General features: G+C 38.9%; 1 protein-coding gene across 1 annotated transcript; it reads right to left on the bottom strand.

The window, feature by feature from the left end:
* Nucleotides 1–5,155: 5,155 nt before the first annotated feature.
* On the bottom strand, nucleotides 5,156–37,969 carry PAFAH1B1 (platelet activating factor acetylhydrolase 1b regulatory subunit 1; the record flags this gene model as incomplete). The annotated part of the gene is made up of 10 exons (XM_084237524.1): nucleotides 5,156–5,229; nucleotides 6,124–6,280; nucleotides 8,134–8,235; nucleotides 9,658–9,886; nucleotides 15,791–15,893; nucleotides 17,249–17,417; nucleotides 24,375–24,581; nucleotides 25,523–25,597; nucleotides 26,156–26,240; nucleotides 37,938–37,969. 10 exons carry the CDS (start codon nucleotides 37,967–37,969, stop codon nucleotides 5,156–5,158), a joined length of 1,233 nt encoding a protein of 410 aa, XP_084093650.1.
* Between the last annotated feature and the right edge of the window lie 14,288 nt (nucleotides 37,970–52,257).

Genomic DNA, 52,257 nt, shown 5'->3' with positions numbered 1-52,257 from the left:
AAAATAAATATGTTGAAAAAAGGCATCTTTGCACCTAATAAGCAGTGATATATTAGCTGTTTTTGCTCCCTCCACATTTGTGTGTGTGTGAGAAGAACCTGGGGTACAGGCCAGAGGTGGGGGTGGTGAGAGGGTTCACCAGAGACAGTGAGCAGAACAGGCGGATCTACTGAAATACACTGTTCACCTTAAGACCAGGTGGGAATAACCATGCATAATGCTGATTTAAAAAAAAAAAAAAATTCATGGTAAAGAGAGGGTGAAAAAGATCCAAATTCAAACGCCAGCTGTGGGGCCCAGGGCACAGTGACTTTTGTCCGTATTTGAGTAGCTGAATCATTTCAGATTAGTTCTCAAACTTCAGAGCCTTGCATCAGAATCACCTGGCTGTTTTAAAACAGATTTGCCGAGTCTCACCTTGTTCCAGTGGGCCTGAGCGCAAGTACTGCTAACACGTTCCCAGGTGATGCTGATGGCTCAGAGAACTACATACCTAGAGGAGCCTAGGGTCAGCTCAATCAGGTGTCACATAGCTGCCACACTTGGGCTGCAGTACTGTTCCTTCTCTTTTCCTACCCCTCATCTTACATGTTACAGACACAATCATGAACCTTCCATGTGCATGTACACAGGTGACAGCTAATTGCACTTCAAGATAGTGATACAAACATGAGATCTCTCTCTCTCTGGAAAGTCTCTTGGCCAAGCTCCCATATAGGGGAAAAGTTACTCCCAACAAGACAGAACAATTGGGCTGTACGAAAAGAACCGCCATATCATCTGTGCACTTTATACATGGAAAAGGCTGAGACTTCACAGGTGTCCTAAGCATACTAGGGACAGTAGCTGAGCAGTCTGGTGATGAAAGGCAGGACAGAGCCACATTTATAAAACACATAAAAATGCTGGAGTTTCTGGGGCAAGGATGAAAACTTTTGGTATATTTCAACCCAAATTTGAAATAATCACCTAAGACCACTAGGTAGAAAGAGACATTAACAGAATCAGGCAGCCCTGATGACAAGTCTAGACTTTGTTAAGGGGACTATAAATCTCAGTTGTACAATCACTGTCAATAGGTTTGCTGGAGGGGAAAGGGGAGCCTTAAAATCCCCTATAGGCCACTCCTAGCTCCTTCCAATAGGGGAAGAAAGCAGGCAACACAGATAAGTCTTCCATCAAGGTCCTGCTATCAATTTGCATCTTACTCTTCCTGTGACAGGTAGGGCTGGACAGTCCTACTTTCAATTAGGATTCAGACTTTAAATCTGTGCACAAGGAGACCGCCCCCCCAAAAAAGAAAAATCACATCTAGTTTTATAGGCATTTAATAGTTTACCAATTGGTACAATAAGATTTTTTAATATGCAGAAAACATGAATAAATTTTGTTTTACACAGTCTGAGAGCAACAAATCTTACTGTAAAACACAAGAGCAATATTATATACATTCCTTTACTGATTTTTTAAAACTGTCAATATCTTCAGTTAACTCTTACAATCTGGGGAACTGTTTTCTCCAATCACTACCTCTGCAACGTTCATATGAAATCAACGCTTGCCTTCACGTCAGTGTCAGCATCAACTTCTAACTCGAAGATTTTTGTGTATATTTCTATCTTCTGAGTGAGCTCTAGGGATGCCTGAAGGATAGGCAGGACAAGAAAGCAGCTACTTACATGATATAGTGGAAAGATAAAAAGGCCAATTTAGTCCAGTTGACTTGCAAATCCAGCTTGCCCTCCCCCCACCCTACTGAAGAAAAAAAAAACTTTTCACCAATTTTGTACATTTCGCTTCTCTACCAAGAGATTCTTCTTTGCATCATCTAGATTAACACATTGGACTTATATACAGCTGGACAGAAAGAGTAACCATTTTAAGTGCCTTTCCCTTCAACAATTTCAACTTCAGTTGCTTAAGGATTATCAAGCCACCACTGTCAACAAAATATCCTCTACCTTTAAATAGTTTTTCTTTAAAGTCATTTAAGAGACTTTTAAAGAAAAACTATTACTATTCATTGCGTGATATTACCTGGAAGTTCACATAGAAACAGAAAGAGGCAAACAGGAGAGCAGGGCACTGACAATAAGGAGACTGGGCTTGGTGATCTAAAGCCAAAGCTTCCAAAGACTACAGTGAGCGCTTCATAGCCCGGACAACTTGCTAACACTAGTGATTTTTAGGGCAGTGCTCTGGGCACACGATTGGTCACACCACACACAGACAAAAAAAAGGACGGTCTTAAGTCTCCTAAAGTGCAAGATGCCATGTGAAAAAGCAACTATTCTCCAAGTGATGTCTAAACCAGTTTCCATGGCTTGCACTTTCAAGAGTGCAGCTAGGACTTCTTGGGCACATTATTATATATAAGATGGCACTGGAATGTCTGTTTCACACACACACAAAGTCAATAATCATCTGAGGATGCAATTCTACCAGCTTTTTATTTCTTAAATAAGTGGCCAATTAAGAAAGTGACAAAGCAGCAGTGAACCTCTAAACCAATTAATAAATTCCTCTACTTACAATCCAAACCAGTAACCTCATCATTGTACTTATCCCAGGCAAGGCACAGGGTCAGACAGCAGACAGAGAAAACGAGGAAACAGGAAGAAAGGGCATCAATAGGGCAGTGTCAAACAACAGTGCAGGAAATCTCTGCAAATCTGATTCCCGATTGTGGATGGATCACTCTTGCCCACCCCCTTTCGTTATTCAAACAGGGCTCGTTACATGTGGATCCAGTTGCGGACCATCCCTGAGATTCAATATTCGCTGCTTCTCAAATGGAGGATATCTGGTAACTCAACTAAGCAGCAGGCTGTGGCAATCTCCCAAGTAAGGAAAACTTTGTTTACAGAGTAATAGTTTCTCCTCCTTTGTCAACGAAAGTCACTGTATGCTGCAGGGGAAAAACCCGGTGGACAGCAGCTTTGTTTCCTCCTAAATCGGTACCATTTTTTTTCCTTTATTGTTCATTATCTATGAGTGATTTCTAGATGTTGTGGCTTACCCTTAATTCGTGTTGCTACATGCTAAAAAATGAATTAAAATACATTTATACATGTACAAACAAATGTTAAGATGCACCATTTCTATGTATTTATATTTCTTAAAATAGGACAGGAAATAGCAGCAAACAAGAACAAAGATATTTTCCATAGCTTTTGTAGAAAAATCCAGTCAGAACAGTTAAAGGGAAACAAAAAAGACTTCTCAATGTGAGCAGGGTTGTGAGGCAATATTGTCCTGAAAGTTATTCTACTGTATTTAAGGAATTCTACCAGCTTTTTATTTCTTAAATTGTAATTTTTGTCCTCAAAAAATAGCCATCAGTTCTCAAAAACACTTTTCCTTCCGGAGAGGTCTCTCAGGAATTATTAAAAAAAAACAAAAAAAAAACAAGCAAACAAAAAAGACACAAGCTAGACATAAAGCTGCTTCTAGTAACTATATGGCCTAGTCTCTCTGTGTGTATCTACAGGACATTAACTCTAACCCTTTGTCTTTTTCAGGAACCAAATGTCCATTAAGTACTAAAAGGGACATTTGGAATATCACATGTTACACAGATGAATAAAATGCAATTATTTTGTTAAACTGTTATTTCATTGTTCTGTTAACTTTTCAAATGACCCTCTTAAAAAACAAAACAAAACTATTGGTTAGCTAAGCAATAGAATTATTAATAATCTGCAATGGAATATTGTTTCCAAAGTCACAGACTACAAAATTCTCATAAACCTACTTGTAGTAACTTTGGATCACAATATACAATATATCAGGGATGTGTAAAATGCTAAACAGCCAAATTGCGGGGGTGGGGATCATAATGGAAGTGATTTTCCTTTAGGTGGGAACAATTTCCAAAGAGTCAGACCTAGTTTTCAGAAGCGTTAGGATAAAAAAGGGTTTTTTTTAAAGCATGTAATTCCATAGCAAGATCTAGCAAGTTTTAGCACTTCTTCAAAAACCCAGGACCCAAGAACATGGAGGTTGTATGTGTGTGATAAACATATACAGACTTATCCACTTATAGATAGGCCCATATACTTAAAAACATTTACATATAAACAAAAAAAATGAAAACACAGTATATTTTTACACACGCTCCATTAAACCCTGTTTTTAACTTGTAAGTTAAATACAGTTCAAATCGGTATCAGATCATGTGGAAAAACAACTGCTGTATTTCTCCCACTCCCTTAAATGGGTAGACATAACCTTTTCAATATTTCTGTCATTATGTAACGCACATTGCACATCCCTAAAAAAAACATCAAAAACAAATAGTGATTTGTACCATGACACACTCGAATGGAAGATTAAATTCTACTGGGAAGTCACATCACTAAACAGTCTAATATATGGAGAATACACCTAGAAGTGTGTCTAGTTGGAAAGAAGCTTAGAGTATTACAGTGTTTTTAAACCTGTTTACAAAGCATTAAGAACCAAATGAAACAAATGATTTGCTATTAACTGCTGAGATTTTTCTTGAGATTTACAGTCATTTGCATACATAAATATACCACTAGCCTTTGCTTGATAGGCTGCCAAAACAAATGTATCCTATTGATTTGGCAAATGTGTCATGACAAAAATTCCAACGTGTAATCCCCATTAATTACATAGATGGTTCAGAAAATTTTGAATTGTAGCCTTATTATCTAACATCCTTAAAGATTTATTAAGCACACTTAAGTGATGTTACATAGATACACATTTCAGAAAAAGCCCTAATAACCACCACTTTCCCCCAAATGAGGCCATCAAGTCAGGCACCAACAGATAGCAGAAAGAAAAACAGGAGTTAATAATTCAACATAAAATGACACTGTCAACTATTCAGTTTAGTGCCCTAATTCAATTTATTTATCTTCTGCCTTCTTAGGCCTGGTGTGACCAATGCCAGCCCAGGTTTGGAAACCCTATGGTACTTCTAGACAACGTATGTAAATTTACAGTATACAATTTGGATTCACCATGCATGAATACTTTGTGTGTAACATTTAATAAGCTCAATCTACATCCAGAATAATTTACATGAAAGGACAATATTTATTTAAACGGAGCTCAATGGGGTAACCATGGTATCATCAGAGTGCATCCAGAGGAAAAAAGGGAGGAGGGGCCAAATGAGACTCAATCAACGGCACTCCCACACCTTTACTGTTTGATCTACACTGCCAGTAACCACATATGGGGCCGTCTTATGGAAATCTGGAAAAAAAAAAACAAACAAAAAAGGCTTATTTTAATGTCAAACTGGGCCAAATACAATTTTTAATAAGCCGCAAAATAAGCCAGGTCAAGTACCAGGAATACCCATTTTTTTTCTACGCACACCCACATATCCAGCTCTAGAAGGTATCACACTTACCAACTGGGTTAGAGAGCCTAAAATTTAATTATTAAACCCTATATTAACACCTTAATAAAAACCCTGCCCCCACAACCCCTCTAAATCAACTGGGGTTGAACAAACACTCAAACTTAGAATAACAAGGAGAGCCTCAAAGTATTACTAAACACCTGCTATGTTTTAGGCTTCGTACTAGTGCTTTATATTCACGTTTAATCCTTGTAACAATTCTGTGAGATAGTTATTAGCCTTATTCTTCATCATTCAAACCATCATACCCCAATGATATGTATTTTACTGTATACAACTATTTTACAGACTCAGGTCCAGTGACACAGAGGATGTTTATTAAAATTAAATACAATTCTCTGAGTTCCCAGGACATGATAGTAATACCTGTCAAAGGAATAAAGCTCAGTAAGATTTCCTCTGAGAAACGTACAAACTAGTCAAGGAGAAAAATTACCCATCAGAATGATCACTAAGTATCCTTTTCATAATGCTTGTTTCCAAAATCAAAGTTGTTCAACAGAGATTTTAATTTTTTTATTATAAGGCTGATGATGGAGAGTGTCAAGGAGAATTTAAAAAAATGGTAACAATCCATAAAGTTTTTTAACCTGTTTTCTTCATTCTGTCCTAAACGCTAATGGTTGTTTCTTACCTGGAAAAGTCCATGTGATTACTTAAAATTTTGTTATGTCTAGTACTCCAAAATCTAATTGCTTAGAAATCTCATAACTCATACATACCCAAGGAGGTAACAAAGTGTTCATGCGCATTGAGGGTCTTCATGCATCGCTTATTCTTGTAATCCCATACACGTAGGGTCTTGTCATCAGCACAACTCAAAATAAACTTCCCCCCAGAATGGAACAGAACTCCACGTACCCAGTTATCATGACCCACCTGAAAACAAAAAAGTTTATTACTTAGTAAAGGAAAAAAATAATTTAAATATAGCAGTTGTGAAAATAGTAAATCATTACTCAAAGCACAGTGAAACTGCATGCATCAAAACATCAACAGCAGAGCCAAAAAAGAAAACTGGAAGTTAACAATATATAACCAGTAAATTCAATTCGTGAAACTTGACTGGCTCCTGCATAGATGTTATTTTATTCTTTTTTTTTTTTTTTTTGCATAGAAGAACTGGGGTGTAGGCCAGAGGTGCAGGGGGTGAGATGATTCACCAGAAACAGAGTGGGGAGCAGAACAGGTGAATTTACTGAAATACACTGCTAAGGGGTGCATTGGGCGAGACAGGAGAGGACCGCTGTGCCATATGTGGGTTAGCTCCCTGGCCGGGGATCAAACACGGGCTGCAGAGGTGATAGCGCTGAGACTTAATCCCCAGGCCACAAGGAAGGCCCCTATAATTTATCTTTTCTAACAGCAATATACAGAAGTATATCTGAACTCAGCTCAGAATACCACTAAAGAAATTTAATTTCTATTAATTCTCAGTGATACTACCACATGTATCTATCACAACCTACAAAGAAGGTATGGTTAGCACCTAAAGAATCTCTAAAACATGAATATCAAACTATAAAAAAATGCTAGTGGACTTATGTGCATAGTTCCCCCTGGAACTCCTATAGGCAAACAAGGAAGTACATAACCCTGTTAGGTCACTTATTTACCTACTTTACCACTTAATACCTACTGAAATCTAGGTATTCCTAATATCAAACAAGGATTTCCAAGTCAAAAAACTAGCCCATTAATTTCAGAAAGGTGAAACAAACCAAATAAACAGAACCATGTAAATAAATAGGCAACAAATAGTTAGGAAAATTCATAGTAAAGTCAAATATAACAGAAAAAGAGCTTCAAAAATACTTAATAGGTCCCTAGGAGTGGAATTGCTGGGTCATATGGCAGCTCCATTTTTAGTAGACTGAGGAACCTCCAGACAGCTTTCCATAGTGGTTGGGCCAGATTGCACTCCCACCAGCAATGTAGGAGAGTTCCTTTTTCACCACATCCTCGCCAACATTTGTTGTTGCTGGTTTTTTTGATATGTGCCATTCTTAATGGTATAAGGTGGTATCTCATGGTGGTTTTGATCTGCATTTCCCTGATTATAAGGGATGCAACATGGATGGAGCTAGAAGGAATTATGCTCAGTGAAGTAAGTCAGAAGGAAAAAGAAAAATATCGGATAGTTTCACTTATAGGAGGAATACAGGGGAACCAAGTAAGACATCAGGAGAAAAAAATATCAACAATACAAAACAAAAACAATTATAAACCAGAGACATCCTGCAGGGGAGGAGGAGGAGGAAGTGGGATCAGAGGGAGGGAGGTAGGAGCACAGGGGACTGTGGTGATGGTGCATGGGTATATTAGTGAAGGAAATTCTATAGGGACTATACCTGAGGGTGGAGGGGGAAAGTAAACATTGTTTAAAAATGAACAATGATGTAAAAAATATATAAATAAAATATATATAATAAAAACTTAGTAGGAATGACATTGTTTTAAAGATAGAGTCAGTTAGGATCCTCCTCCTAGCACTACCAAGTGTCACATACCTGGATTTATAGATCCTTCATATACCATGACATTCTAAAGGAATTCTCTCTATAACAATGGAGTTACATAAATTTAAGAAAAAAGGATCTTTATTAAAAAGTTATTTAAAAACCTGGAATAATTCAGATTTATTTAATAAGATATCATTTACAAGGCATCTAACCCAAAAACATTTAAATACAATAAAGATGCAAAAAAACAGTGGGGCCGTGTAAACTTACAAGAGTCATAAGGCACATGCCAGTACTGACATCCCACATCTTAATAGTCTTGTCTCTGGATCCAGACAGTAAGAATGGCCCAGGCTTGCCACTTTTTTTAGTCTGTAGAAAACATAAAAATTAAGTTCCCATGTAAGAAGTTAAGTAAGAACTTTAGAGATGACTTCTATCTAGCAAACATCCATTTCCAATTCTGAAATATGCAGTTTTCTGGATATAATAATTGTATATATTTAAGGTACACAACTTGATGTTTTAAAATACATACATTGTAAAATTATCACCAAAATCAAGCTAATTAATATATCCACCAACTTACGTAACTACTACACCATGACTCCCCTGCCTTTGATGGTGAGAACATTCACACTCTACCCTCTCAGCACATTTCAGATATACAATGAATACAGTACTATAAACTATAGCCACCACACTGGGATATTAGATCTTCAGGACATATTAATTTCGTTTTACTCTACTGAAATACACAAGTCTTTGACAGCCTAGACTATACAGAAAGGACCCAAAATAATATAAAAATTAAAAATCTCCACTTATATTAAAGATTCAGTTTCTACAATAACAACAGATGATATATTTACTGCTCAAGACCTGTAATCAAGGATTTCAACACTACTGAATTCAGTCTATATATGAAGTTCAGCTAGAATTAAATGTATGACATATGTTAAGTAACCACCAGCAGAGGGCAGTAAAAAAGAATTTGAAAATGCAACCAGCAGACCAAAATATTAGGTTGTCAGAAGTCATATTTTTTCTGTTTTCAAGCAAAAACACGTTATGACTTTTCCAATAACCCATTATAAACTATAATGGAAAATTCATTTAGAGAGAAAATGGGGGATATTTTTCTCCATTGGTAAGTTAAAAAAGAAATCTACGATTTTGAATGTCTATTAAAAAAGTGTGGCTGATTTTGGATCATCATCTCATTCCCATAAACTATAATCCATGTTTTCTAAAAGTTATTAATCATAAAGAATGAAATCACAAAGAGGACAAATTAAGAATCATTAAAAAATATAATAAAACTCCATACTCAGCTAATGCTTCTACTGATGAAGATCAGAGGTCTTCAAATGAAATGTTCTTCATTTAAAATAAATACTGAACTGTGTATCACCATAAATTTATAAACAAAAGAATTATTTTCACTAAAGGCTATTCTTTTGAAATACAGCTTTAAACCTCTCCCATAAATTTTATTTTGCATTAGCATACTCCTATAAACATGGCATTTTGATAAACTTAAGTGACTATTTTTACTATTCAGGAGAACCCCCACCCCACCAAGGGTCAGCTGACAGCAATAATTACCACTGGTTAAGAAATACAAATGCATCTGTCAAATGAAAAGAATAAAGGGTTTCAAGATTCAGAATGGTAGGGCACAGATTTTTTTTAATGCATTTAATGGCCTAAAATTGAGAATCAGTAAAGTTATATTTAAGGTTCTGATATACCAGCAAGAAAACATGAAGTGCCATGTAAATCACAGAGTACCTCAGATCCTGTTGCTTCAGAGATGGAAGAGTATGAGCTTTCTGGAGCCCAGGAAATGCATTCTACAACATGCTCATGTTCTCGAAGCTCAGCCTTGCATTCCTTTGTTGCTACAACCCATACACGCACAGTCTGGTCATTGGAACAGCTGGCTATCAGAGTGCCATCCTGATTTGGCCGCACCATGCGTACCCATTCTCTGTGTCCTGTAAATGTCTTCACACAGTAGCTGTTAAAATAAGTAACAAATAAGTAATAAATTACACTGTAAGTGGTGGTCATTGGGACACTTCCCAGAAGTGATAAACAACTAGCTATGCACTGGAATGAAGAGAATGGCACAAAGTTAGAGAAATCATATGCAAGTCAACAGAGTAAATATGCACTCCTGGTTAATAAGTGATGAGGACAGGCTGGAAATAAAATAAGTTGATGAGAACATCATTAAGAAGCTAACCAAATCAACAAAATCTAGAATATAAAATACAGAGAGAAATAAATCTTTCAAAACTAAGCACACACAATATATACCTCTAGCAATGGTGGGGAAAAGGCATGCTCTACTAATCTGGGTAAAACCAGTAGGTTAGGTTTTATTATAACAATCATCTGTAACTGGAAGCACAACCAAATTAAGCCTAACAGAGGCATACCTGCACATGTTATTTACATTTTATTTCAACCCACAGAGAGATCACCTAAAAGAAGACCACAGAAAAAATAAGCTCTCAAAAAAATGGCTCTCAAGGAGATAGTTTCTTTGGTAACTTGTTTTATTTCTAGGGGATATTTAGGGGTCAAAATTTAGTTTTAAAGGATATAATACAACTGTCACAATGACCATACTAGGTTACAGCAAAAATTACTGGAACATTCAGAATACAAATTGTCTTTTTGCTTATTATCTCTTTAGCTAACACTTCATTTTTTTAATAGCTAAGGGGAATGGGTATAGAAAGTGAGATTGAGGGCCTCCCCGGTGGCGCAGCGGTTGAGCGCTGGGTTACGAAGCTGCCCGTGGCCTCTGCGGCGCCGGTTCGATCCCCGGCTGCTCCCCGGCCACCTGAGGAGGGTCCCACATGGCGCGCAGACCTCTCCTGCCGCCCGCTGCTCCCCTCAGCAGTGTACTTCGGTCCTTCTGCCTGCTCTGCTCCCCGCTCTGGCTCTGGTGAATTCTTTCACCCTCCCGCGCTTCTGACTGTACCCAGTGCATGTGTAAACAGAACAAACAAACAAAAACAAATAAATAAAGAAATAAACATGCCTTTATAAAAGAAAAAGAAAAAGAAAGTGAGATTGAGGCAAAAGAGGGGATATGAAGGATAAGAATGACATGGCAACTAACACAAGATACAAAAACCATGGAAGAACTAATTCATTAAAAGTAGAACCAACAAGAGTAGGAAGGGATACCGTAACACAACTAAACACAGTTTAGGGCCTCCCTGGTGGTGCAAGAGTTAAGACCCAACCTATGAATCTATCTGCAGCCACTGCAGCATGAGTTCAATCTCCAAACAGGGAGCTACACACATGGCACAGCAGACCTCTCCTGACTTGCCCGCTGCTCCCCTCAGCAGTGTATTTCAGTCAATCTGTCTGTTCTGTCTGGTGAATCCTCTCATACCTCTGGCCTGTACCCTAGTTATTGTATGCATAAATAAATAAATCTTTAAACACAGTTTAGTGCAGGGGAAGAAAAACTAGAACCACCTGCCTCTACTTTTTTTTTTTTGCATACCAGAACTGGGGTATAGACCAGAGGTGCTGGGGGTGAAAGGACTGACCAGATACAGAGTAGGGAGCAGAACAGATGATCTACTGAAATACACTGCTAAGGGGAGCAGGGGACAAGCCAGGAGCGGTCTGCTGCACCATATGTAGGATAGCTACTTGGCCAGGGATCAAAAAATAGCTTGGCTGGTGATTGACAGTACCATAGAGGTGATAGCACTGAGACAACTCCTAAGCCACCAGGGAAACCCTATAGCCACCTGTTTTTTAAATAAAGTTTTAATGCAAGACAATCATGTCTATTCATTTACCTATTGTACATGTCTGGTTTGCTTCGACAGCTGATTTGACAGTTTTAATAGGACTCAGATAACGCACAAAGCCAAAAATATGTACTATCTGACTCTTGAGAGCAAGTTCACCAACACTTGCCTGAGAACAGCACTTTATTTTAGTACAGAATAGTAATGTTCCTTTATAGTAAACATAAGTTCAACAAGAAATGCTAAACCCTATTCATTATGTTTTAAAACAGCAGAAAAGGGGCCTCCCTGGTGGTGGAAGGGGTTAAGTCTCAGCACTATCAAGCTATCGGCAGCCAGTGAAACATGAGTTCAATCCCCAGTCAGGCAGCTAACCCACATGGCACAACAGACCTATGGTCTCACCTACTGCTCCCATAGCAGTGTATCTCAGTCAATCTGCCTGCTCTGCTTTGCTCCCCACTCTGTCTCTGGTAAATCCTCTCACCCCCTGCACCTCTAGCCTATACCCCAGCTCTTGTATGCAAAATAAGTAAAATTAATCTTTAAAAAATAAATAAATAAAATAACAGAAAAATGCAGTCAGGCCGGAGATAAGAGCCAGATACCCCAACATGGCCCGGGTCCTGGGCAGGGGGCCCCAGCACACTTCCACTTGGTGTAAGCTGCAGGTGGGGGTGGGGGCAGGGGAGCCCTGTGTCACCTGGATTTTCGGGTCTCAGGGTCTTGGGATGGGGGTATTCGCCCCTGCCTCCATGTGGGCCAGGGAAAAATTTTTTTAAACATATATAATAAAATAAAATAGCAGAGAAGTATGCACCATTTTCTAAGGAGCCTGACATGAAGAATAGTTTAGAAATAAAGTTTGATATTCAAGCATGATACTACTGGGTAACACTGATAAATACTGCACAAATTCATTCATAATTTTCCTCAATATGCTTACTGTTACAGGTACCAGAAACCATAGGAAATCAGACTAGGAAAGCAGGGTAGAGATTTACAAGTCTAAAATTTAGCATATATCACTCTTCCGATTATAGAAATTATACATGCTCAACACAGGAAATCTTAAAAGGAGGCAGAAAGAACAATGCCCATTCTCACAAACTACAACTGCTAATAATTCTGTCTTCTTCTTCTTCTTCTTCTTATTATTATTATTATTATTATTATTAAGTTTTTTAAAGAAGATTAAAATCACACTGCAAAGAAAATTTTGTATTCTAACTTTTGGTGTTAATATTATGTTTTTCTAGATTCCTTAAAAATATCTGTATATATTTTTAAGTAACTGAATAAGGATTTACCATATTTTATTTAACCATCCACTAATTTGAACACAAGTTTATCTCTACTTTAATAAACATACTATTGTGCCAAAAATATTAGTGAATCCTTCTACATTTCAATTTTGTTAGCCAAGATACCTTAAATAATTTAAAAACTTCTTCAGAAAACCTGTGCTCTTTTAATAACTCTCTAAAGAACCTAAGGAAGTGCTTAGGTCACTCAAAATATTCTTACCAAAATGACAATTTTGGCTATTTTACAGGCCTATACCAATAATTGGTAAGAAAAACTATATGCATTTCTAAATCCTGAAAGCTATTAACTTTTTGACCACTATGCATTATCAACCTTTAAAATTAGTGCATTCATTATAAATTATTTTATAAATCAGTAAGCAATAATGTTATATATCAACCAGAGAATATCTCCCATATAAAGTCAACATTCAATAGTATTTTGCTTCTGGCCTCCCCGGTCGCACAGCAGGTTGAGTGCAGCTCTTTGAAGCTGTCCGCAGCCTCTGCAGTGCGGGTTCAATTCGCAGCCTGCCAGGGAGATTCCCACATGGCACGGTAGAACTCTTCTGCCTTGCCCGCTGCTCCCCTCAGCAGTGTTCTCGATCTGTCTGCCTGTTTTGCTCTCCGCTCTGTCTCTGGTGAATTCTCTCACCCTCCCACGCCTCTGGCCTGTATCCCAGTTCTTGTATGAATAAATCTTTCAAAAAATAATATTTTGCTTCTAATAAGTTTTATGTAGGTGGTCAGAAAAATCACCAAGTACAATGTCAGTTATAAGTACTGTTTCATAACCAAAGCAATTTTATATCTGAAAATTATTAAGAGTCTAAAAACTATTTCCTTAATTTGGAGATATCAAGAATAAATATTTTTGTAAATATATCTGTTTACAATGCCTTTTTTTTTTTTTTTTTTTTTTTTTTGCATAGAACTGGTGTATAGACCAGAGTTGCAAGGGTGAGAGGATTCACCAAAATGGGGGCAGAGCAGGCAGATTTACTGAAATATACTGCTAAGGGGAGTAGTGGGTGAGATGTGTGTGTTAGTTCCCTGGCTGGGGGTTGAACTCAGGCCCTCATGGTGATAGCACTGAGACTTAACCCCCAGGCCACCAGGAAGGTCCCTACAAAATTTTCTTTTCTTTTTTTTTTTTCAAAAAGATTTATTTATTTATTTATTTATTCAAGCACTAGGTACAGCCAGAAGCGCGGAAGGGTGAGAGAATTCACCAGAGCTAGAGCGGGGAGCAGAGTAGGCAGAAGGATGGAAGTACACTGCTAAGGGGAGCAGGGGGCGGCAGGAGAGGTCTGCGCTCCATGTGGGACCCTCCTCCGGTGGCCAGGTAGCAGCCAGGGATCGAACCAGTGCCGCAGAGGCTGCGGGCAGCTTCGCAACCCAGCGCTCAACCGCTGCGCCACTGGGGAGGCCCCCTACAAAATTTTCTTAAGCATTCCTCTTATTAGCAAATGACTTAAGGTAAAAAGGCACAGACAAGGCAACTCCTTGGTTTATACAGGATTTAAAGATTGAACTCCTTAAGGAATGCAAATCCTATAATTAGACTTTCAACTTCTGCACCTTTATCATTTTTCTTCATCTCAATTACCACAAGGAAGAAGTAGTGCAGCTTTATACCAATTACAAATAAATTTTTAAAATTCAAAGAAATCTTTAAGTATCTACAACAAATTTCTCTTCAAGATGACACTGATCCTTTTCAGATTAAACTAAAGGCTCTCCTCCACCCCCAGCTATTTTCCCCTACACAATGGTTCACAAAATGGTTAAATTCTATTTGGTAGTTATTTCCTGAATTAGATGATTTTAAGGTAGACATACTTTCTTCTTCTTCTTCTTTTTTTTTTTTTTTTTTGTGGGACCCTCGCTGGCGGCCAGGGAACGAACGGGCACTGCAGAGGCTGCAGGCAGCCTCACAGCCCAGCACTCAACCGCTGCACCACCAGTGGAGGCCCTTCACTTATTTTCTTTTTTAAGGTTTTATTTATTTTGGTGTAGAAAAACTGGGGTGTAGGCCAGAGGTTGGGAGGGGGTGAGAGGATTCATCAGAAACAGAATGGGGAGCAGAGCAGGCAAATATACTGAAATATACTGCTAAGGGGAACAGCAGGTGAGACAGGAGAAGTCTGCTGCACCATGTGGGTTAGCTCCCTGGCAGGGGATAAATCAGGCTTTAGCAGTGATAGCACTCAGACTTAACCCCTAGGCCACCAGGGCAGCGTGGCATACTTCTTTGTACAATAACATCTAGAAAACAAGTCAAACTCAAGGGGACTAAATTTACCATCTAACTGGTGCTTTTATTTAAACTTCATTTAAATAAAAATTAGTTACAGTTTGTTATAGATCATATATAGTTATATCAATAGCTGAAGAGATGCATATGGTTAGTACAAACATTAGGCAGAAAAAAAAATGTTAAAATGTATGCTATGACTTGCCATTAAAGCAAAATTAAAACTCACTGGTAATTGCAACCTGGAAAAACAATTTTAACATAAAGGAAATCACACACAAAAAAGGATTCATTGAGAACCGCCCTCCCCCCCCCCCACAAAAATATACTTTCAATCTTGATTTTAGCTGTTTAGTTCACTGTTATAAATCCATTATGGGATACACTAACAGCATGTATCAACTATTTCAAAAGGTTCTACCTTTCCATTCCAAAATACATCATCTGTATCTGCCAAATACTGTCTCAATTTTATCAGTACATTACATAAACCTAATTCATTGTTTGCTGAAATGTGTAACTATTTCATCTTACTTTGAAATAGCTGACACTTTTAAACAAAACCCACTTACCCAGTTTGCACTTCCCACATTTTGATAGTTTTATCCCTTGAGGCAGACACTATATGATCTCCATTGGGCATGATGGCTACTGAAGAAACGTTGTGATCATGGCCTGAAACATAAAACATATGAATATATTTAAGTGATATTCTACCAAGAGCAATAAAGCCCCAATTTAACATGAAATTTCATTAGGGCATTTCAAATATCACAACTTTAAAGGTACTGGACTTAATATAAATTTGGTAATAACTTGAATCTATACAAGAAGGAATTATAACTTAATAAAATTTATGATTACACTGCAACCTGCACAACTGTTTGAGAAATCACAAGATATCAGTATCATCAGTATTTTAGTAGATTATTAACATGCTGAATGTTTATATGTGAACAATAGAAAGATACTATGTTCCCAGAGTCTAAGATATAAGATATACAAAGATAAATATACATTATCCACATTCCTAATTAGTTATCCTTTGTGGGAAAAGTCATGGAGGGTCCTCATAAATTTCCTATCATTTCAAAGAATATATGATTATTGAAAAGAACTCTTAAGTAGAGCAACAAGATATAGAGTACTTAAAGAAACATACTGTTTTATAAAAAGATTCAATAGAATTCTAGTTGGTAAGCTTTCCAAATGGATTTAATTTGGGAGGAAAAACACACCCTTCAAATTATACCCTCTATATAATCACATAGCTTACTCATATACTAACATTACAAGATAATCTATTTTAAAAGTATGTGTTGCTTATATGAAATCCAAACACTCAAATTTCATCATGCTTAAAGAAACAATAAACATCCTTATTTAGTGAGTCTTTCTATGAGCCAGGTACTAAACCAATGTGACTTAAGTATATGATCTCATTTTATCCTCACAACAATCCATATAACTTAGTAATGTATTACCTCTACCTTGGAGATGAAAGTTTAAAATTTCCTAATACCATAAGTAAATAAGTAGGAATCTGAACCCATTCCAAAGCCCATGTTCTTCCCATAAAGCTAGACTGCCTCAGAGAACAGTCTCTGTGATAAGACCCAGGAAAGCAATGTAACAACCAGACGACAATATATATGAAACATTTAAAAGTGAGCAAGGGAATGTAGTGGGTTCCAGTTTTTACTACATCTATTCTCTCTGGACTTCACTGTACTAATGGAGAAAAAATTTAAATCTACTAACTTCATTTTCTCAAAGGTACAAATATCTTAGCAGTTTTTCTTAGCCCAAAATAATTGTAAAAATAAACTTGTTAAAAGATACTTAAAACCTCTCAACAGAAACAACTCTCAACTGCTGTGGCTTACCCATGAACTACTATTATGCATCATATTCTATTTCACCAACATAGACACTAGGGAACCTGTTACTACTAAAAAACAATACTCTTTCCTTCTCTGGAATATCACGTTAGAAATCAGTATCAGAATACTATTATTTTCTATCCTTACCATGCATGGTTCTGATGCATTCAAAGCCCTGAAAATCCCATAGTTTAATGGTCATATCTGCAGAACAGGAAGCCAGAAGCTTGCCACTATGATCAAATGAAATATCCTGTACAGAGTCTGTGTGCCCCTTAAGAGTTCGTTCAAAATCTCCAGTCTCATAATCCCACACCTGTCAAGTGAAAAAAAAAAATTGATTAACATAAACCCATTACTCTTTCTTGATTTACATATGTAACTCAGCAGGCCAGTATGGCACCTTACTAATTAATTGAGCAAATGACAAAAGGTAAATAAATGTCTTAGAAATAGCATATCCTCAAGTATAAATTGATCTTTACAGAGAAAATTGGTGTTGCAATTACAGAGAAAATTGGTGTTGTAGTAGACCTCTACTACCCTATTTACGATAAACATCTACTATATACCTATTTATGCCAGTGACTAAGTATATAAAGCTACAAGAAAGGCAAAAGACATATAAATAAATTTAAGCGTGAAAAAAAAGTCTCAGGGTGCTATGACAGGCATTTTAAAATGTAGACTCTAAGACAAATGGTGAGGAGTATTCAATTCTACAAGACAAGCAGGATTTAGAAATTTAAGAAACCAAGGAAAAATTTTATGAATAGCAAGACTGCAAAAGCATAAATCATTCTAACACAAAAACATGAAGTCATAATCACATTTTGAAGATAAATTTCCTAGGACAACAAAATAACAAGCCATCAAGAATAAGTATTAATGCTAATCTGAAAATCATGTTCTAAAATCAAACAACTGATTTTATTCTTTCCATAAGTTCAAAGTTTTCTGCGGTAGGATATATATGAACCAATAAAGAAACTAGAGAATGCATCGTGAAAACTATGTAAACAGCCACATTTGGGTAATGGTTAAGTAGATATAACATCTACAACCTTAAAAAATGTGTTTATGGCACATAATAATGTAAAAAAAGAACACAAAGTTCACACATATGTGATCACAACTACATAAAAAACTCATCTAAGGAAAGTATCTTTCATAAACAATGTTTTACAGAAAACTTTATTTCTTTTCCTAATATAAACAGATTTTACTCGAACATTAAAATATTCAAGTTTTTTTTTTTTTTAAAGATTTATTTATTTATTTTATACAAGCACTGGGTACAGTCAGAAGCGCGGGAGGGTGAGAGAATTCACCAGAGCCAAAGCAGGGAACAGAACAGGCAGACTGACGAAATACACTGCTGAGGGGAGCAGCAGGCGGCAGGAGAGGTCTGCGCACCATTTGGGACACTCGCTGGTGGTCGGGGATTGAACCAGCGCTGCAGAAGCTGTGGACAGCTTCGCAGCCCAGCACTCAACCGCTGCACCCCGGTGAGGCCCAATGTTCAAGTTTTACATGGAAGTGATTACTCAGTTTAATTTTGTGTACATTTTGTTAAGATTGATCCTTAAGGGGGCCACCCTGGTGGTGCAAGGGATTAAGACACAGCATTATGAAGCTATCCGCAGCCACTGCAGCACAAGTTCAATCCCCACCCAGGAAGGTGACCCACATGGTGTAGTGGACCTCTCCTGACTCATCCACTGCTCCCCTCATCAGTGTATTTCAGTCTATCTGCCTGCTCTGTTCCCACCTCTGTTTCTGGTTAATCCTCTCACCCCCCCCCCACACCTCTGGCCTGCACCCCAGTTCTTGTATGTATAAATAAATCTTTAAAAAAAATTGGGGGCCTCCCTGGTGGCACACGGGGTTAAGCATCTCACTATGAAGCAATCTGCAGCCTCTGCAGCACGAGTTCCATCCCCGGCCGTCCAGGGAGCAACCCACATGGCGAAGCAGACCTCTCCTGACTGGCCCTCTGCTCCCCTCAGCAGTGTACTTCGGTCAATATGCCTGTCTGTTCCCGGGTCTTTCTCTGGTGAATCCTCTCACCCCCCTGCATCTATGGCCTGCACCCCAGCTCTTCTATGCATAAATAAATATTTAAAACAAAAAAATTGATCCTTAAGTATTTTGGTTTTTTTTAATGCTACTATGTCAGTAGCATTTTTAAATTTCAATTTTCAGTTATTCATAGAAATATTAGTGTATAGAAATACAATTACTCTTTGTATATTAACCTTACATAAACGTGATTCTGTTAAATTCATGGTTTTTTTTTAAAATATTAAAAGAAATAAAAGATTTATCTATTTATACAAGAACTGGGGTAACAGGTCAGAGGCACAGGAGGGTGACAGAATTCAGAGACAGAGTGGGGAGCAGAACAGGCAGATGGACTGAAGACACTGCTGAGGGGAGCAGGGGGCGAGGCAGGAGAGGTCTGCCTTGCCATGTGGCTATCTCCCTAGCCGGTCGGAAATCAAACACGCTGCAGAGGTTGTGGACAGCTTCACAGCATGGCGCTCAACCTGCTGTGCCACCAGGGAGGCCCCACATTGACTGATTTTTCAAAAGTGGATCTAATCCTGCATTCTGGGGTATGGGGTATACCCAATTTCATTATGAAGTATTAATTATCCTTTTTAAAAATTGCTGAGTTCAATTTGCTTATAACTTGCTACAGTTTGAATCTATGTTGTATTGTATCTAGTATTGTATCAGTCTGTAGTTTTACTGTAATACCTTTATATCATTTTGGTACTTAAATGTTTTATTTTGACAGGAAAAGTTCAGGTGAATATTCTACAAACTGAAAATAAGCATTGGTATTTAACGTCTATATTATTATAAACATAACAAATGCTCACAATGAAAAATCCATAATCTACTGATACAAAGACAATCAAAAATATTTGTAATCTACCAATGGTATCGCTTTTCCACCTTTCTATGTTCTTCAAGTGTCACCCACCATGTATATTCATTATCCTATTTCCATGCCATTAAAACCTTAGCATTCTTTTAAAAGGCATTAATTTCCATTGCTAGGAGGAAAATTTTCTAAATTTTTTATTATATAAAACACTATAAAAATCTGAGTATTAAAAATATCCTAGTTTTGCAATACTTAGGTCATAATGATGGTGAAAAGGGTTTGGTCAAAAGCATAAACTTCTGAGTCCTTCATATGTTTGGCTAAATAATTCTCCCATAAGACTGTTTCAAATATATTAAGGATGCCTGCTTCATCAAATTCCTTCACTACTGGGAATTCCTTTTTAAAAAGTGAAATATCGGGCCTCCCCAGTGGTGCAATGGTTGAGCGCAGAGCTGCGAAGCTGCCTGCAGCCTGTGCAGCGCCTGTTCGATCCCCAGCCGCCAGCGAGGGACCCATATGCACACAGACCTCTCCTGCTGCGCCTGCTGCTCCCCTCAGCAGTGTACTCCCTCACTCTCCCTGTTCTGCTCTCCACTCTGGCTCTGGTGAATTCTCTCACCCTCCCGCACTTCTGACTGTACCCAGTGCTTGTATAAATAAATAAATCTTTTTTTTTAAAGTTTTATTTTAAAAAAATAAAATAAAAAGTGAAATATCTTAGCAAATTTAATATTGTAATTTTAGTTTGCATTTCTATTATTAGCAGCAAGGTCAAAACTTTTATTGGAGTTGGTTAGCCATTTTTTTCTTCTCTAAATTGACTGTTCATGTCCTACAGTTCCCTTTGTGTATTGAGATATTACTGTTTTCGACATTTGAACTCTTTATTAAAGCTAGCAATCCTTCATATTCTTTATTACTTGAACTTATTTTTCAGTTTTAATAGCTGTTGCTAATTTTTTAACATTGAAGAATTAGTTACAAATAACAAGCAGAAACAGTATTTCAAAATTTTAAATGAAACTAAACTACAGTCATGAATTAGCTCAAATATTTATTCATTACCATTTTTCCCTAAATTATCATAGTTTAAATGTTGATAAATATAAAGAATGTTTCTAAAAGGAACAAGGCTGTAGTATTCAGACGCACAAGAGATATTATTTAATATAATATTTTAATTTTGTTGCTAGGTTTGAGACCTTATCTGTCAGGCACTATACTATTATGTATACTTCGTTTTAAGCGAAGGACTTTTTTTTCCCCCCCAAAGAACAAGGGTGTAGGCCAGAGGTGCAAGGGGTGAGAGGATTCACCAGAGACAGGCAGATTTACTGAAATACTATGCTAAGGGGAGCAGCAGGCCAGATGAGAGGTCTGCTGCACCATGTGGGTTAGCTCTCTGGCCAGGGATCAAACCCAGGGCATAGAGGTGATAGCACTGAGACCTAACCCCCAAGCCACCAGGGAGGCCCCTTAAGCAAAGTACTCTTAAGATGTAGGTTGTTTTTTTTTTTTTCCTTAAAAGATTTATTCATTTATGCATACAAGAGCTGGGGTATAGGCCAGATATGAGGGGGGTGAGAGGATCCACCAGAGACAGAGTGAGGCACAGAACAGGCAGACTGACTGAAATACACTGCTGAGGGGAGCAGCGGGCGAGACAGGAGAGGTCTGCTTCACCATGTGGGTTTCTCTCTGGCTGACCAGGGATGGAACTCATGCTGCAGAGGCTGCGGATTGCTTCACGGTGCAGTGCTTAACCCCTTGCGCCACCAGGGAGGCCCAAGACATAGGCATTTTTAATCCCAAGTCCCATGAGAAAATTGAGCCTTAAACATACCAAGCACTTTGCTCAAGATGATCACAAAATTTAAAAAGTTCTTTGTTTCTTCTTTTGAGTTATGGAAAGGAGTTCTACCAAAATGATAATTTAGAAATCACCAACTTCACCAAAAATGAAGGGAAAAGCATGGAAAGGAATAGAAACTTTTTTTTTTTCATTTCAAGCAAAATATCCAAGGTCATTTTTGAGGGAAAAAAAGGCTTTATGTATAAAAATGAATACATTATTTATAATAGCTGATTGTAAATAACTCAAAAATTCCAAAGAAAGATTTGCTAATGATGCTGAAACAACTGCTGACACTGCACTCCTTTATTGTTAGCACTGCTTTAAGTAGTTTCTATATATTACATCATATAATCCTCTGCAAAACCCAGTGAGTAGGTATTAACTATCTTCATTTTACAGAAAAAAGGAAGCACAAAAAGTTAATTTGCCCATGATCACATTCATTATTAATTGGCAGGGTCACAACTTGAACAGAGGCTTTGCTCTTGACCTTAACTACCCTGTAGTCTTCATAATTGTTTTTAGTTATTAAAAATGATAAATCACTAAAAACAAAGAGGTATTTAAAAATTTAATCCAGGGCCTCCCCGATGGTGCAGTAGTTGAGCGCTGCGCTGAGAAGCTGTCTGAAGCCTCTGGAGTGCTGGTTTGATTCTCTGCTGGCCAGGGAGAACCCCACATGGCCCAGCAGACCTCTCCTGCCACACCCACTGCTCCCCTCAGCAGTGTCTTCACTCTGTCTGCCTGTTCTGCTCCCCGCTCTGGCTCTGGTGAATTCTCACCCTCCCACGCTTCTGACCTGTACCCCAGTTCTTGTATAAAATAAATAAATCTTTAAAAAAAATTTAATCCAAAAGGAAACAAAACTAAATACAAATGCTTTTCATTATGAAACAAGCACATGTGCACATTAAATATAAACTGAAGGGAGAACATTAGTAGTCGTGAGGTATGCGGCATAATTTACAGATTAAAAAATTTTAAACTTTGTAGTATTTTAAAGTTGACTTAATAGATATTTTAAGTTCATAATTTACCATTTTGCTTATACTTTTACACTACTGCTACAAAAATCAAGGCTGGGTTTCCAACCTATAAGAATGTTTACCTCCACCTCTATACCTTGTGATAGTAAACAAGACCATCACAAAATCAACAATTTAAATACAAGTCTATGTACATTTGAAAAATAGCAATATATAAATGTATTAGGTATGTATTTGTCTTAGCCTGCAGATACATGAGAGTTTAAGACTCTTTTCCAATTACTCTGAAGTACACCCCGTGGATCACCAAGAGTCCACAGGATAGAGGGGCACCGAACTACACAGAAAAAGTATAAAAAATAATTTTAAAAACAGGCTAAGTACAGTCACATTAAGTAGTTCTATATTTTACAGTGGATTGGTATGTGATCTGTATTTCACATTTTCTTAGTTATACCCCTAAGAATGAAACTGAATATCTAGAACTTAATTTGAAGTGTTAGAATAGAAAAATCTTCCCAAAGCTTTTAACTCTATTTTACTTATCTTTAAAAAAAAAAAAAAAGATTTATTTTATTTATTTATACAAGCACTGGGTACAGTCAGAAGCGCGGGAGGGTAAGAGAATTCACCAGAGCCAGAGCGGGGAATAGAACAGGCAGTCTGATGAAATACACTGCTGAGGGGAGCAGCGGGTGCCAGGAGAGGTCTGTGCACCATGTGGGACCCTGGCCAGAGGTCGGGGATTGAACCGGAGCTGCAGAGGCTGCGGGCAGTTTCTCAATCCGGCGCTCAACCGCTGCGCCACCATGGAGGCCCTGTATTTTACTTATCTTACTGCAGTTGGTTTGTACAACTGTTCTTCTATTGTGTCTGGATCAAAGGAATTATGAAAATATTTTTACTGATTAAAAGATAAAATATTAAAGAATATATATTTATAAAACATACAAAATATATTTTATAAATATAAAATATATATTTATAAAACATACAAAATGTATTTATAAAACATACACGTAATTTATAAAGTAAAAACCATTTCCACACCCATGGGGAGAACTATTTAGCTTGGAATCAACATTAAATACATAAAGTCCAATTTAAAGGCGTTTTTCCACTGAGTTCTTTTGCTGATTCTAGTCAGTCCTTGAATTATTAGTTTTGAAATTCTATATTTTCATCTATTGCCTCTGCTGAAAAGGCACACACTTATATTTAAATCTTCACTGTCCAAGCACAAAAATTATTAAGGCAATGAGTGATCTATTGTTCAACACTGAATTAGTGACACCCAATTTTCTCAAATTCATCAGTGAACTTATGTGGCAGCTGTCTTCTTGGGAGTGAAAATGAAACATATGCTAATTCTGTCCTTCAAAGTTTAGAACCAATCACAGTTTCAAGGAATCCCTCCTATCTCTCTATGTAGGTCCTCATTTTTAGGATCCTTTTATTTCATTCACCAAATTAGTGGTCAATCTATTTTTAATAATTATCCTGTTGTATATCTTTCAGTTTTGAAAATACTACCTTAATTGTAGCATCCTCTGAAGCAGAGACCATAACACTGAACACAGGATGGAAAATGACTCGAGTGACTGGACTCCTATGACCACTCAATGCATATTTTTCTGGTGGACGGGGAATCCATTCTTTTGGGTCTCGTTTCTGACCAAGAGGTCCACCCGACGTAAATTCTTCTTTTGCTTCATTTAGCTTTGATTCTAATTCCATAACCTTGAGAAGGAACACACAGTTATGTACAGACAGATTCCAATAAAAGATAGCATATTTGGGGTTTTTTTTAGCACTGCCTTTACTTTCTCTATATGCAGGATACTTGGAAAAAAAAAAGTCAGTAATTTACAAAGCATTTGTCCCATATTTAATTGAAAATGATCAATTATTTCACCACCGAAATTTTAGTGGTGTGACAAAACTGCATATTGAGAAATATTGAGTATAATTATATCTTAACTATTTAATTCAAAGAAAAGTTCATTTTTTTGAATCAATTTATATCTACTAATTAGATGAAGAGCACTGTACCTGTCTTGGTCACTCGAAGTGTGCTACTCTGAGTAAATGCCTTCCAAACCACAATTTGCATTATGTATGCTTATAATAACAAACACATTCATAATAAAAGCTAGTATTTATTGAGCATCTACATGTTAGGCACTTCTGTAAGTTTTTATGGATTAATTCATGTTATAACAATGTTATTTATTCATTCATTCAAATTTTCTCTACTGAAAGTATAGAGTTTAGGACCAGAATACTATTATTGCTTTCATTTTGCAGATGATTAAAAGTTCAGAGCTGACTACTGATCTGAGACTGATCAGAGAGCATCCTGATCTGAGAGCATCCTTTTAGTTCTCTTTTCCAATATCCTATAGGATCCATGTACCCTTCTCAGGGAAATCAGCAAATGAATTCTTTCAGTATCAACTCTTGAAGTCAGGGCTGTGTTGATTCAACCCAGACAGTCCCAGGGCTGCATGAGTTAGCAAAGACTGACTAGATCAAAGTTTTTTAAAGCATGGAAATGTATTTTTATTTGCCTTTTCAAGATTAAATATAATAATTAATGCTGAAGAATGTCAATATTTTAAGAAAATTTATCTAGAACACTCCCAACATAACTTTCAAGGGGAAAAAAAAAATTCAGTTACCTTCTTTTGTAATCTAATAACTGATGTCCATTTTTTTTCCAAAAGACCAGCATACTTCTTATCTAGTTCTTCATTCTGGAGGAAAAAAATGAGAACATATAAAAATATGGCTCGGGCCTCCCAGGTGGCGCAGCGGTTGAACGCCGGGTTGCAAAGCTGCCCGCAACCTCTGCAGCGCTGGTTCGATCCCCGGCTGCTCCCCGGCCACCAGAGGAGGGTCCCACATGGTGCACAGACCTCTCTGCCACCCGCTGCTCCCCTCAGCAGTGTACTTCGGTCCTTTTGCCTGCTCTGCTCCCCGCTCTGGCTCTGGTGAATTCTCTTACCCTCCCGCGCTTCTGACTGTACCCAGTGCTTGTATAAATAAATAAAAAGAAATAAAAATAAAATCTCTTTTAAAATAAATAAATAAAAATAAAAATATGGCTCACCTATGATAGTTCAAACCACCCAGCCTGTTCATCCCTAAGCTTAAACATTACTTTAAAATAAACTAAAAAAAAAAAATGAAGGCTACGTTCAATGCCATCATAATAATAGTAAGATTGGAAATCACTATGGTGACTTATAACTATTGACACTTGAGTAATATCCACTCACTACCTATGAATAATTATAAAAAGTCAAACATACCATATCTAGTTCAGCTTCCTTTTTAAAAACGGAATATGCCTCTTCATAGCCATTTGAACGAAGATAATCTGCTATAGCTCGATTTCTGAAAGAAAACAAATTCGAATTAACTTCTAGCAAAATCTCATTTCCATTTTGAGTGTTTTTAAAAAAATCTCCAAGGTCTTAAGACACACTTGTTTAAAGAGTAATCCCTTCAAAATCTTACAATTATTTCATATTTACTGGAACCCCTCAAAAAGCAGCCTCTAAGACATTTAGCCCTGTCATAGTACATTAGTAACATATTACTCTTGTATACAAGCTTACAAACTATGGGCACTCTATAGACCAAGATATGTCTTATAAAATTAGGTTTCCATTTGTTCCAGCAATCATCAATTTTGTATTATATCTAGCCTTCCCTTACTGCTCATTAGTTAAGAGACACTCAAGTACTAGCAATTAAAATTTATTTTATAGAAAGAAATGTACTGATAAAATTTAAATCATTTTTTTCATATTACAGATAACCTTAAACCAATACAAAAGTGGGTGAAAAATAAAAGGCACAAACTATCTTAGTACCCTATCACAAAATTAGTCATTCATTCAGAATAAAGAACATGAAAGTTAGAGAAGCTGAACTAGCAGATGTCTTCATGTTCTTGTATTTTTTTTTTTAATTTTTTTAAAGGACAGGTTTATTAGGAAAAGGAGAAAAAAAGGCACTTCACTAGCACAGTCACAGGTGGGTGGGAGAGTTGGCCTCCTTCTATTCCTTCAAAGAGAAGATCAGCTACCTCCTTCCTAAGGTACCCTATTTCAGTAACTCAAATTCTTTAAGGCTTAAGTTCTACCATGATAAAAATAGTTGTCCATTTCGCTGGGATTTTCTTTAAATTACTTTAAAGGTAATATATACACACATCTAAATGAAATTTAAATATGTTTCCTTCCCACCAATGACCCCTAAATATTCCATCGCTGAGGCAAACAGTCTAACCAGTGGATTTTCAAGTATTTTTTTCAGATCAATCTACCTATAAAAACACACATCTGCATAGTCTTCCAGAGATAATCATTATTTGTCTCAAAAACAAACTACAGTGTGCATATATTATATTGGATTGTCAGAAAAGTCATGACATTTTTTCTATGCTTTTCAAGCAAAAATGTGTCATGACTTTTCTGACAACTCAATATAATGTCCTATACACAATGTCACATAAATTCACGTAATCTTAGCAAACTAATTATCAGCAAAAATTTGCTTCTTTCTTGGGATAAAATATTCCATCATAGAGACATATAATTTAACTACTACAAACAACCCTGGTATGATTATCCTTGCATAAATGCCAATGCTACTACCAACTTACTGCTTAAGGCAATATAAACACTCTAGTAATACTGAAGAATTGGTGGGGTTAAAGTTTTTTTTTTTTTAAGATTTATTTATTTATGCATACAAGAACAGGAGTACAGGCCAGAGGTGTGTTGGGGGGATGGATTCACCAGAGACAGAGTGGGGAACAGAACAGGCAGATTGAGTGCAATACACTGCTGAGGGGAGCAGTGGGCAAGACAGGAGAGGTCTGCGGTGCCATGTATGTAGCTCCCTGGCTGGGGCTTGAACTTGTGTTGCAGCAGCCGCAGACAGCTTCATAGGTTGCATCTTAACCCCTTACACCACCAGGGAGGCCCGGGATTAAGTTTTAATTCTATGATATTTTAAAAACTAAGAAAAGCTAAAGATAATAGAGGATTGAAACAAAAATACTTTATATGCCAGATAATTACTAGCATGCCAATGATTAAAATGTATTAAGGGCCTCCCCGGTGGCGCAGCGGTTGAGCTCTGGGTTGCGAAGCTGCCCGCGGCCTCTGCGGCGCCCGGTTCGATCCCCGGCTGCTCCCCGGCCACTGGAGGAGGATCCCACATGGTGCGCAGGCCTCTCCTGCCGCCCGCTGCTCCCCTCAGCAGTGTACTTCGGTCCTTCTGCCTGCTCTGCTCCCCGCTCTGGCTCTGATGAATTTTCTCACCCTCCCGTGCTTCTGACTGTGCCCAGTGCATGTATAAACAAAACAAACAAATAAAATAAATAAATAAATAAAAACATGCCTCTATTAAAAAAAAAAAAACTATAAAAAAAGAAAAAATGTATTAAGTAGCAGAAGACTGTTTTTTTAAAGATTGATTTATTTATTTATTTATTTATTTATTTATTTATTTATTTATTTATTTATTTATTTATGCATACATACATACATACATACATACATACAAGCACTGGGTACAGTTAGAAGTGCGGGAGGGTGAGAGAATTCACCAGAGCCAGAGCGGGGAGCAGAGCAGGCAGAAGGACTGAAGCACACTGCTGAGGGGGGCAGCGGGCGGCAGGAGAGGTCCGCGCGCCATGTGGGACCCTCCTCCGGTGGCCGGGGAGCAGCCGGGGATCGAACCGGCGCCGCAGAGGCTGCGGGCAGCTTCGCAACCCAGCGCTCAACCGCTGCGCCACCGGGGAGGCCCAGCAGAAGACTGTTAATGCATCATATTTGTGAACATGGGGGTTGAGAAAAGATAGAATCTTACTGATACTGTGAGTCCTCGTATGTAGTGCTTATCACAGTCTGTACTTCCCTGCCTGTTACACTAATGGATAACTTGATTCATTAAGAAGTTATCTTCTTGGGCCTCCCCAGTGGCGCAGCGGTTGAGCGCTGGGTTGCGAAGCTGCCCGCAGCCTCTGCGGCGCCGGTTCGATCCCCGGCTGCTCCCCGGCCACCAGAGGAGGGTCCCACATGGCGCGCAGACCTCTCCTGCCGCCCGCTGCTCCCCTCAGCAGTGTACTTCGGTCCTTCTGCCTGCTCTGCTCCCCGCTCTGGCTCTGGTGAATTCTCTCACCCTCCCGCGCTTCTGACTGTACCCAATGCATGTATAAACAAACAAACAAACAAATAAATAAATACATAAAATAAAAATACATGCCTCTTTAAAAAAAAATTAAAAAAAAAAAAAAGAAGTTATCTTCTTTACACAGAACTGAAATCTGTTTCTTTTTAACTTCCACCAAGCAGGTATATTTGGGCCCTCCAAAACACCACAAAATAAGAAGGCAACGCTCTCTCAAAATAGTCCATCCAATATTTTGTGTTCTGAAGGCATGTATCACAAACCCTCAACAAAAATAAATTTCCCTTTGGTTAGAATATCCTGAATAATAAGGGAAAACAAAGTGGCTAAAAGGTACTTTCTTAGCCTTATTCTCTGCTTTATATAATCTAGAAAAAAACAACAGCAAGCAAATAAAAGGGAAATGTCAAGGTAAACAAATCATATATAGTATTTGCCGATACTTAATGTTTCCACCTTGTTCCACTCCTTGACAAGAGGGTTAAGTCCTAAATCCTAAAACTTTGCCTAAATACACTTCAAGCAGCACACACAACATCCAAGGTCATGTAACAGCTGATACACATGTAACATGTGCACAAATTATAACAATTATGGTTTCCATGGACTGGAAAATGGAGATGCTTCCAGATAAAAATATTAAAAGGAGAAAAATGCAAAGGACTGTGCCTTTATCCTTATTTTTAAAAAAAGTCCAACACCGTGAAATTGTTACTACTAAACCTTTTTAGCATAGTCTTCTCATACCATGTTCACATCACCATGTATAGTTTTTAATCAAATAGCTCGACATGCTGATTTCATTAATATATTATGAAAATATTTCCTTGTCAGTAAATATTCATTCACAACATTTATAGTTACTAATACTCCACTAGTATTCCATATATAGATGTAACAAATGGACTTTCAGGTACTTTCTAACTTTTCAACATTTTAAACAATGTTGCAAACATACAATTCATATAGAGGGAGCCTTCCTTACATTTTCCTATTTGAGTCAAAAACACTACTATCTGAATGCTTGTGTCCCCTCCCAAATCCCCCACATGATAGTAATTAGAAGTGATATCTTTAGGGGTGAATAAGTCCTGAGGGCAGGCTCCTCACAAATGGAGTTAAGTCCCCTAATAAAGACCATGAGCCAGGAAATGGACATTTACCAGACACCAAATCTACTTATGCCTTGATCTTGGACTTCCCCGCCTCTAGGACTCTGAGAAATCTCTGCTGCTTTTTTTTTTTTATTATTATTTATTTATTTATTTATTTAGGCTGCGGGCAGCCTCGCAGCCCAGCGCTCAACCGCTGCGCCACCAGAGGGGAGGCCCTCTGCTGCTTTTATTATTTTTTTTTTAAAGATTTATGTATTTATTGATACAAGCACTGGGTACAGTCAAAAGCGAGGGAGGGTGAGAGAATTCACCAGAGCCAGAGCGGGGAGCAGAGCAGGCAGAAGGACCGAAGTACACTCCTGAGGGGAGCAGCGGGCAGTAGGAGAGGTCTGCGCTCCATGTGGGACCCTCCTCCAGTGGCCGGGAAGCAGCCGGGGATGGAACCGGCACTGCAGAGGCTGCAGGCAGCTTCGCAACCCAGCGCTCAACTGCTGCGCCACCCGGGAGGCCCCTCTGCTGCTTTTAAACCACTACATTTATAGAATTTTGTGGTAACAGTCTAAGCAGACTAAGGCAAAAGACACATTCATTTTTGGGACACTTTGACAGTTACTGTCAAATTGTTCCCCAGCATTATTCCAATTTATAGTACCACTACTTATACCTTTATCATACCTTTAAGTATTTGGGTTAGCACTTACTGACTTGAAGAAGACAGGTAATAATCCTTGATTTTGCTTACCTTTATTTTCAAAATTTCTACAATAGGGGTCCCTGGTAGCCTTAGGGTTAAATCTCAGCACTATCACCTCTACAGCCTGAGTCTGATCTCGGCAGGGAGCTACTCCACTTATAGGCCAGCAGACCTTTCTGTCTCACCCCATGCTCCCCTCAGTAGTGTATTTCAGTTGATCTGCCTGTTCTGCTCCCCACTCTGTCTCTGGTGAATCCTTTCACTCCCCACACCTCTGACTTGTACCCCAGTTGTTGCATGCATAAATAAATCTTTAAAAAAAAATAAAAACTTTCAAATAAAGATTAAATATAACACAAATTTAGAATGCTTTAATCTTCTTTTGAAGGTTCAGAGACCCTCTAAAGTCTTAACTCAAGGCAAAAATTAGAAACACTAATCATTGCACATAAAGTGGTAACAGACAATAGTTATAGGTTTCATGATTACATTTAAAAGTTTAAAAAGCAGAACCTCAATCATAAGCTGGATGAAACCAATATTTTAATAAGTTTATGAGTATATATATACACACACATTTATAGTAATTCAAAATATGTTGTCATTTTAAAAATATATAAAAACCTGAAATTGAGAGCATGTAAATTATAATTAATCTCATTTCTGCTCAAGCACCCAATTCATTAAACCATTTTGCTTTTGTTACCCAGTATTAAGAAACTTCTAATGCATAAAGGTAGGTAGTGCAAACAGTAGAGGATTTCAATGCAGTCTCAGAGTATCCTTTAGTTAAACTAAGCGAGAAGATCTAAAGAGAGTGTGAATACCTGTCTGAAATCTGAATCACTAACAAGAGCTAAACAATGCTCTCATTGCTTATTACAGATCCTAAAAGTAAGACAAAAAGCACCCCAAACTTTAAGGCCTAAAACTAGTTGTAACAGGATAATGCCGTAAGATATTATGCCCACACTTGTCTCTACAACTACTTACACCATGATAACAATGAGTGTATATGCCAGATCTTGTCTGGTATTTAACTCAATTCCATGAACATGTATCACTACAGTATATTCTTACAGACAGTTTCAAAAGTGGTAGGCAAGTACGATCACTACTTAAAAAAAAAAGTCAAGGCAGAACTACTTTCTAATCAATGCTCAATATATACAGTATATATATAATTAAAACACTTCAATTATAAAGACAAAACACTGCTTAAAAATACATTATAGTTATGGAAAGATATAGGTGAACCTTAAATGCATATTGCTAAGTGAAATTCTGAAAAAGATATCTGCCATATGGTTTCAGCTTTCTGGAAGTGTCAAAATTACAGACATAGTAAAAAGATCAGTGGTTGCCAGGGGTTGAGAAATAGTGAGGGATGAATAAATGGGTAAAGTACAGGAATTTTTAGGACAGTAACACTATCTACTCAAAGAGCAGAATTTAGGAGAAGGATAAAGAAAATTAGCCAACACATGTAACAGAAATACACATTAAATCATCCATAAAGATTTGACTGAGATCACTTTAGGAAGGTGTGCTCCCTGCTGAGGGAGAACTGGGAAGCTGAGAGGCAACATGCCCCAGGACAAAGGACTGTACTAAGTGAGTAAAAGGAGTTATAAAACAGCACACCTGATTTCAAGTTATTTCATTTCAGTTGTTCTTTCCCACAAACAGAACTGTCCTCAAAGATGACTAATAGGGGGCCTCCCTGGCGGTGCAGCAGTTGAGCGCTGGGTTGCGAAGCTGCCCGCAGCCCCTGCAGCAATGCTTCGATCCCCGGCCACTCCCAGGCCACCGGAGGAGGGTCCCACATGGCACACAGACCTCTCCTGCCCCGCTGCTCCCCTCAGCAGTGTACTTTGGTCCTTTTGCCTGCTCTGCTCCCCACTCTGGCTCTGGTGAATTCTCTTACCCTCCCGCGCTTCTGACTGTACCCAGTGCTTGTATAAATAAATAAATAAATAAATGAATAAATAAATAAATCATTTAAAAAGAAAAAGATGACTAATAGGATGAAGGAAGGAAGCAACATAGGAATCATGCAAATTTTCTTAAGGTAAAAAGTAACAAAGCAAGTAAAATAGAGAGGAAAGCATGTTTTACAAAGGAAGGTTAACTACAGGGAGCAGCAGGAAATTATAAATGAATTGTCTTACTGAAATAAAATTAACGCAACATAAAACTGAAAATATCCCACAGAATGGATGTACCATATTTAACATATCCCTACTGATGGATGAAAACTTTAGGTTGTTACCAGTTTTTGATTATTTAAAGCAAAGCAATAAACATCCTTGAACACAGCTATTCCTAGAGTCATATTTGCAGTGCTTAAAAAAAAAAGCTCTTTATAAATATAACTGTTAGATCAAGTAACATGTTAAAAAACACTGTCAGATTGACCTTTAAAGAAATTATACTAATAACATAAACGCGCACTTGGTTGCTAGCACAATTATCATCAATATTATTTCCACTATGCTTAGAGAACTTGTTTTGTTTAGATAAATAAATGCCATTTCAGTTTACTGCTCAATTCTTCATGTTTTGTTGTGAATGGTCTTAAAATTATCTTTTCCTCATTTTGCTATGTTGTCTGTGATAAATTTTCTTATGTTAAAAAGTTTCTTCACAGGGGCCTCCCCGGTGGCGCAGCAGTTGAGCGCTGGGTTGCGAAGCTGCCCGCAGTCTAGGCAGCGCCGGTTCGATTCCCCGCCACCAGGCGAGGGTCCCACATGGCGCGCAGACTTCTCCTGCCGCCCACTGCTCCCCTCAGCAGTGTACTTCGTCTATCTGCCTGTTATGCTCCCCGCTCTCTCTCTGGTGAATTCTCTTACCCTCCCGCGTGTACCCAGTGCTTGTATAAATAAATAAAATCTTTTTAAAAAAAAAAGTTTCTTCATATATTCCAGTGTCATTTCCTTTGTTACATGTATTGCAAATACTTTTTCAAGTCATACTAGTATATTTTAATTTCATTTGAGGTCTTTCTTCATATATAAATTAGTTTTAATATTATGAAACATCACTTTTCCATTCAGTTTCCACATTTGGTATCTTTAGGAAGTTCTTTCTTACCAAAGGCTATATTTTCTTTTACCACTTCTACATTTTCTTTTTTTCTTTTTTTTTTTTTTTAAAAAGATCTACCTACCTATGCATACAAGAGCTGGGGTACAGGCCAGAGATACGGGGGGTGGTGAGAGGATTCACCAGAGACAGAGTGGGGCACAGAATAGGCAGACTGACTAAAATACGCAACTGAGGGGAGCAGCGGGCAAGAGAGGAGTGGTCTGCTGCACCACGTGGGTTGCTCCCTAGCAGGCAGGGGATCGAACTCATCCTGCAGAGGCTGTGGACTGCTTTATAGGCTGCATCCTAACCCCCTGCACCACCAGGGAGGCCCCTCTTCTATATTTTCAATGTGTTCACTAACCTTTTGCACTCCGAACCATTTTACGATATTTTGATTTAATTTCTTGTGCCATTTCAAGATAAAACTTCAGGGAAACATGCATGTCTCAAAAAGTTGCGTTGAAATAACATCAATTCCCCGTAATCACTAATAAATTGCAATGTCCCCTGAGAGGGGACATCTGAGTGATATGCTAGAATTCCGATGTCCCCTGAGAGGGGACAGCGGAGTGCAAAGGGTTAACATCTCAAATTTTCCATCTCGTTTCAATTTTATTTTATCTAGCACAAATGGCTACAATAACAATTTGCTGAACTACATATATATTTTCCCAACACTACATGAAATGCCACTTTTTCCTATGCTAAATTTCCATATAGGTAAACGAGCCTGGCTCTGAACTTTATCTCTTTCCCTAACTTATTTGCCTATTCCACAAATATTTTACTTACTACCTTTATAGTAACATTTGGCTGTCCGATACAATCAGTTTCTTTCTCACTGCTGTTCTAAAAGTTTTTCTTAACTGCTTTCCTGCATTTTTCTTTCAGGTAATTTCAGAATTAAGTCAAATTCATAAAGATTGTTCGAATTTTGACTGGGATTGTACTTTATTTTATTAATGAGAGTTCTGACATCTTTCCATAGTTCACCTGCAGAGCCTTAATTAAGAGAAAACAGCCTGTTTATTTTCTAGAGGTTTTTAACAATCAGTAATGAGTATTAAAGTACTACTTCTGTATCTTTTGAGTTGATCATATGGTTTTTCTTCTATTTATTAATATAGTAATTATATCAGTAGGTTTTGTAATTTGAAAAACCTTTGTATTACTTGAATAAATCATACTTGGCAATGATTTAATTTTTTTCATACACTACTGAATTCAACTGTCATTATCATTCAATTCAACTGTTATTATCATTTAGTTATCTATATCTGAATTAGAAATTAACTTGTAATGTTCTTTATTATTTTCCTCTTGACTAGTGTTGCTATCAAAACTATTTTAGACTCATGAAATGAACTCTTAAGTTTTCCACCTCTTCTTTACATGTGTTCTAGAAGTGACAATGTCATAGGAAGTTACCAGTCCCTGAAGACTTGACAGAATTAAGAATTCTAAGCTTCAAAAGCACATATATTTGAAGTTTTTAAAATTTCCTCTAGGGGCCTCCCCAGTGGCGCAGTGGTTGAGCGCTGGGTTGCGAAGCTGCCCGCAGCCTCTGCGGCACCGGTTTGATCCCCGGCTGCTCCCCGGCCACCAGAGGAGGGTCCCACATGGCGCGCAGACCTCTCCTGCCGCCCACTGCTCCCCTCAGCAGTGTACTTTGGTCCTTCTGCCTGCTCTGCTCCCCACTCTGGCTCTGGTGAATTCTCTCACCCTCCCGCGCTTCTGACTGTACCCAGTGCATGTATAAACAAAACAAACAAATAAATAAATAAAACATGCCTCTAAAAAAAAAAAAAATTCCTCTAAGTGATCTATTCATGTATTCTATTTCTTTCTAAAACAATTCTATCATTTATATTTTTCTAGAAAACAAAGTGATTTTTATTTTCAAACTTAATAGAAAATTTTCATGATTTTGAAAAATCACCTGAGTTCATTTGTGTCTTTATTAATCACAGTTTTGCCTATTTTGCAGGCCTTCAAATGCTAGTTTCAAATTTTACTATCAAGTTTAGCAAGTTTTTCTTTTCTATTTTATTAATTTCTATGTATGTTAACTTTTTATTAATTTCTCCTGTTTATTTTGGGGTTTTTGGGGGGGTTTCTTATTTTTACACTGAAATTGTAATTACTTCTGATCTCTGATTTTTATTTTTTTAAAAGGGTTTTTTTTTTTTTTAAAGATTTGTTTGTTTATTTATACAAGCACTGGGTACAGTAAGAAGCGTGGAAGGGTGAGAGAATTCACCAGAGCCAGAGTGGGGAACGGAACAGGCAGAATAAATAGAACAGGCAGATGAAAAATGCTGCTGAGGAGAGTAGCAAGCGCGGCAGGAGAGGTCTGCACGTCATGTGGAACCCTCGCCCAGTGGCCGGGGATCGAATCAGCGCTGCAGAGGCTGTGGGCAGCCCAGTGCTCAACTGCTGTGCCACTGGGGAGGACCAGATCTCTGATTTTTAAAAAAATTCACTGAGGACTATCTAATTTTCTGTATGTTACATTGGCTATAGCTCACAGGTTTTGTTATGAGTATTCATTGTTGATTTCTTTACATCCCAAGTTTTGTTTTGTTTTTTCAAAGATTTATTTTATTTATACAAGAGCTGGGGTACAGGCCAGAGGCACATAAGGTTGAGAGAATTCACTAGAGACAGAGGGGAAAACAGAACAGGCAGACAGACTGAAAGGACTGCTGAGGAGAGCAGTGGGCAAGACAGGAGAGGTCTGCCACGCCATGTGGGTATCTCCCTGGCCAGCCAGGAATCAAACACATGCTTCAGAGGCTACGGACAGCTTCACAGCACAGCGCTCAACCCACTGCACCACCAGGGAGGCCCTACATCCCAAGTTTCACTTTGATTTCTTAATTCCAGTTATTTGTAAGTATATTTTAAAATGTCCACATGAATAAGATTTCTCTTAGGTCTTCTTCTGTTATTAATTTTCATTTTACTGCATTTGGTTATCAAGTGATACCTATGTGACATCTGCTTTACAAAATTTTAGATTTTCTTTGTAACCTAATCTACATGGCAATGTTTTCCTTAATATTCATAATTGAGGGGCCTCCCTGGCAGAGCAAGGGGTTAAGTCTCAGCACCATGAAGCTATTGCTAGCCACTGCAATATGAGTTCGATACCTGGCCAGGGAGCTAACCCACATGACGCAGACCTCTCCTGTCTTGCCCGCTGCTCCCTTCAGCAGTATATTTCAGTAGATTCGCCTGTTCTGCTCCCCACTCTGTCTCTGGTGAATCCTCTCATCCCCCCCAACTCTGGCCAACACCCAAGCTCTTGTATGCACAAATAAACAAAATAAATCTTTAAAAATATATATTTATAACTGAGTGGGGTGGTGAGGAGTGTAATCTAAGAATTAGCCACCTAACTTCTACTTGTCATTATTTATGGGAGCAAGAAAAAATTATTTCCTAGCATGTAAAGATTCATTTGAGTACATCAAAGTTAATTTCAATTCTACCCCAAAACTTATGTAGAAGGCCATTTTGAAATACTGCCCTTATAAAATCCACCCAATTGAGTATTCAAAGTAAGAATGTAAGAAACTAGATGGAAAATCTGAGATGTTAATGAACACATAGTGTTCATAAAGGAAATGATATAAAATGTTAAAAACAGATAGACAAAATAGTGTATATATGTAAATACTGTAAATATTGTGGTAATCTTACAGCTTTTGTAGAAATGTGAAATTATTTCCAAATAAAGTTTCTTAAAAGACAGCAGACATATTAAAAATATCTAGAACATGGAAGTCAAAGATTTTCCCCTGCATGTTTCACCTACAAAAGCAGAATGCTCCAAAATAAGGGATGCTAGAAAATGCTATACATTAGCAGTGGGCAAAATCACTTCATGCCTCTTTCATTAATGAATTTGCATCCAATATTCTAATTTACTACTTTATGAGAAAATTTCTTTTAAAATAAAAAGTACAAAACAGAGAAACTTACAGTTCATCTCGTTGTCTCTGGGACAGCACCATTTTGGCTGCAATGTTAAGCTTATCTGATATAGTGGTATGTCCTTCCTTTGGAAAAATCAAGAAACTTTGCAATCCGTGGATTTATAATTAAATATGCCACTAAGTGGCTTCCACTCGGTGTAAAATGATCCTTTTACAAGTGAATCCAACTAGTAACCAGATGTTCAACAAGTAGCGTTCATTCCACCTAAGGAGAGAGGAAAAAAGATTATTTATTTCACTTAGAATTTGAATTATTTCTAAATTATTATTTGCCAGTGCACACGTTCAAAGATGAGTGCTGCAGGGCCTCCCTGGTGGCGCAGAGGTTGAGCGCTGGGTTGCGAAGCTGCCCGCGGCTTCTGCGGCGCCGGTTCGATCCCCGGCTGCTCCCCGGCCACCGGAGGAGGGTCCCACATGGCGCGCAGACCTCTCCTGCCGCCCGCTGCTCCCCTCAGCAGTGTACTTCGGTCCTTCTGCCTGCTCTGCTCCCCGCTCTGGCTCTGGTGAATTCTCTCACCCTCCCGCGCTTCTGACTGTACCCAGTGCATGTATAAACAAACAAACAAACAAACAAACAAATAAATAAATAAGCATGCCTCTATTAAAAAAAAAAAAAAACAAAGATGAGTGCTGCAATGCTAATGAATATTAGATGCTTTCCACCTACCATGAAAATTAGTGCAAAAATATGTAGTATTTAAGATGTATTTTAAATTATCTACAGTTTACGGAGCCCAGTTTACAGAACACTATTTCTTTCTTTTTTTTTTAATTTATTTATTTATTTATTTATTTTTTTATAAATTTTATTGTTATATTCCCCATACAATTGCAGCCCCCCCATTCTGACCCCAATCCCTCCCCTCCCACCCCCGCCCCCCTAAAAGTGTCTCTGGTTCATAGTTTTTTGTTGATTTTGATTTTCACTTTCTTATAGTTATTCATTTTCCTGGTCCCTTATTTAAGTTTTCTAGATTCCTGCTATGAGTGAGACCATCCGGTATTTTTCTTTTTCTTTTTGGCTTATTTCGCTGAGCATGATCCCTTCCAGCGCCATCCATGTTGCTGCAAATTGCATGTGTTTATCTTTTTTGAATGCTGAGTAATATTCCATGGTATATATGTACCACATGTTCTTGATCCAGTCATCTATTTTTGGGCATTTGGGTTGTTTCCAAAGCTTAGCTATTGTAAACAGTGCTGCTATAAACATAGGGGTGCAGGTGTTCTTTGGAATTGATGTTTCTGTGTCCTTTGGGTAAATACCTAGGAGTGGAATTGCTGGATCATATGGAAGCTCTATGTTTAGTAGGTCCAGAAATCTCCACACAGCTTTCCACAGTGGTTGGACCAGTTTGCACTCCCACCAACAGTGCAGAAGAGTTCCTTTTTCTCCACACCCTCGCCAACATTTGTTGTTGCTAGTTTTTTTAATATGTGCCATTCTCACTGGTGTAAGATGGTATCTCATGGTAGTTTTGATTTGCATTTCCCTGATGACAAGTGATGTTGAACATTTTTTCATATGCCTGTTGGCCATTTGCATTTCCTCTTCAGAGAAGTTTCTTTTAAGCTCTTCTGCCCATTTTTTGACTGGATTATTTTCTTTGTTGTTGCTGAGTCTCATCAGCTCTTTGCAGATTTTTGTGATCAGTCCTTTATCATTAGTGTTGGGTGCAAAAATGTTCTCCCAGTTGGTGGGGTTTCTCTTTGTTTTTGTTATTGTCTCTTTTGCTGTGCAAAAGCTCTTTAATTTGATGTAGTCCCAGCTGTTTATCTTTGCCTTCACTATCACTGCTTTGGGTGATGTGTACAGAACACTATTTCTTAATTTACCCACCCCTGTTAGGTCACCTGCCTGATACAGATACCAATTCTATTAAATTTCAAATGTTGACATACAACATGTCTAGAATAATTCTCCATTTAAAGGCAACAAATAAAGTTTTCTAATTTATAAAAAAGGTATAACCTGAAAAAAGATAGAGAAGGACTTCACAATCTTTCCACAATCCAAAAGGTGCAATCATAACTGAAGTAAATTTCAAGGCTGAAAATCAGTTACCAATCTTAGAATAGTTGATATTATTAAAATGTAAATAAATTATTTAGCAACTTCATGTTCTTTTAACCACTTAATAGAGATAAAATTTAAGCATGTTTCAAAATAAAAAACTGAATGAACTACCTTACTTTTTTTTAAAGATTTTTTAGTTTACTTATTTTTGCATAGAACTGGGTGTGTAGGCCAGAGGGGGTGTGGGGTGAGAGGATTTACCAGAGACAGAGTGGGGAGCAGGGAGAAAGATAGGAGAGGTCTGCTGGGCCATATGTAGGTTAAGGTCCCTGGCTGGGGATCGAACTCACGCCATAGAACTCAGGCCATAGCAGTGATAGCACTGAGACTTAACTCCTAGGCTACCAGAGAGGCCCTGAACTACCCTACATTCTGTGTGCTCTAACCTAGATTTTAGATAATATAACTTAGTATTTCAGAGCCCTTTAAAACTGCAACACTATAAAATCAATTTCTACACAATATCTAAAAAGTGTTGTGATCAGCTCAATGAGAAAACATAAGGTACAAGAAAAATCAAGACTTGTTTCTTAAAGAATTATTCTTCAAATCTATTTTAGAAAAAACATTTAAGGTTAGTCTATCTTATCACATTGAAAAAATGTGATACAAAATTCAACTGGACGAGATATTTCAAATAAATAGGAAATCATTCTCCAAATGAAATGAAATTAACATGTAACAAAGAGCCTGTGGGACTACCTACGAAGCCATACATCATGGACAGAGAAAACAAACACCATTTCCTGAGTATCCTTCTCAGGCAATGCCAGGCACTATTTAGGTACTGAGGGATAGAGAGTGGTAAGTCAGTAAGGAAGAATAATGAGAGCGCAAACTCTGGTTTTAAGTAAGTGCCCTGAATCAAAAAGTGAACACTTATTTATTCCCAATGAGAGCTGCTGATTTCAATGGAGATCCTTCTCCACTAAGCAATTCTAAATATAAGGATTTACTTTACGGTCTTTAGTGATTCTTCTAACCTGAAAGCCCAGATAGTTCAAAATGACAGTTGAAAGCTATTATTACCATTACCATTCTCTACATCCAGAGAAATATGACTGACATGAGTGATAAACAGAGGACTTAAAATGAAACACAATGACAACCCAGAAAACCATCCACTTTTGTATTTAACAACTAATTATTTAAGCTTCTTTTGTAAGTCTGAAATGTCACCAAGCCAAAGCGAGTAGGGATTCATATATTCTCACAAAGGTCACAGAAGAGTAAGATTATCTAATAGTGGTGACTATCTGAACTGTCTACAGGCTTATATTATTTGGAACAATAATCCACTTGACAAGAGAATCAATCATATAAACTAAAGTGGAAAAGGAACATGGCAAAAATTCCTATTATTCAAAAAATTCCAATATATTATCTATATTACAGAGTCCAATTCAATTATGGAAGGGACTGCTGTTAGTCAAAAAAATTAAATCATTATACAAGAACAACAAGAGTACTGGAATACCAAGATAATCTACTAATGGTAAAACCAAGACATAGCAAATCATTCTGATATGCTACACAAATTATTCATTCAATAAACATGTACAAAATGCAATGGCAGGCACTAGTGTGTTTTGAAAAGAAAAGACTTAGTCTTTACACTCAAGAAGTTAGTCTACTAGCAGTCAAGAAATGAGCATTTAAAAACAGTGTGACGGGCCTCCCCTGGTGGCGCAGTGGTTGAGCACTGGGCTGCGAAGCTGCGCGCAGCCTCGGGAGCACCGGTTCGATCCCTAGCCACCGGGCGAGGCTCCCACATGGCGCACAGACCTCTCCTGCTGTGCCTGCTGCTCCCCTCAGCAGTATATTTTGGTCCATCTGCCTGTTCTGCTCCCCACTTTGGCTCTGGTGAATCCTCTCACCCTCCTGCGCTTCTGACTGTACCCAATGCTTGTATAAATAAATAAATCTTTTTTTTTTTTTAAATCTTTTTTTTTAAAGGGGCATGTATTTTTATTTATTTATTTGTTTGTTTGTTTGTTTGTACATGCACTGGGTACAGTCAGAAGCGCAGGAGGGTGAGAGAATTCACCAGAGCCAGAGTGGGGAGCAGAGCAGGCAGAAGGACCGAAGTACACTGCTGAGGGGAGCAGCGGGCACGGCAGGAGAGGTCTGCGTGCCATGTGGGACCCTCCTCTGGTGGCCGGGGAGCAGCCGGGGATCGAACCGGCGCCGCAGAGGCCGCGGGCAGCTTCGCAACCCAGCGCTCAACCACTGCGCCACCAGGGAGGCCCTAAATAAATAAATCTTAAAAAATAAAAATAAAAAATAAATAAAAACTGTGACAAATGTGACAAATACCAGAAAAATAGCAGGAAATGGTTTAAAATGAAGCGGAGGTAAGCAGGACCAGATCATTGAATGAGCTCAGTCTTTTAAATATGTTCTAGTGGAAATGGGAACCATTCAATACGGTTTTTAGAAAAATCACTCTCACTTACATAGTAAGGAATGAGCAGGAGGTTCTCCAACCCGCCTATGACTATACAGGTGCCTTTTTTCCCCACTCCTTTTCCTAATAAACCTGCCCTTTCAAAATGTTAAAAAAAAAAAAAAAAGGGGGGGGGTGGAGACAGTGAAAGTGAGAGTGAGAGAGCGATCAGAAAGACTGGAAAGGAAGAGACTAGAGGACCTCCCTGGTGGCGCAGAGGGTTGATTGCAGCACTGTGAAGCTGTGCTCAGCCTTTGCAGTGCAGGTTCGATTCCTGGCTGGCCAGGGAGATACCCACATGGCATGGCAGACCTCTCCTGTCTCGCCCGCTGCTCCCCTCAGCAGTGCTTTCAGTCCGCCTGCCTGTTCTGCTCCCCACTCTGTCTCTGTGAATCCTCTCACCCTCCCACGCCTCTGTCTCACCCTCCCACGCCTCTGACCTATACCCCAGCTCTTGCATAAATAAAATAAATCTTAAAAAAAAAAAAAAAGGAAGAGACTAGAGAACAAGTCTGCAGTAATGAAGGTGATAAATGATGGGACATCACACTAACATAACAGCAGTAAATGAAGAGAATTAGTTGCATTTAAGTTGTCTACCAGGGTTGGTAACTAGATGTGGGCAGCAAAGTGAGAGAGAATGGTCAGTCAAAACGTAAAGACACGTCTAAAGAATTCCGGTTTAGAACTATGTTGAACAGGAAATGTATGTGTGAGGGAACGATGACAGTAAGAATGATTCATTCCATTCCATTTTGGATATGTGGATTTCAAGATGCCTATGGAAGACAGCAGGAAAGTTGTACAAACAAGTCAGTTGTGAAAAGAACCAACTAATTAAGAAAAAAAAGATTAGTATTAGCAGTTCAGAATGATATAACTGAAGACATGGACTAAGATGATTCATGGAGGGCCTTCCTGGTGGCACAAGGGGTTAAACACAGCACTGTAAAGCTATCTGCAGCCAAGTTCAATCCCCAGCAGGCCATGGCGCTACCCACATGGCACAGCGACCTCTCCTAGTGAATCACCTCCACTACGTCCCTGAGCAGTATATTTCACTCAGTCTGCCTGTTCTGCTCCTCACTCTGTCTCTGGTGAATCCTCTCATCCCCCACCCCATGCCTCTGGCCTACACCCCAGTTCTTGTATGCATAAATCAATAAAATTAATCTTAAAAAAGAAAAAGAGTACAAACTGAGCTTGAGAGGAAGCAGTTATGGTAAAGGTAGAAGCCACAGAAGCCAAGGGAGTATTTCAAGGACAGGCAATCAACAGTATCCAAAGCTAGCCAACAACTAAGCAAAATAAGGTCTGAAAAGGGTATGCTCCATTCCAGTGAAGAGCTCACTGATAACCTTCATGAGAATGGTTTCACAAGACAAGACACCATATTTAAATGGCTAGTGAGTGCAAATTGATGAATCAGTATCAGAAATGTTTTAGAAATAATGATGTTGAAAGCACTTTTTCTCAACCAAATGAAATGTATAAACGCTAATGGTGGAGAAAAAGGGAAAAATTTTTAATTAATATCACATTTTTACCCTTAATTAACTAAAGGCTGCTAACATAATAATCAGATATGCTGTATCCCTTGACAAAGTACCACTATCCCACCTATAAAAATATTCTTTACCACAAAATCAAATTTGAATTTCCACAAGTCTCTGGCTCCAGCTACCAATTAGCAAGTAGAGGGCAAAAGAATATGTAAAAGGCACCAGGGGAATATAATTGGTAATATCCAAACTGTGAAAAGCCCTAAGAAATAATGAGCCAGTTTCTTCAAATAAACTTCAAGAAAAGAAAAAGAGGTGGAAAGGAACCCTGTAGATTAAAAAAGACAAGTAACATATTAATAGGTTACTTTTATTTACGATTCAAAAAATTGTAAACGAAACAATCAATCATAAAGACAATGAGCAAGTATTTGGGGAAATTTGAACACTGATGACATCAAATAAAAATTGAATTTTTCAAGTGATAACAGTTTTGTGGCTATTTTTAAGTCTTTTACAAGTATACAGTGAAAAAAAATATCAGTAAAATGAATGTCTGGCAACTGCATCAATAAAATTTGGGTTCAGGGACTCCCTGGTGGTGCAAGGGGTTAAGTCTCAGCACTATGAAGCTACTGGCAGCCACTGCGGCATGAGTTCAATCCCAGGCCAGGAAGCTACCACATGGCGCAGCAGACCTCTCCTGTCTTGCCTGCTGCTCCCCTCAGCAGTGTATCTGTCAATCTGCCTGTTCTGTTCCCCACTCTATCTCTGGTAAATCCTCTCACCCCCTGCACCTCTGGCCTATACCCCATCTCGTGTATGTATAAAGTAAATCTTTCAAAAAAAAAAAAAAAAAGGAGGGGAGTTCAAAGAAAAGGGAGATAAGTAAGGCTGGCCTTGAATTGATAATTACTGAAGCTGGGTAACAGGTACATGAGGTTTCTCATACCATTTTCTAAACTTATTTAAAGGTGTGATTTTTTTTTTTTAAAGATTTATTTTATTTATACAAGAACCGTGGTACAGGCGAGATGCGCAGGAGGGTGAGAGGATTCACCAGAGCCAGAGCAGGGAACAGAACAGGCAGACTGATGAAATACACTGCTGAGGGGAGCAGCGGGCGAGGCAGGGGAGGTCTGCTCACCATGTGGGTTCCTCCGAGGTGGGCAGGGATGGAACCAGCACTGCAGAGGCTGTGGACAGCTTCACAGCACTGCACTCAACCGCCTGCACCACCAGGGAGGGCCTAGGTGTAATATTTTCCACAATGAAAAGTTGTTTTTTTAAAAATCAGAAGAGGAAAATACTGGATGGAAAAACACCTAAAAGGGGTAGAAGGGGGTGCAACTCTCTTTTTATGTTTCAGGGGAAAATGGAAAGTGAGGGTCATTTGCTGAGCAGGGAAATTAAGGAAGATGGCATTCATTATTAAGAGATTTGAAATACTTGCTATGGAGAATGAGAGCAAAGAAGTGGAACAGTAAGTACAGAAAGGGCATAACTTGGGTTGGAAATCATGCATTTTTACTGACATCAGCCTTCAAAGACATGTCATTTTTCTTTAATGTCTGGCAGCAGACAGAGGAAAGTTACACATTTACAAATCTAGGGCTGAGATGAATATCTGCAAGTATTGTGTGATGAATACATGATGAGGGAAGTTGAAAGACTGGATCACTGAGCCTAAACTGTATCGTGCAGAAAGAGAAATCAGGAGAGGCAAATAGAAAATAGAAGGAATGGGGAACGCAGAGGTCTCTGTCCCGGGAAAACATCTGCAAGTATTCTATAGTCAGAGTACAATAATTAAATTTAAGAACTTCCCATTTATTGTGAAGTATTATTTACTTTATGTTATTAACTAAATGCTAACAATACTCTTACTACAACTATTTTTATTTTTTTTAAAGATTTATTTTTATTTATTTATACAAGCACTGGGTACAGTCAGAAGCGCGGGAGGGTGAGAGAGTTCACCAGAGCCAGAGCGGGGAGCAGAGCAGGCAGACTGAAGTACACTGCTGAGGGGAGCAGTGGGAGGCAGGAGAGGTCTGCGCACCATGTGGGACCCTCCTCGGGTGGCCGGGAAGCAGCGGGAATTGAACCAGCCCTGCAGAGGCTGCGGGCAGCTTCGCAACCCAGCGCTCAACTGCTGCGCCACCAGGGAGGCCCACTACAACTAAATTTAAATTTAACATATATGGTAAAAAGAGACAATGAATAGGATGAGCATTAGATGTAAATTTAAGCAAAATGTACATTCAAGTCTTTACCAACTCTATAACCCTGAGTAACCCATCTAACCTGTGAAAAGTGGCTAACAATTAGGGTTCCTTTTAATTTCAATACAACTTCATCCTCTAACAAATTCCTACCTTTAAATTTTCTACCTTTATTATTTTATTCTGCTATTAAAAAGAACAAGTATGTGAATGATGGGCCTCCTCTGGTGGCACAGCGGTTGAGCACTGGGCTGTGAAGCTGCCCGCAGCCTCTGCAGCACCAGTTCGATCCCTGGCCACCAGCGAGGGTCCCACATGGTGCGCAGACCTCTCCTGCCGCGCCTGCTGCTCCCCTAAGCAGTGTATTTCATCGGTCTGCCTGTTCTGTTCCCCTCTCTGGCTCTGGTGAATTCTCTCACCCTCCCGCAATTCTGACTGTACCCAGTGCTTGTATAAATAAATAGATAAATAAATCTTAAAAAAAAAAGAACAAGGGGGCCTCCCCAGTGGCGCAGCGGTTGAATGCTGGGTTGCGAAGCTGCCCGCGGCCTCTGCGGCGCCGGTTCGATCCCTGGCTGCTCCCCGGCCACCGGAGGAGGGTCCCTCATGGCGCGCAGACCTCTCCTGCCGCCCGCTGCTCCCCTCAGCAGTGTACTCGGTCCTTCTGCCTGCTCTGCTCCCCACTCTGGCTCTGGTGAATTCTCTCACCTTCCCGCGCTTCTGACTGTACCCAGTGCATGTATAAACAAAATGAACAAACACAAATAAATAAATAACATGCCTCTATTAAAAAAAAAAAGAACAAGGATGTGAATGAGCTGTTACACTTAAGAATACAGAGAATATAAGGCATTTCTCAGATTTATAGTAACTCTTAGGTTAATACTTAACATAATTACAAAATATCATGACAACAGAAATGGTTCTCAAATAGAGCAAAAGACAGTCTAGAATATTTTACAATGAACAATCCATATTTATAGCCAATCAGAAAACTATACCAGGCAGTATGTTCAAACCACCTGATGAAGGAGTTCTTAATCTTTTTTATTTTTGGGGGGGCTTCCTTTGAGAATGTGATAAAGGCTAAAACCTCTTTCCTCAAAGAAGCATATATGAAGATTAACAAAATATTACATGCATAAGGAGGTACACAAATCCTTCCTAAGACACATACTGAATGAAAAGACATATTTGAAATGTATTTGGGCAGCACTTCAATAATTCCTTCTGAGCTACTTGTATACATTACAAATACATTTCTTTTTCTTTTTTTTTTAAAGATTTATTTTTATTTATACAAGAGCTGGGGTACAGGCCAGAGCTGTGAGAGGATTCACCAGAGACAGAGTGGGGAGCAGAACAGGCAGGCGGACCAAAGCATCGGGCGAGACAGGAGAGGTCTGCCTTGCCATGTGGGATTCTCCCTGGCCGGCCGGGAATCGAACCGGCGCTGTGGAGGCTGCGGACAGCTTCACAGCGCTGCACTGAACCCTGAACCCGCTGCACCACCGGGGAGGCCCCATCACAAATACATTTCAAAGAAAAGGGGCCGCCCCTGGTGGCACAGCGGTTGAGCACTGGGCTGCAGATGCAAAGGCTGCCTGCAGCCTCTGCGGCTCTGGGATTTGTTCCCCAGTTGCCAGCAAGGGTCCCACCCAAAAAAAAAAAAAAAAAAAAAAAGGAAGAATCCTGAGTTATTCATTTGCATGTCAATATCCAGACATTCTTTTTTTTTTTTTTTAAGATTTACTTTATTTACACAAGAGCTGGGGTACAGGCCAGAGGCACGGGAGGGTGAGAGGATTCACCAGAGACAGAGTGGAAGCAGAACAGGCAGATAGACAGGGAGCACTGCTGAGGGTAGCAGTGGGCGAGGCAGACCTCACCACATCATGTGAGTATCTCCCTGGCCGGCCAGGAATTGAACCGGCGCTGCAGAGGCTGCGGACAGCTTCACAGAGCTGCGCTCAACCGGCTGCACCACCGCCACCAGGGAGGCCCAATATCCAGACATTCTTAAAGATTGGATCTGTGTTGCCTAAGTACAAGGAACAGAGGCTTCAGTATGCTTTTTGGAATGTAAAATTCTTAAGCATCCTATATTCTAATATTATATCTACCTGTCTGTTACAGAAATGCAGCTCTCCTAGACAACAGTGTTTATTGCTTGAGTAATACCTCACACTGCAGAAAGTGGAAAAGTAGAAAAAAAGAAAAAGAAAGAAAAGGAAAAGGAATAACAAAGTGTTAAAACACAACCTTATAGCTTAGTTCATCTTCCCATTTTAGGTACCTGGGCAACTAAGGACCTCAATTCAGGGCAGCAGAGGTAAGTCCAATCAGTGAGCCCCTGGCCCTGATCTCCACTCGCCTCCAAGTGTAGACATGGCCAAATACAAAAATCACATCACATACAATCAGTCTCAAAAACGGTATTAAGAAACTCCAATCACAGGGCCTCCCCAGTGGCGCAGCAGTTGCGCGCTGGGCTGTGAAGCTGCCCGCAGCCTCTGCAGCACTGGTTCGATCCCTGGCCGCGGCCGCTGGCAAGGGTCCCACATGGCGCGCAGACCTCTCCTGCTGCGCCCGCTGCTCCCCTCAGCAGTGTACTTAGGTCCTTCTGCCTGCTCTGCTCCCCGCTCTGGCTCTGGTGAATCCTCTCACCCCCCACACCTCTGGCCTGTACCCCAGGTTCTTATACGCATAATCTTTTTTTTAAGGTTTTTTTTTTGTTTGTTTTTTAAAGATTTATTTATTTATTATTTATACAAGCACTGGGTACAGTCAGAAGCGCGGGAGGGTGAGAGAATTCACCAGAGCCAGAGCAGGGAGCAGAGCAGGCAGAAGGACCGAAGTACACTGCTGAGGGGAGCAGTGGGCAGCAGGAGAGGTCTGCGCGCCATATGGGACCCTCCTCCGGTGGCCGGGGAGCAGCCGGGGATCGAATCGGCGCTACCGAGGCAGTGGGCAGCTTCGCAACCCAGCACTCAACCGCTGCGCCACGGGGGAGGCCCTGCCTAAATAATCTTAAAAAAAAAAAAAATCACATGTCATAATCATGAGTCAATTCCTTAAAATCTCTCCCCAAACCCTCCCACCTCACCAGAAAGAGAAAGAAACATTAGGAGTCACCTTTTTATTTTAAATACATACACACACACACACACGCACGCACGCACACGCAAGCACACACATATCCTATTGGTTCTATTTCTCTGGAGAACCCTAATATACCCCCCAAAATCCAATTCTGTTATAACATATACATAGCAGCCTTTACTGCTGAAGACTTAGTCTGTTACTAAACTCAACTAGACTGAATACTCTTCACCACCCACAATGTTTAAACTCTACTTCCTGGATACCCTACAACAAACAAGACAGATGTCCTGAACATGAGCGACTGAGATTAAAACAGGTAAACACATAGTCTCCCCTTATATACAATATTTTCAGAGACCACATTAACACTTTTATTATAGAATATGGTATATTATTAAAATTGTTATTATTACTATTATTTTTAAATACACTGCTGAGGGGAGAAGCAGGTGCGTCAGGAGAGGTCTGCTGCACCATGTGAGTTGCTCCCTGGCCAGCCAGGGATCAAACTCGTGCTGCAAAGGCTGTGGGTTGCTTTATAGTGCAGTGCTTAACCCCCTGCGCCACCAGAGAGGCCCACTGTATGTATAGAAAAAAACAGCATATACAGGGTTCAGTACTACTGTGGTTTCAACATCCAAAGAGATCTTGGAACACATCCCCTGAGGATATGGGGGCTCCACTACCATAACTGAGAATCATCCTTAGTTATCCCTCTCCCCAGCATGAGTTTCCAGTGTTCTAGTTTCTAGTTGCTATCACAACTCACAAGAACCATCTTGTTACTGTTCTTTCTTCTCTTGTCTCTTGTTTCTTCCTTCTCGGCCTATCTATGTCATCACTTCTTGACTCTCGCTTCATGGAAATTTATCATGACGTATCCTCATTCCCATGGCGTGCACATCAAATACATGCTAGATATAATCTTTGTCCCAGGTAAAGTTCGCTTGCTCATGCATGCTCAGAGACTGCTTCTTTATTGATTTAAGTTTCCCCCTTTTCTTTGACTTAAGATACAATGACATTTTGAACACCAGAAGGTTGCAAAGAAACTCAACACTACCTTGCTTAGAATTTGCTGTATCTGGCTCTCCAGTGTTTGCTTGTTTTTTCTTATCTCAAATCAGTTGGTTTGAGATCTATCTATTATATAGTTATTGTACAGACATGCAGTCAGACAGAAACAATGACAAAGCAAAATGGTTTTGGAATATAAACTAGTCCTTAAAATGTTGGGTTTCCTGTTTTCTGCCTCATCAAACCCATTATTTTCAGATTCACTGGGATTCAAGGACACAAAATAACTCACAAAAATGAAGGATATTAAGTTATATTACTTGTTGCTTGACTTAAATTCTGTTATTCCATTAGTTGACTGACTTCAAAAGAAAAAAAAAATTCATCAAACTAACACTCCTGACCTCTTAGTTTTCTAAGTTTAGGAAATGACTCAAAATGAAAAATCCCTCCAGTATTTTATATTTTTTTTCCCAAAGTAAATTTACAAAAATAGTTGAAGGAAGTAACTAGGGTGCACATTATCATCACCTAAGCAAGGAACTTCCTGAAAATAATGGTGAGACTTCAACCTCATTGATTCTGAGTAGGCATCTGAATGCTTATTAATTTCCCCAGGTCATTTTGATACACAACCTCATTAGAGACTCACACACCAAAGTGTATAAACCACAACTAGTACTAAAGGGTAAAAGAGCAAAACTACTAAGAAGGGGAAATGGAAAAATTTATGAGTGCTAGAAAATATTACTTGGGCTCCAAAGGCAACAACCAGATTGGACATCCAAGGTACTCAAGCTTCAATAACTGTAACACTGTCACTCAAATTCAAAGAAATATCTACAAAATCCCTCAGATATAACCTTGATAAGATGCTATATCAAGGGGTGGGGGAGGTCAGCCACTATTTTGAAATTAGCATTTTTCATTATTGTTAAGCTTCTATTAAAGATGTGTTTTAATTCTTCAGACTATACATAATGCTTGTCTTCCTTCTATGTTCTAGTAAGATACATTCTTTCTGCATCTTCTTTAACTTTGTTGCCTATTATCTTGATTGTATCTTCTTCCCTTTGTCCCTCTGTATCTAGACCAAAGTTCAGGAAATTTTCTATATACAGAAGGTCAATGGGGAGTATTTTAGCTTTTGCTTTATAGGTTGGTTATTAATTTATAAATTTAATTTTATAAATTATTCCACATAAATAAATTTAACCCCAAAAAATTACAGAATACCATCTGACAATATTATTCTTTTGCATTTTTTCATCCACTGAAAATTATCATCATTGATGTCTGCAGGACAAAACAAGTAGCAATTTGGCTTGCCAGTCATAGTCTGCAAACCCTCTTAACTAGACAGTTATCAGAACAGGTACTTTAAAAAAAAAAAAGAATGATTTATTTATGCATACAAGAACTCGGGTATAGGTCAGAGATGCAGAGGGTGAGAAGATTCACCAGAGACAGAGTAGGGTGCAAAACAGGAGATCTACTGAAATACACTGCTGAGGGGAGCAGCAGGCGAGACAAGGAGAGGTCTTCTGCACCATGTGGGTCAGCTCCCTGGCCAGGGATCGAACTTGTGTTGCAGAGGCTGCAGACAGCATCACAGTGCTGTACTTATTAACCCCTTGTGCCATCAGGGAAGCCCTGGAACAGTTATCTTTTTTTTTTTTTTAAGATTTATTTATTTTATTCATACAAGCACTGGGTACAATCAGAAGTGCGGGTGGGTAAGAGAATTCACCAGAGCCAGAGCGGACAGCAGAACATGCAGACTGATGAAGTACACTGCTGAGGGGAGCAGCAGGCAGCAGGAGAGGTCTGCGCGCCATGTGGGATCCCCGCCCGGCTGCCGGGGATCGAACCGGCGCTGCAGAGGCTAAGGGCAGCTTTGCAACCCAGCACTCAACCACTCTGCCACCGGGAAG

Source organism: Talpa europaea (assembly GCF_964194135.1).
Source record: "Talpa europaea genome assembly, chromosome: 7".
NCBI lineage: Eukaryota > Metazoa > Chordata > Mammalia > Eulipotyphla > Talpidae > Talpa > Talpa europaea.
The sequence above is the reverse complement of the archived record's forward strand: the minus strand, read 5'-3'. Positions and strand labels throughout refer to the sequence as shown.